The sequence below is a fragment of the Capricornis sumatraensis genome, chromosome 15, assembly GCF_032405125.1.
Source record: "Capricornis sumatraensis isolate serow.1 chromosome 15, serow.2, whole genome shotgun sequence".
Taxonomy (NCBI): Eukaryota; Metazoa; Chordata; class Mammalia; order Artiodactyla; family Bovidae; genus Capricornis; species Capricornis sumatraensis.
In genome coordinates this window covers 77998955-78069027 of record NC_091083.1, presented here as the reverse complement: position 1 = coordinate 78069027, position 70073 = coordinate 77998955, and the positions used below count along the sequence as shown (strand labels likewise).

Below are 70073 nucleotides of genomic sequence, written 5' to 3'. Positions count from 1 at the left end.
CTGGTTCTCGGTCTATGGAACCTGGGCACCTTCTACACCCCGACGGCTCGCCGGGAGGGCTTGTTTTTAGGACGGCGTTTCCCCAGTTTCAGTCTTTCGCGTTGCACTTTTACATTCATGTACCCATCTGAACAGCTACTTATTTACCAAATGTTACTTTTTCTTTAAACTGACTTTTTCCCCCCCTCTTTTTAAAATACATTTGTTTAAGGTGGAAGGGTAAATCACCGACCGTTTAATGGAAAGCCAATTCTTTAATGCTCATAAAGAAATAAATACTTACGTATTAAAATAAACAGTGCGTCCTGATTCCTCCTGAAATTATTCTGCGTTCCACGCTTTGGGAAACGCTGCCCTAGGAATGTGGGGTTAATTGTGGTCCTTCTGCCTTTTAGCGCTGTGCATAGAATTTCCCCCTGAGACTTAGCGGACTCCATGAAACGCCCTAGGGTCTTCGGGGGTAATAATTAACGTTAAAAGCTTTCTCGTTGTAAACCGTTCTCATCATTAACTTACGCGGGATAGTCTCAGAAACTGTGCTCAAGAGCACCCCGGTGTGTCTCCTTGGTTTTCTTGTGGCATTGTGGTGTGGTACCTACCAGATAGTTCGACAAAAATGTTTTGCAGACGCCGGTGGATCTGCTTATTGACAACTCTAGATTTCATGTTTTGAGTATGAGTCAGTCTGGGTGTGAAAACTGACTGGTCGCTGACTTTTCCAAAACAGTAAAGCCCAAACTTTGCTTTGTGAATATTGGAAATCACTTAGCAGTATGTCGACATCAGTTTCTTCCTCCATTCTGGTTTCTTTGCCTTTCCTTTAACTTGTCTATCACCCTCCAGATATGTTTTTGAAACCTCCGACAGTCTTAACATAAAACATAGAAACAGTGATTTTCCTTGTAGACTGTACTGGAGAAGGCCCAGAGGAAGGAATTTTTCTAGGTGCACGTTGTTGAATGGCCCAGGCCTCTGAACACCGCACATTGAAGGAGGTATTGACAAATTAACTTACTCCTTAGTTAACATTGTGTTGTATTTGTAGTCTGTTCATAAGCTCTGTTTTTGTGTATGAGAGAGCAGATTTACTTTAACTCACTGAGAGAGAACTCAGAAAAGTCAGCATAGGCCTTTCAAGGGCTTTTTCCTCAAAAGGCTGTGTAAAAAATCCTTATTCCTTGGGAGTACTTTGTGCAGGCACAATGTAGGATTTTTGAAAGGCTAAGGTAATTTTACATTTCAAAGCAGCAGTTCTGTGTGGAGAAGAAATGAGAATTTTACTCCAGTCAATTTCAGAACTTCAGTAAATGGAATGTCATCTACCAGTGTTCAAAAGCTAAGAATAAACATTTTTTGGAAAGGCTTTAGAAGTCTGATGAGAAAGAGCACCTGATGGTTTGAAACTTCGATTTAAGTATCCATTGCAAGCATTTGTTCTCCATCGCCTGCAGATGGCAGTGCCTTTGTACAGCTTATTGCTGTTGAGTAAATTATTGGATTTCAGTTGTGCTTTTAAGAATGGAAAACCTTAGGGTGGGATGACTTGAGAGACTAGCATTGAAACATGTATATTATCATATGTGAAGTAGATCGCCAGTCCAGGTTCAATGCATGAGACAGGGTGCTGAAGGCTGGTGCACTGGGATGACCCTGAGGGATGGGATGGGATGGGGAGGGAGGTGAGAGGGGGGTTCAGGATGGGGAACACATGTACACCCATGGCTGATTCATGTCAATGTATGGCATAAACCACTACAATATTTGTAATTAGCCTCCAATTAAAATAAATTAATTTATTTAAAAAAAGAATGGAAAACCTTTGGAGGAACTATATTTAACATTCTCTTGTGTTCCATTTACATTGTTTCTTTGTTTTTGACTCTCCACAGGAGAAATTAAACATCTCTTCCTACACTCACTGTTACTCTTGGTAGTAATGATAAAGTACAACAGGCAGTGCTTACGGTTCACAAAGCAGGTTTACAAATACAATTCATTTTCTCCCTCCTGTCCTCTTGTGAGATAGGTAGACCAGTCTTATATCTTTTTTGCATATGAGGAAACAGTGGATCAGAGAGGTCATATTCCTTGCCCAAATAACATATTAGTAGAACATATTGAAGATAAAGGATTTTGTGGCCCAGTAGATAAAAGATTTTGTGGTCAAGTAAAATTGGGAAATGTTAAGGAAAAAAGCAGTGTCCTTACTCCAGAACTTCTCAGAGGCTTTAACATATTAAACATATGCAGTGTGGGTGTTCAAGAGAGGAAGGTATCATGATGCCTTTCTCTTGCTCTCCTCCCATGGACAGCTTGTGGTTGTAGTGTTCCCCCAAACCGACTACTCTTTCTGCTACTCTAAATTTGCTCTCTGTACCTTGCTGTTAACTAATACTTACCATATGTCTTTAAGACAAACACTTTAAAAGCTCCATCAGCCTTTTTGTGCCTAAAAATTTGTCCTGTGAACAGCATAAACGTTTGCCTAGACTATTCAGTAACTTGAAGTAAACTACTGAGAAGTTAAAAGGGCAGTAAGCAACAGAAAATTACCCTCTGTAATTCTCATTAATGAGAGGCATTAAGGAAAGGATCAGTATTAGGGCACTGTCTGAGGCAGCAGCACATGAGGGAAATATGAACTCTACTGACAGCTAAATGTGTGATACCAGCATGCCTGCTGCTTTTTAAATGGTGGTTTTATTACCACCAAATATGAATATTTATAGGGATGGTCATTTTCATTCTTTATCTTATCACTAAAAAATGAAAGATAATAGGTCAGCTGGACTAATTGCATTAATGTTAAGAAAATAATTCCACTCAAAGAATCAGAACTTTTCCAAACCATAAGACTCTTTTTCCTTTTATTTCATGTTCAAAACATTATTGTTGACCTATGCAAAGACCAACAACTTTAGGGAAAGACCAGGAGAACTTAAATTGCATCAATGAACAGTTATAAAGCAGAATGGCTTACAACTTTAGCTCTAAAAAATATTTTGAGTGGTCTTCTTGTTTGGATCTGGAATGATAGCATTACTGAAAGGTTGATTCTGCAGCTAGTGAACAAGCTGTGAAGAACTTTGAATTACAAATCATTGGGCTTTTAGGTTGCATACTTAATTATGCAGTTGGAGACTGAGATAGAGATGATACAAGAAGTTTGTTTTTAATCTCTCTTCAGAAATGATTTTTGATATCCAAAAGAAAAAATAGGAAAAAGATGATTTTCATTCAATTTTAAAACTTAGAGTTATAAATATATAGTTGAACTTTTTTTCAGCCTTTGGAAAGATTACATTAGGACAGCATCAGAGTCACTAGAAACAGCTCTTTGGAAATACATGTTCTTGGGTGCAGCTTCCCACCCCTACTCCCAGTTGACCAATCTGCAGATTTTAGCCATTGTTGTGACATGTTCTTTGTAGCAGTGTATAAACTATTCCCCCTTGAACACAGGAGTTTAGAGAGATTTTTAAATGGAGGACTTAAGTATACGTTCTGTATAAACTACAGAAATAGATAATAGAATAGCACTGCTGCTGCTGCTGCTAAGTCGCTTCGGTCGTGTCCGACTCTGTGCGACCCCAAAGACGGCAGCCCACCAGGCTCCCCTGTCCCTGGGATTCTCCAGGCAAGAACACTGGAGTGGGTTGCCATTTCCTTCTCCAGTGCATGAAAGTGAAATGTGAAAGTGAAGTCACTCAGTTGTGTCCGACTCTTCGTGATCCCATGGACTGCAGCCTACCAGGCTCCTATGTCCATGGGATTTTCCAGGCAAGAGTACTGGAGTGGAGTGCCATTGCCTTCACTGTAGTTCCCAAATACCTGCCAAGAAACTTGCTTAAGTGTGGATTGGATTCCTAGGCTCTATCCTCAGATACTGAAAGTTTGAGAAGGGATCTGGAAATCCCATTTTTAAACATCTTCTCAGGTGGCACTTACGTATCTTCATTAAAGAAATGTGATGTTGAGAATGAAAAGAAAAAATATATATGGGCGGGGAGAGGATGGGTAGTTGTTTAATGGGTAGAAGAGAGTTAATTTTGCAAGATGAAAAAGTTTTGGAAACCTATTGCCCAGCTGTTTATATTTGTGAATATACATAACACTACTGAACTGTACACTTACAGATGATAAATGTAAGATTTTAGAAAAAATAAGGTTTGTTGTCTATTTGTTCCTGATCAGTGGATGGTTGGCTAATTAAATGATTCCTCTGGCCATCAGTTCATTTTATATCCCTTTATTGAAGGGATCATAACTTTTAGATATTTTTCTCCCCTCTAGTCCCTTCAATGTCAAACCAGTGATCTTCGAGGAACATTATTTTAATGGGCAATATTTTGAATATCATAGATTTAAATAATCCCCTATTATTTTGAATAATAAACATACAGTAAACCTTTCTGAATTTGACTTCACTGAAACTCTGTTTATGGTAGTTCAGTTCGTAACCTCCTAACATGCCCTCCTGCCAGCAATTTCTTCTTTTTCCATAGCAGACTTTTTTTTTAGTCTGCTCTGGCTTGCATCTGTAATTCGTCTCTTTTCCTGCTCCTATCCTCCCATTTCCTACATTAGACTTCCGACAGTATTTCTTACTGTGCCCTTCAGACCGTTCCTTTCCCTTTGTATGTGCTGCAGTGACTTCTCTGTTTTCTGGTAAATTCATTCTTCAAGACTCAGTTTAAATGTTATTTTTAGGCCTTCCAACCTTTTCCACCCATCCCTCGTCCCCTGTTCCTCCCAGTGTTCTCTCTGCCCTGCCACACACATACGCATAGGTAGGCCTTCTTTATCTCTGCCGTAATCCCATTTTAAATTATGTTGTGATTATCTGTATACATATGCCTCGCTTCTTTATTAAACAGTGAACTCCCTTAAGGCAGAGACTTAAGCCTTGTTATTTCCATATGTCTTAAGACCTAGTACAGAGTGTGATGCGTGGTTATGTATAGAAGCATTTGATGTCCTGATTATAAACCGTAATTTTTAAGTTCATTAATTTAGTTTTCTAAGGATCTCTGGGCTTCCCTGGTGGTTCAGAAGGTCAAGAATCTACCTGCAGTGCGGGAGACCTGGGTTCAATCCCTGGGTTGGGAAGATCCTCTGGAGGAGGGCATGGCAACCCACTCTGGTATTTCTTGCCTGGAGAATCCCCATGGACTGAGGAGCCTGGCAGGCTACAGTCCATGGGGTCGCAAAGAGTTGGACACGACTGAGAGACTAAGCGCAGCACAAGGATCTCTACTTGTACAGTTCAGTTGAAATTTTACCTTTTTTAAATGAACCTATATTTTGAATTTTTTGTTTTTCCAGCTTTTGTAGTAGTTTAGATTAGCTCAACCTTTGTTGGTCCAAATTAGGGAGCTTTTTCTCTTAGTTGATATTCTCCTTGAATCAGTATAACAAATAAGGTAGAATATCCATTTTATCAGGTTTAGAGAAATCAAGTGACTTGAATAAATCCCTTCCCCCACATCCCAGAAAAGAAGGGCTAGAACTCAGATTTGCTGATTCCAACCAAGGTTCTTTCCTCAAAAGAAGTAAAAAGGGCCAGAAATTAAATATTGATAGAGAATTTTTGTCTGAGGTGTTACAGTGAATAGAATGTCAGTAGTAAAAGCCAGAAACGTTGTTTGAGGTGATAGAGATCAAAGTTGTAATTGAATAAGCGGGTCCTACCCTGTTGAGTGTCTGGGGCACTTAAACACTGGTGTGCCCAGCATAGACTGCCTTTTCCAGATTCCATCAGCATCTGATCAGGGAGCCCTCACCAGTGTTCATAATGGAAGTCAGGTCTTTCTACTCCCTGTTGGAGGCAGCGTAACATGTTTAAGCATGTTAGTGTCGGGCACACCTGGTTTTGAGTTCTAGCTCTGCCTTTTCATCATCTTGTGACCTCAGATAAGTCACCTAATTTCTCTAAACTTCAAATTTCCTCATTCTCAAAATAGAGATCATAATACAACTCCAAGGGTTGTAGAAAGGCTTGCTGGAGATACTGCACGTAACATTCTCAGTACAGGCTCTGGGACAGAGCAGGTATTTTGTAAATATAAGTTATATTGTTTCCACCATTCCTGTTCCTTGGAATAACAGCCTAATACCATTAAGGATACAATAATTATTTCAATTAGAAATTGAAGGGGATAACTAAATATGAGGGGTTGTGTAGTTTTCAGAGTGAGCTTAAAGCATTGATTTAGAAGCAGCAAGCCAAGCATTCTCTTATCCCTAACTCTTTACAGTATAACTCATAATATCCCTAATGGTACAATATATCGTCAAAGTCGTCTGCATAAATACGGTGTAAGTGAGAAGTCCTGTCCTTTCCCTTCCCAGTTTTGGGAGTTACTGTCTCATAGTCACTGTCTTGTCAGTATGGTTTCTCAAGTAGCATTATCTTCGTCATCATGTATTTCCCATTTAATAATTCCTGATTGTTGCTTGCTTTTCAGTTAGACCTGTTGGCAAGCTTTATTTCGCTTGTAATCATTTCTTGAGATTGTAGGGAATTCCCTGGCAGTCCAGTGGTTAGGACTGATATCAGCAGCCAGTGGTGGTCCTGTCAAATGTTACCGTTCATACTGCACTTGTTTAGAATAGTCCTGTTTTCCATTGTGACGGTCTTTGAAGTATAAAAATTGGCTTTAAGGTGAAAAGAGTTGTTTTGTGGTGGTACAATTAAAAAATAGAGCAAACCAGTTCCTGATACTATGCATGAAACATGCATTTTTATTGATAGCGTATCTGAGTACCATTGTGTGAACTCTGTCTGGCATATTAGTCTAAAATAAAATTGTAGATTAGGCATTGTGCCTTCCTTTGGGAGTTCTTTACCCCCACTCTTTTGTGATTTAAAACAGCTCTGCTGCTTCCTGTATAACATTTTCCAGATTATTTTCCTTTTTTTTTTCCCCTTTTATGTGAATCCCTTCAGTTGGTGCTATTTTTCTTGTCTAAAAATTCTTACCAGAGAAGTGCTTTTAACTATTTTTACCCCTTAGAAGTTATAGCTATTCAGGTGAAGGCTAAGCACTTTGTGGTAACGGTGACTTGAATGGTATTCACATTGCTAATAAATTGACAAAGTGTAGAACTACCAACCAGGCTGAGGTGGCAGAGACACTGAGACTGAGCTGCCCCAGAAAAAATAAAGCAGGAAGAAAAAGAAGCACAGTTTCTTCCCTTTTTTAGGCAGAAGAGGCATTCCACCTCTCCTTGGAGATTCTTTTAAGTTACCACTGTCCTCCTGTTGATTAAATACCCTCCAATTTTGATTCCCCTCTAATGTCCAGAAAGATTCCCAAATTGTCTTTCTGTTTTCCCTTTACATTGATATCATTTCTATTTCTTTGGTGTAAATTTTGTATCTCAGTAGTGAAAGTGAAGTCGCTCAGTCATGTCTGACTTTTTGTGACCCCATGGACTATAGCCTACCAGGCTCCTCTGTCCATGGGATTTTCCAGGCAATAGTACTGGAGTGGATTGCCATTTCCTTCTCCAGGGGATCTTCCCGACCCAGGGATCGAACCTAGGTCTCCAGCATTGTAGACAGATGCTTTACCATCTGAGCCACCAGGGATCTATCTCAGTAGGGATAGAAAGAAAATAATCTGATTCAATTAATTAATACAAAAACCCCCTTTACTACTCCCAGTGTTTGCATTTTCAAATGGAAACTTGTTCAGATGAACCTCCAGGTTTTCAAATTGTGTGACAGAAAATTGGGATGGGGCAAGGCTTTGGTTTGTTGGTTTGTTTTTCCTGCTGCTTTAAATCTTTGTTGTACCATGATCAGCTCTCTGAAGTTATTTGTACTTTTGGTAGCTTCTCTGTTCTTTCTGTATTTCCGAATTCTTAGGTTTTCCAAAAGTTCTGTGTGCACGTATGTTAGACTTGTTTGTGTATGTGAATTGGCGGTGATGACAGTTTTTCATAACTCTTAATGAAAACGCCTCCACCTCTAGCCTAACCTGAGCAGTCCTCTTACATGGCAGTGTGACTAGCAAAATGTTTCAAATTTCATTTTGTCCATATCTTACTCAAGGTGGAGATTTAAGGATCTCTTTAATAGGAATGAATAAACAAACAGTTGCTATACCATACCAAAGTTTGCTAACCCCTAAAAGTAAGAAAATGGTCTAAGAGTTCTCTTTTCTGCAAAAGAAACTTAAGCCACACCATCCAAAACCAATTACTTTGGACTCCTCCATGAAAATGGATACTAGGAGGCAAATTACAGTCAGAATGGTTTAAAGATATAATCTTGAATTTTTTAAATAATCTTTCAAGTGATCGCAAAGAATTTCACGAACTTCAAAGGAAAATATTTCCCTCCTTCATTCTGACTGCAACCAGTTTTGCCCCAAAGTTATATGGTACCATGAGGATTTTGGTCTCCCCAGTCCTATATTTAGCAGCCCTCACAGAATTGGATATAATTATACAATGCAGCAGTCCCTTTCATATGAGGGCAAAATTATATAGTATTTATAGACACCAGTTACAGTAGTACCTTGTGTTCCATATTCTCACCTAAATGTTTGCTGAGTCAAGTCAGTGTTTAGATGAGTTTTATTTACATGGCTATTTAATAATACATGGAATCCTGCTGGGAAATATGGTCCTTATTTAAAAGAAATGTGCACGCCACTAACACCACTCCCCATGTATTCCAGAGATACTTTGAAAACTGCTTAAATTATCAAAGATTTTACGTTTCTCTCTGAATCATAGTCACCCTGTATTAGAAAGCAGTACAAAGTAAGTGGGCGGACTAGGTCAGTAGGCCCTTCTAAGCCTGAACCTGATACTCTTCACAATTACATATAGAAGAAACTAGGTACTCCCTGTATGATCTGTCATTATATAACGTGTTACTATTTCAGGACTTGAGACTTCCCTGGTGGTCCAGTGGCTAAGATTCTGCACTCCCAGTGCAGGGGGCCTAGGTTCGATCCCAGTCAGGAAACTAGATCCTGCGTGCTGCAACTAGACCCCAGTGCAGCCAATAAATAAATATTAAAAAAAAAAAATGTCAGGCCTTAGTGAACTTTAAGGGTTGTAACTTGTAACATGCAATACCAAACCCATGGTCAGGTATTACTGGCCAATTTCTGTGTAGAACATATTTCCTGATTCTTTATAAAGGTAGAGGGATTGGATCTGCTCAGTTAGAAACTTAAGGAGCAGTTTACATAGAATATACCTCTCTGACTGTTTAGATATGTTACCTTCAGTTTGGTCAAAAGCCATTCTCCTAAAGATAAGGGGCTTCTGACTTAAAATGGAACGGAAGATCATTCTCACTTGAACAGGAACTCAATAGTTGACAACATAGCAGGGGAAAGACATACAAGACCTCTTTAAGGTTTATCATTACTGTGGTCTTTCATGTGATACAACTCTGGTTAGAATTTTTCACACACATAATTACTATTTTCAAAGCTATTTATAATCACTGTTTTAAATCCTAATTATATGATTGTTTAATACCATTTAATGTCATTATTAGATACACTGTTAATTGCTTAATATGGAACAAGGGAAATAAAATTACACTGCCGCAGAAAGCAGTTTTATTTCTCCATATACTAAAGTATGAAATTTTTAATGTGCTTATTTTTTCAGGCATATAAAATTTATCGGGTGTTATCTTTGAGCATAGATTGGTACATTTCTTTAGATATTTCTTACTTACATATGGTGTTATTATTACTTGCTTCAGCTTTTGCAAAGTAGGTTTGTTTTGTTTTTAACCGAGAGGCTTTAACTGCACAGATTGGCTTCTGTGAGTTTATGTTTCCACTGTTCTTTATCTAGTTGTATATGCCAGGCTTCTGTAGTGAAAACTTACGATGAGTGTTTTATTACTTAACCTTACTATACCAAATGACAGTTCTTATTCTTAGGTACTTATGAGGGTTATAAATATAACCTTATGAGGGTTATAAATATTAACATGTCATATGCTTTGTTTTGAAAAAATTAATTTCTTTCCTACATCTCATTCTGGAAGATTCTAACCAATAGAATGCCACAAGGCAAACTAAAAGGAGCCCCTGCTTCATGGAATATTAGATGTTTTAAAACTGGATTCCAGCCATTACTTCCTTGTAATATAAAATGGAACTACTTGCCCTTGCTCTCTCTCTCTTTTTAAAATTTTCTTTCTTTCTTTCTCCTGCCCTCAAAAAAGAATCACACATCTGGCTCTCCAAGAGTTTAGAAGACACTTTTCCCCTTTTGGAGGGGGCAGTTTTTAGGTTTAGGCTTGGCAGTGTTAAAGCCTTGACATGATCAGTTTTACACAAATTATGTGTTAGCTAGAAAACTGAGGGACCTTCTCTACCAAGCCATGACAACGTACTGCTGTAACTTAATAAAACTTGCCCAAGTGACTATGCGTCTGCTGAATGGATTTTCTTACACCATCTGGTTGTCATTGTAGTTTTTTTGTTGTTGCTTTCATTTGAAATGTGCTGATGATCTTGTTTTTATTCCGTAGCATTGAACAGATGGGTTGATTATTCTTTTCAGATATTAATAAGGCAGCGGAAAGAAGAAATATGAATACGGCTCCATCAAGACCCAGCCCCACACGAAGGTAAAGTACCCTGAAGCAGTGAGTTACCTTGGGAGAGTTGGGCTCTGGGGAGTTAAGCCCAACTTCGTACATCAAGGGTCTTTTCTTCCCCCCAAAGAAATCAGAAACGCACAAGCAAACAATAAGAACGTGAACCTGTGTGAAGGGCCTTGCTGCTTTTTTAGAACATACATCAGGAGATGCAGAGGAAGCTTTGTTTTCCGTGGCAAACCCAGCAAGTTCAGCTTGCACCGTGAGTTGCAGGCGATTGGAAGAGGATAAACCTCTGTGTGTCCCCCGCTCACGTGTCAGTGGGAGCCTCCACAGCAGGAGTGCCCGAGGGTCGTTGGTGTGTGCTACGCTGCCCTGCAGCAGGCTCGACTCTTCATTCCACATGGCTGCCGGTCCAGATGCTCACCCAGGGTTACAGAAAGTGCTGCTTGAGAGATTGCTCCTGTGCCTGTGCTGCAGATCCCCTGTGCGCTCGCATGCTTGGGTTACTTATTGAGGGGAAATAAAAAGGGCAAAAACACCCTACCTCTAGAAGTCTCCCTTTTTCTTAGTTTTCCTGGAAATAAAAAGCATCTCCCCAAATAGTCTTCCACTATTTACAAGAGATAGTCCTGATGTGTACCCTCAAGATATGCATTAAATTCGTCCCAAAGAAGAGCCTCATTAATGTTGCCATTACACCAAAGATGAGTATATTGTATTCAAACTGTCTGACCTCATAAATAGCACACAAGTGGATGCAGTGTGTGCAGATTTGTGTGGAATGCAGACATACATATCTCATATCTGGTGTCTCCTCATGGCCCAAGTGGATACTCAGTATGGATTTTGCCTTTGCCCCTAAGTAAAATGCCAGTTTTCCACAGTAAAGTGTGTACCTAAACTATATACCACAGGAAACTACATTTCATATGATGACTGAACATGCTGAGTACAACAAATCCTAGTCTGTACTGGTAGCTCCACAGGTCACTTGGGGGTGTACCCAACTAACTGGGCACTTACACATAACATATAGCTGTCCTGCTTTGAAACAAAAACACCTATAGTTTGTTACCTACTTATAGGAAGGATTGGATGCTCTGTGTTTGTATATGCGCCCACTTGGACCTGATGGTATTTTCTAAGCTACCAGGATTAAATTACACGGGTATGTTCTGCAGAGTTCAAGCCGACCTTAGGGACAAAGTAATGCTGCTGATTGCAGTTAAATTCTTTGAACACTCTGCCTGGAAGTTGAATCTAACACCACAATTATAGCTGCACCACAGCTGTTAGCTGGATGCCCTGGTCATCCATTGGTTTCACTGCAGAAGTGAGCATATACATTGGTATTCTGTTTGTTTTCTCTGACACCATAAGGAATGCCTGCAGCTTGCAGGTAAATAGTATATTGATTGATTTTGTGTGTATGTGTGAGTGCCCTAAAGAACATAAATGAATGCTCTGGCACTTCAGATCCATATAAGTCTGTTGCCATTGTGCTGCATCTAACCACGCTGCAGATGCTGGGCAGTCCCTTCAGTGTTGCTCCTCGTTGCCCCAGTAAACATGGAATACAAGTGACTGAGAGTTCGCATCTAATGGTCAGACATATGGGGCTCCACGGGAAGCTGGGGTTGCTAAATGACCTGAAAGGAGATGCGGTGTATATCCAGTTTCCAAGGAGCTCAAATGTGTATGTTTCTGAAGTAGGTAGCTTATAGGAGTGTAGAATTGGTCACTATAAAGACACTCCCCTGGTAAAATCCTCCTGCTCTCTGTATCCTCATGATGTCTGTGACGTCTGGGTAATGTTTCTGCAGGCAAAAAGGAGATGGGACTGCACATCACAGAATAAAAAGTGGTTCTCATTTGTGCTATGCTAAGAATTTTTTATGTCATTCCACTAAAAATATACCTAACCAGATGATTTTAACATTTCCCATTATTGTAGCTATTCACTAAGCATTGGCAATGTTGGGGAAATAGCTTACTCCCCTACTTGAAATCCGATATTGCCATTGCCAGAGCATTAAATTTAAAAGATTAATTTCATCCCAGCCTAAAATGCAACTCTATAATTTCATCTATAATGGAAGAATGCTTTTTTCTTTCTTTCTTATATCCCCCCCCAAAGATACAACATACAAACAACATTGGAGGGGGCCTTTTAAAATGTTCTCCTTACCAGATTTATAAACATATGTCACTTATATTTTCATTTTAATATATCATCTTCCTCAAAAATAAATTCTAAGATAAGGTCATTTGGGATGTGGATTGGGCTGTGACTCCCCGCTTTATTTATAATCAGTAGGAGGGACAGCTAGGCTAATTAAAGGTCCATTAAAAATCAGTCTTCTTGGTGATCGTCCCTAACTGGGTTCCTCAAAGTGTTGTTTAGCATGATTAAGTTTCATATAGTCATACTCAGTAAGGTTTAGGGAAGAGGAATATTCACATTTAGTAAAAAAAAAAAAAATATTCTGAGCCCCATCTAAAAGTCTAAGCAGAGTCTCAGTTTTGTTCCATTTAAAAATAAAAATTGTCAAACCCTAAAGTCAGATAAATTGAATGTTGTATTCAAAATAGAACACTAACGTTTTTATCATTGTGTTTATCATATATTCTCTCTTAAGATACTAGTCTGGAAGGGGCTAATCATTTCTCTGAGGGTGAACACTGGCCAGCGCGCACTCTCTTCAGGTGCGTGCTTCCAGTCAAAACTCCAGTGTACCAGTATGTTGACAGCAATCCAGCTGCCTTCATTTAGCAACCCTAAACATTTTATGTGCCCCCAGCCGTGGAGGAATGCATTGTTCACAGGAAGGAAAAAAAAAGTACCTATAGCAAGCATTTCCCTTAAGTTGTAACTCTGTGTCTTCAATGTTGCTACTTCTTAAGAAAATTGTTTCTAAGCATGCTGGCAAGACCTTTGTAACACCTTATTTTGCTGGACTTTAACCTTGAGTGTCAAAACACCTCAGTATCTTTGGGGATTTTCACAGGATTATCACCTCTTCAAATGTCTCTGTAAGCCACAGTTCTGCTGGTGTTGCTCACCGTTCAGTAATAAGCCTCCATAATGACTCCAGCTGTTGGAATGTGGTTCTGATGGTACTAGCCCAGCCAAGGCCAGAATTCTGCATCAGGGATTCCTGCTCTGGATCACATTTCACCCTGAATTCTCGTCATTTAACCCTTGGACAGCTTCATTGAACTCCACTGTGCACATTGAGAGCACTGCACAGTTACCATGCAGGTTGTCTCGCATTGGTGCTCGGCATCAGTCTTAACCATCCTCGGAGACTGGACCATGATTCTAGTCGTGCCTCAGTTCTCAGTTTCCATCTTCAGCTCAACACTTGAGCAGTCCAGGTTTTGGAACATATCCTTCTGCAGACATGGCCTCTGAGTGATACTCTACTTCCTAAACCTTCCTGCATGACCTGAGGAAAAGCAAATAGAGTTACTTGTCTATGTCGAGACCTCTGCAGAGAATTTCTCTATGTATTCGTGAAGAATGTTAGGCCTGGTGCCTCGGTGAAAGTCGTCAAGGATTGGTTCATCAGAAATAACCTGGCCATTGTCAGCTATATTTCAGTTATTAAAAAGAGAAAAGAAAAAGCCTAACTGCAGACAAGTTTCTTACGTGGCCTGAGGTGATTTCTGTGTATCCACAGTGTTAATTCCTTTAATCACTGCTTGCTTCTTGGGTGTGAGACTGCCCTAGCTCTAGGTGGGCTTCACAATTAAAGACTCCAGGCTGTGATTACGTGCGCACTAACACTTAAAGAAGATCCGTCAGTTCTCAACAAGTGCCACCTCTCTACCAACAGAAGAGTCGCATTTGTGTTTGAGAAAATTATCAGTGCGCTTCCAGGAGAAGCAGGGGCACTTACAGAGTTTGAATCTGTAAGGTGCGGTTGCTTGCTGCCCCTCGTTATCCTTCCTGCACCCAGTGGTGAAACTCTGTACAAGCCTGTTGTCTCTGTTGCTGACGGTAGCATGGAGCTCCTGGTGGGAGGTCAGCATCACACAGCAGCCAGCCATTTAGAGAATGGTATTTGTGGGCAGTATCTGTGACAGAACAGAAATACAAAGAGCTGATGGGTTTTTTTTTTCAGGAGAAAAAAGGCTGGCTTTAGAAGGAAGATATTCCAGTGAACAGAAAGAAAAAAGGAGATGCTGACAAGAAAAGGACGGAGGCCTTCCTCCCTGACCTCCTGAATAGCCAAGGCCAAAGAGCACCATCCTGGGCTTGAGGCACCATCCTGGGCTTGAGGCTGTCTCTAAGAGAAGCTCGGAGTCCATCAGTTGTCCAAGAGCTCTCAAATGCCTAGTGCTCCTCAGGAAGAGAAGCACTTCTGCCAGGAGCACATCACTTGCCGTCTGAGCCATGGTCTTTTCCTTCATCCATCCCTCCTTACCTCTCAGATGTTTGCAAATAGTGTTTGACTATCATTTCTCTCAAGGCAAAAGAGCATTTGGCTTTGCCCCCTCCTGCTGAATAAATGAGGAATTTGCAACAGAATTTTTGTGATGTTTATCAACTGCTTTCAGTTTGTGGACTCTGGTTCTGAAGTTTTAACTGTCGTTCAGTTTCTTTTTAGCTTCTGGTGACCTAGTACTTGAGGGTACAGTGCATTGGTCTCCAGTTAAACAACTTTGGTACCATGGGATGATATAGTGAACTTCATTCTCCAGAAACTTGCCTCTAACCCACTTGTTGTTTGAGGCCAAGCATCTTGTTCAGCAGGCTTCATCCATGCGGCACTCTGAATCCTGCACATTGTACCATCTTTTTGTTATCTGGTTCTTATTTTGAGAAAGATGTTGGGGCCAACACCAGGATCCATTTTGTTCTGGGGAGGTCTTGTTTGGCACCTAAAGGGTTATTTTGTTTTTGTCTCCAGAAGAAAAGCAGTCTGCCATACTGCTTGTCTTTTGGAGAAAGGAAAGCTTTCCTTTTTCATTTTAGAGCCTTGCTAGCCTCTCTGTCCCTGCTTCTGCTACTCCTTTGGTTCTTCTTTCCCTTGTGAATATCATCTCTTCTACATTTTTACCCCAAAGGTAATTAAGGGGGAATTTACAGTTTTGTTGCACACAGACTTTAGATTGACTGCTTACCTTCTCAAACTGGAAACATGAACCTAGACTTTGGGAATCTAGGGTATTGTGGTCAACCTCCAGGAATAAACTCTCGCCAGGTGAGTAAGGTATTTCAGTGGGTTCAAAAGAATGAGAACCAGATGTGGCATTTGTAATCATCCTAAGACTGTGAAAATTGCTGTGATATGGTGGTACTAGCCCTGTCCCACCCGCCACCCCGTTTTCTCCAGGCTTTGTGTGTGGTCTGTGGTCTGTCAGGTTCATGATCTCTTTCATCCTTGATTGCCAAAGAGCACTTGAAATATGATTCCACCTCTAATGACTTTTTTCTGACTGCTCCGCAAGGCAGGTTTATCTGCCGATCATTAATCCAGAAATACTTTACAGTTGTCCCTTCCCATTGGATCCTAGGTGTTTGCCCACAATATACACTATATCAGATGTTACATATGTTAGAGGGATTTTATGACATAATAAAAGTTGAAGTGAGAATCTCAGTTACTCTGCACTTTATTCTAGTAGGAAAAATCTTTAGCCATCCTTGTTTAAATTCTCTGATCTCCCGTATGTTTGCTCCCACCAATCAAGAGTACTTATGAGCCTTAAAACATATGACAAGGACTTTTCATAGAAACAGAGTTGGCATTTAAATTGTTTTTGCTGTGACCATGTGGATGAAGTGAAAATGAAGTTTTCTTCCAAGCTGAGGGCATCATAATAAATGTCTATATGTGTAATCATGGTAGGTGACAAAAATATGAGGAAGACATGATGCTACTCTTGAGAGGTTTACAGTTTAGTTGAATAATTAATTTTGTTAAACATTTACTGAATTCTGTGCTGTGTCCTGTGGATACAAAGCATTCAAGTGAGCTTACTGTTTGGTAGGGAAGCCATTGCAAACAAATAACTACAGAACAGTGTGATAAGTGCAGCAATAGAAATATGTATGCAGAGCAAGATTTGTTTAACAGGTTCATGGAGCATCTGCTCTATGCCAGACAATATAAGCCTATGCAGTGGCTTTATCATGAAGTCAAACTGACAGTCCTTGTCTTCATGGACTTGCAGTCTAGTAGGGCAGACAGGCGTTAAGTTAATTGATATGTGACATCAAATTGTGATAAATAACATGAGTGAAAACAGTGCTATGAGAGAAGGTGGCCAGAATTTAGGGACCAAAAATAAAGTTTTAAACTAACAGAATCATGGAGTAAGGGATGCTTAGGCCTGAGACCTGGGAAATGACTGTGGAGTAGTTCCTGCCGCACAACAGGAGGCACTGGGAAACCCTTGGCTAGTTACAGCTGAAAAGTCAGCATGGTAAGAGACGCAGACTAGGGAGGGGCGGAATAAGCTTGGAGAAGACGAGCTGAGGCAGGGCAGAATCTTATTAGCCTCAGTGGAGATTTTGGACTGAATTCTAAATACTATGGAAAACCAGTGAAGGGTTTTACGTATTTAAAAGATGGTTCTAGAGTAATCTAGAAGAAGATTAAGAAATAGGCAAGAGCAGAAATGGGGAGACTACTTTAGAAGGCTCTGCTGTGGTTTTGGGGAAAGGTGGCTTGGGGTTGGCCTTCAGTGGTACCAGTGGAGATAAAGAAACATGGACAGAATGGATATCAATTTCAGAGAAAGTGAACACATTTTGGAAATGTCATTGGAAGAGTGGATAGGGCTTTAAAGAAAGGATGACATCCAGTTTCCTGGCTTGAGCAACTGAGTAAGTAGATGTGCCATTTATTGAGATGGAAATGACTGGAGGAGGGGCCTATTTGCTGGAAAAGATCAAGAGTTCAGGGCAGGCTTTACGGAGGAGGTGATCCTTAAAGCAGTTCTTACAAGGAGACATTGTAAAAAGGTAAATCTGATCTAGGTGAGTAATAGTAAGTGCTCTAAGAGTTTAGCAGGAGAGATCAGCAGTTACTCAAGAGATTAGAGAATATTTTTTGGAAGACATGGGACATGAACTTGCCTTTGAGCATTGGGTGATACTTGAGTTAGTGCAGGAAAATCATTCCACGTTGAAAAGCCATATGAACAGAAATACTGAAATAAGTCATGTGAGTTAAATCATAAATCCAGCTTTAGAACTAAGGAAGTTGGATTAGGAAATGAGGGAGAAATAATAAATGGAAAGGGGCTAAATTTGTTCGGGAAGAGTGCCCAGAAGCATGATAGCCAAGCTGCAGTTGGTAACAGGTGGAAATCGATGGTTTATCTGGTATTTGCTGAAAGAATTGAAATCTGGAAGATTGGATTTTGGTTTTGTATCTTAAAAATTCTTGGTGGTGCCAGCATAGAATAAAGGTTTGGATTGAACTGAAAAGTCCAATGGGAATGAACAAGAAAAGCAAAGAGTATTCAAGTAACTTGATAGGGAAGAAAAATCAAAGTTAACTCTCAAGAACTTAAACCTTAGTAATTGGGAAGATGATTTTTAGTAAAAGTGAAAAGGTCTGACTGCACCTGAGTGGGTTGAATAAGAAGTTTAATTTTAAACATGTTGAGAATGATAGTTCGTAGTGGGGTAGTCTCATGAATAATATTGAATCAGATCAGGCTGAACACTTGTGACTTCAAACTTTTATTTTTAAACAAAGAACACCTTGACCAGGAGGAGCCAGGTTCTACATAAACTTTAGACTAAGAGAGACCACTACTCATATGTTAAGAAGATAGAGTGTTCCTGTACTTGACTGTGTGTCTCGTATTGTACTTCTCTTTCTTTTTTCCCCTTTATTTGATTGATCCTGCTCGATGTTTTTTTAAGTAACATTTTCTGTGCTTTTAAGGATAACTCCTTGAATCACCATTACTTTGTATGAGATTGTGCCAACCTTGTACAAGATTGTGTCATTTGCTCATTTTTTCTTCATGAGTCTTGCCCCTTATTATGACACACACACACACACCCCACCTCCCACAACTGTTCTCCCCTTTTAAAATCTCTTTCAAACAAGTTTGGTGGGAGGAAATGAATGAGGGAAGATCCTTTCACTTTGAAAACCTGTTGAGATGGAGATGATAATTTAACATGTATACAGAATATTGAATTACCCCCCAAAGTCTGATAAACACTATGACCCCAGTCAAAACCCCTGGCTCTGGATCATACATTCTTCCTTGACTATCCTAATCTTTGGAGATTGTAAAACCTGCTAGTCTTTATTTGCTGACCAGATGGGTAACTGTCCTTAAAATTTTCATCTTATTTCTCACTGACTGCTGTGTTTTAGAGAAAAATGCTTGGAGGGTGGGGGCTTTCTCCAGTAAAGAGCTCAAGGGTAGACTCCTTCAGTTCCTTTGTCTTAGCATCTTCTTGCCCCCTCCCACAGAGATCCATATGGCTTTGGAGATAGTCGAGATACAAGACGTGATCGATCGCCCATTCGAGGAAGTCCAAGAAGAGAGCCCAGGGATGGCAGAAATGGCCGGGATGCTCGAGATGGCAGAGACATGCGAGACCCCCGAGATTTGCGGGACCACAGAGATAGCAGAGACATTCGGGATCACCGAGACAGCAGAAGTATGCGTGATGCTCGGGACATGAGGGATCTTAGAGACTTTCGTGACCTAAGAGAGACTAGGAATTTTCGTGATCACCGAGATCCCATGTACGACAGATACAGAGAGATGAGAGACTCCCGAGATCCCATGTACAGGTAACCTCTACAGTCGTTCTGCTTGCTGGTCTTTTTTTGTTTGTTTGTTTTTGGTAGCAGTCTTTTTTGTTTGTTCTGCTGAACTAATTGAGAACTCTGTACAGCAGTGCCTTTCCCAGGCCTATGTTTCCGGTGTCTATCACCATGAGAGATGTGCTGCTTAATAAATATTTGCTGAATGTGTGATTGAAGACGGATTTTGCTTAATGAATGAATCTGGGTCTCTTCTTGCAGGCTGTGAAAGGCACCGTTGTGCAAATGGAAAAAAAGATGGGAGTGCAAATTGTTTTGGCCATGCGGGACCACAGGGTAGATGTACAAATGGCCAATAAATACGTGAGAAGATACTTGACATCCTTAGTTAGAAGAGAAATGCAAATCAAAACCACAATGAGATAGCACTTCATACCTACTAGGATGGCTTTAATAGTTGTTTTTTTTTTTAATGTTGAAGTGTAGAGGAACTAGAACCCTCATACATCGCTGGTAGGAATGCAAAGTAATATGACTGCTGTGAAGAAGACAGAAGCAGAAGATATTAAGAAGAGGTGGCAAGAATACACAGAAGAACTATACAAAAAAGATGTTCACGACCCAGATAATCATGATGATGTGGAGGTGATGGAATTTGTATGAGATTGTGCCATACACAAAGCTAGTGGAGGTGATGGAATTCCTGTTGAGCTGTTTGAAATCCTGAAAGATGATGCTGTGAAAGTGCTGCACTCAATATGCCAGCAAATTTGGAAAACTCAGCAGTGGCCACAGGACAGGAAAAGGTCACATTTCATTCCAATCCCAAAGAAAGGCAATGCCAAAGAATGTTCAGACTACCGCACAATTGCACTCATCTCACACGCTAGTAAAGTAATGCTCAAAATTCTCCAAGCCAGGCTTCAGCAATACGTGAACTGTGAACTCTCTAATGTTCAAGCTGGTTTTAGAAAAGGCAGAGGAACCAGAGATCAAATTGCCAACATCTGCTGGATCATGGAAAAAGCAAGAGAGTTCCAGAAAAACATCTCTTTCTGCTGTATTGACTATGTCAAAGCCTTTGACTGTGTGGATCACAATCAACTGTGGAAAATTCTGAAAGAGATGGGAATACCAGACCACCTGACCTGCCCCTTGAGAAACCTGTATGCAGGTCAGGAAGCAACAGTTAGAACTGGACATGGAACAACAGACTGGTTCCAAATAGGAAAAGGAGTACGTCAAGGCTGTATATTGTCACCCTGCTTATTTAACTTCTATGCAGAGTACATCATGAGAAACGCTGGACTGGTAGAAACGCAAGCTGGAATCAAGATTGCTGGGAGAAATACCGATAACCTCAGATATGCAGATGACACCACCCTTATGGCAGAAAGTGAAGAGGAGCTAAAAAGCCTCTTGATGAAAGTGAAAGAGGAGAGCGAAAAAGTTGGCTTAAAGCTCAACATTCAGAAAACGAAGATCGTGGCATCTGGTCCCATCACTTCATGGGAAATAGATGGGGAAACAGTGGAAACAGTGGCAGACTTTATTTTCTTGGGCTCCAAAATCACTGCAGATGGTGACTGCAGCCATGAAATTAAAAGACGCTTACTCCTTGGAAGAAAAGTTATGACCAACCTAGATAGTATATTGAAAGCAGAGACATTACTTTGCCAACCAAGGTCCGTCTATAGTCAAGGCTATGGTTTTTCCAGTGGTCATGTATGGATGTGAGAGTTGGACTGTGAAGAAGGCTGAGCGCCAAAGAATTGATGCTTTTGAGCTGTGGTGTTGGAGAAGACTCTTGAGAGTCCCTTGGACTGCAGGGAGATCCACCCAGTCCATTCTGAAGGAGATCAGCCCTGGGATTTCTTTGGAAGGAATGATGCTGAAGCTGAAACTCCAGTACTTAGGCCACCTCATGCGAAGAGTTGACTCATTGGAAAAGACTCTGATGCTGGTAGGGATTGGGGGCAGGAGGAGAAGGGGACGACCGAGGATGAGATGGCTGGATGGCATCACTGACTCGATGGATGTGAGTCTCAGTGAACTCTGGGAGATGGTGATGGACAGGGAGGCCTGGGGTGCTGCGATTCATGGGGTCGCAAAGAGTCGGACACGACTGAGCGACTGAACTGAACTGATGACTGCTGTGAAAAAGTTTGGCGGTCCCTCAGAAAGTTAAATGTAGTAGAATTAATGATCCACCAGCTCCATTCTTGAATATATATCCAAAAGAATTAAAAAGAAGAACTTACATAGATGGGTGTGACTGTACATAGCAACACTATTCATAGTAGCCAAAAGGTAGACACCACTCAAATGTAGACAACCATCAATAGATGGATTAAAGAGTATGATATATCCATTCAGTATATTATTCAGCCATAAAAAGAAAGGTCATTTTTATACTTGCTAAGCCTTGATAGACCTTAAGAAATATGCTACATGAAATAAATATTAAGCTACGTTGTCACAAAAGACAAATACATGTTTTCACTTACATGAAATATTTAGAAAAGGCAAATTCATAGAAAGATTAGAAGTTACAGAGATCGGGGGTGAGTTTCTGTTCAGACTGTTAAGGATGGTGAAAATTATTTTATATGTGTGTATTTTTTTATTCTATTTTTTAACCACAATTTTGAAAAAGCACAAGGAAGGAGGCTTGGGGTAGGGCCTAGAATGGTTCCTCAAATATCAATAATTACTACCAGTTATTTTGTGTGTACTTTGGGCCAGGGAGCTTCCATTATGCTGAGAGTGTTCTGTACATCCTCCCGGTCCTTTTGGAAGGTAGGTTAACTCAGTCCCAGCCACAGAGCTGATAAGCAGTGAGTCCCAGATACTAATTTTGTTTGCCTAATCCCAAAGTTCTGTGCCTTACTATGTCTTCCTCACAGATGGCTGGGTCTTGAAGAGTTCTCTGTATTTGATTTTTGCAGGAGAAAACCTTTAACTTTGTGCACGTTTCTTTACCTTTTCAGGAGAGAAGGCTCTTATGACCGATACCTGCGAATGGATGACTACTGCAGGAGGAAAGATGACACTTACTTTGACCGTTACAGAGATAGCTTTGATGGACGAGGCCCACCAGGCCCAGAAAGTCAGTCTCGTGCAAAAGGTAAAGTAGAAAAAACAGTTTATTCTTATCACAAATAGAACACTTTATAAAAGAAAGAGAAAACTAATAACCAGCTGGAAAGGAGCTAATGACTTGGCTAAGCAGTTCACAAAAAGAAGAAATATAAATGGCCTGTTCATTTGTAGAGAGCATTCAGCTTGAAAACCATTTTTTAAATGCAGTGTAGTACTGTCACCTGGTTTAGTCACCCAACAAGAAGAAATAAATATGAAATACTATCAGTAAGAAAAGAAATGAACTAAAGATTGGAGCTGAAGAGGTTAAATGTTTGTTTCTTGCTCATTGACCAAATAAATATAACTATCTTTATTACCTATGTAGTATGTGGGGAAAGTTGTTTTATTTATAATTTTTACCTAAGAGCATCTATTTTTTAGATAAAGACATGTTTTTTAAAGCCTTGATTTTCTCAATATATTTAATACATCTTTAAGATTTTTTAATTGTTTTATTCCTGGTCAAATTAATAACCTCATTTGTAGTTTGCTACAGAACTTTACTGCCTGGTTTTGTTTAGGATTTTTTTGTTGATTTTTTTTTAACTGCCTGATTTTTTTTTTTTTTTTTTTTAGCAAATTACAATTACCTGTCAATAAGAGTCTTAAATGGTTGTCCCAAAAATGAAAATTAGGATAATAATGATATACTATCTTTTGCCTATCAATTGGCAGGAGGTTTTTTTTTTTTTTTATGACAAAACTCAGTGTTGATTAAGATACGGAGAAATAGCACTAGGTGATCCACCCCAAAGAAAGAATGAATTAGTAACAGCCTTTCCTAAAGGACATTCTGGTAGCATGTATCAGATTAAAGCAACCATGCCTTGTAATCCCTTCATTCCATTTTAATGAATTTATAATAGTAAAAAAATAATTTTTTTTCAGAAGTAGTCTAGAGGATTACAACCTTTGCCTACAAGTAGTTCAAGATTGAAAATAAGGCCTGTGACTTATTTTTATGGAAAGGCACCGTCCATGTTTCAGTTTTCCCTGTGTCATCCTGCAGAGCGTCTGAAACGTGAGGAGCGTCGTAGAGAAGAGCTCTATCGTCAGTATTTTGAGGAAATCCAGAGACGCTTTGATGCTGAGAGGCCTGTTGATTGTTCTGTGATTGTGGTCAACAAGCAGACTAAGTAAGAACCCTTTGGATTTTTCCCGAGTGAGGAGAAGAAGCAGAAGAGAAATTAGAAATTTAGTCTTCTTGGCAGCTGTACACACTGCCAGGCTTTGTACGTTGACATTGCTGTACTGTGTTAACCAGAGTTCTTGCAGTTGTAGATGACAGAAAACCCACCGCAAACTGGCTTGGGCCCAAAGGGAAGTTTTTCGTTTGCTTGACTGGGACATTCAGGCATGGCTGCATTCAGGGTTAGCCTCTCATAAAGATTTGGTCTTTTGTGTTGTCTTCACTCTCAGATAAGCTTTCTACTTGAAAAGACAGGACAGCGCTAGCTCTTGACGTGTATCTCCTTAGCTTAGCAAACCCGTGGAAAGAGCTGCTTTTTCCTGTTGCTTCCACCTGAAGGCCTAGAATTGTTTCCCATCCCTGGACTGTCCCTTTGGCCAGCAGTGCTGGGATGCCCTGATTGGCCAGGGCTAGGTCATGTGCCCACGCATAGTGCTGAAAGTGGCACTAACCCTGTGGAGCCGGGGCAGACTGAGTGGGAAAGGGGTGCCTTCCCAAAGGAAAATCCGAGGGAGTAGATGTTGGTCAGGTGAAGCAGTAGATGCCCCCTTTGTGCGAGGACCCCAAGCCCGTAATACGTGGGAAGGCAGGCATGTCTGCATTCGCCAGCCGAGAGACTGGCTTCGTTTGGGAAGTGCCATGGCCTTGCAGAGCTGTTAGGTGGCCGTGCCAGCCAAGGCAGAGCTCATGGCACTGTTGTTCCTACCTCTGTTTCACATTCTTTCCTTGGAGAAGCAGCTCAGAGGTGCAGAAGGGAGTGTAGCAGCTTGCAAGTTTGGCAGCAGCTATATTCCCTTTCCCCAAGTGGCTAGTAAAGAACTTCATGTATTTTCTAGCAGTTTGGGGTTAAAGAGCTAATTTTCAAGGCAGAAGCTAGGGAAGTAGGTGTTAAGACACCAAACAGCAGGCAGAGTTCACAGGCTCTGGGCTGCCTTGTTTAGAAATAGATGCTGCTTTAACTTGCAGATAATTTTTTTGCCTTTTTATTTTTAAATGCATGATAATATCTGTCATTTTCTGAGCACCTACTCTGTACTACTCCATGCTAAGCACTTTAAATTATTTTTCTAATCTTCATAGTAATCATGTTTCACATGTATTCATTCATCAAATTTTTTCTGTGTGTGGCAGGTGCTAGGTCCTGAAGCTGTAATGCTCATGAGCAAAACACACATGGCCCCTTCCTCTTGTGGAGCTTATACCCTAGTTGGACAGATGACAAATATAAATGTATTGGTGATGAGTCTTATGAGAAGAAATATATCAAGGATCTGATTTAGATTGGAGAGAAAGTTAAGGAAATGACATATAAGCTGAGCCGTATTATTCCTGTCTGATTGGTAAAGAAACTGAGATTTGTAAGAGGTAAAGGGATTTGCTTAAAGCTTCAACTTCGCAAGTAAATGTTAGGGCTATGATCCAAACCTATCTCTAGCATTTAAAACCCATGCTTTTTTCACTGTGTTGTACAGCCTCTGCCAAGACAGAAATGTGTTACAAATCTTAGGCAACAGGATGGTGTTTAGGAATGACCATCAGACTAGAGAATCAAGAGAAGGGCCTGGGATACTAAGTCCTGTTCCATTGGGAACTTCTCCGCCAATATAAAGAGAAGGAATTGGTCTAGATTTTTGGAGCCTGAAGAGGGTGCTAGGGAGACACTGGTAGAGCTAGGATTTGAAGTCTTCTGGCTGAGGTGCCGCTGTACAGATTGGGAGTCGATCAGGGAGTGCTCAGCTGGATCCTGTTTGTTTCTACAGAGATTATGCTGAATCTGTGGGGCGGAAGGTCCGAGACCTAGGCATGGTAGTAGATCTAATCTTCCTCAACACGGAAGTCTCACTGTCACAAGCCTTGGAGGATGTCAGCAGGGGAGGGTCTCCCTTCGCCATTGTCATCACCCAGCAACACCAGATCCACCGCTCCTGCACAGTCAACATCATGTTCGGAACCCCTCAAGGTATGGAGGCCCCAGTGGGTTACAGTTCCAGAAACTTCCAGATGCTAGTCCATTAATTTTTTTATGGCTTACTCAGAAGCAGCAGGTTTTAGGTAAAGGTATTTCAGCTCAGATGTGGTAGAGCCCTTTTGTAAGTGCATGACAGAAGCTTGCACAGTCATTTATTTGTTTGATCTTCTTTCATTGCATACAGTTCTGGGCCTGCTGTGTATGACGTTATATTCAGCCCTTAGGTATGTGCAGTGATGTGTTAGTAAATGTTTAACAGCCAGTTCTGGGGTGGGGATGGCGTGGTTTATAGAATTTCCTGACTTCCGTGGTGTAAATACTCCCACCGTGTTCTATTTCAAGCCACCAACATGAAGTCACTTCAGGGCAATTTGGGAAGAGAGGCGCACAGTCTGCTCGCACCAGTGAGAGCCAGCCCAGCCCTGGCACACACTGCGCTGAGGGTGGTGGAGCCCCTGCTTCACCAGACTTTGGAACGAGGGGCACAGCGTGTGGCAGGCAGTTAGGAGACTTTTTGTTAGTGTGCTGGAGAAGTCAGTGGAGGGACTTTGAGAAGAGGGAGGCGGCCTTGACCTCCTGGAGGCCCAGGGTCGGTTCCCTGAAGTCCTTGCCTGAAGTAACTTTTAGTCCTTTGCTCCCAGATCGTTGAGACTCAGTCAACTGATGCCTTGCTGATTGCTCTCACAGCACAGACTTTTCCCTTCTCCCAGTACCCTGGGCCCTCTATTTGCCTGACCAGTTTTACCCATAAGCATAGAGTGTAGAAGCCTCTCCAGCAGGTCATTCGCCTCTCTGAGGAACCGTCCTCAAGATGTGTGAAGACATTTATATCAAGTGCCAAGAAGTCTTCTCATCACCTTATAAATCTTGTTGCCCAAGGGGGAGGGGAGAAGGTTATTGAGGGTCATAATTTGATCTTAATCCATAACCGTTGAACCTTTTTGATACATTAAAAAACAGCTCTGTCCTGAGGAACGTGGTGGAAAGCCAGGCTTTCCAGAAGGGTTGTGTGGACCCCCATGGCCTGCCTCCTGTGGTCATTCTCCACGTGGTCTTTTTGAATCTGTGAGATGTCATGTTTCTCTGGTTTTCACTACATGTCTGTGATCTAAGAATTCCCCTTAGAACTAGCTTTCTACAAGGATGTCTGCTTCCCACTGAAGAAACCCATCCTTTGTCTTCCAAGCTGCATCCCCTCCTGCCCCACCTCTCCCCATCCCCATTCCAAGGCTTTTTGTCAGTGAAATGGTTTTCTTGCTTGTTTGAGGTCAGGAAAGGCTTGGTAGAGTTCAGCAGGTGGGCACTCAAATCTGTCATGGGAGAAAATAGCTCATATCATTCCCTCCTACAGAGCATCGCAACATGCCCCAGGCAGATGCCATGGTGCTGGTGGCCAGAAATTACGAGCGCTATAAGAATGAGTGCCGGGAGAAGGAGCGCGAGGAGATTGCCAGACAGGCGGCCAAGATGGCTGATGAAGCCATCCTCCAGGAAAGAGAGCGAGGAGGCCCCGAGGAGGGAATGCGCGGGGGGCACCCCCCAGCCATCCAGAGCCTCCTCAACCTGCTGGCCGACAACAGGTACCTTACTGCTGAAGAAACTGACAAGATCATCAACTACCTGCGAGAGAGGAAGGAGCGGCTTATGAGGAGCAGCACCGACTCTCTGCCTGGTGAGCTACGTGGCAGGGCCGAGGTGAAGTTCTGACTCTGCATTTCTCTAATCCCCAGGCTCTGTTGGGAGGGTGGCAGGCCCAGGGCTCTTTGGGGTGGGTAAGGGAAATGAGCATATCCCATGGGTTTTCCCGCATGGGCCATCTGTGCTGGTGTAATAATGGTAACTTAAGATTTGGGTACTGAATTCTGATCCCTGTAGTTAATGTGGTGGTGGGTGGGCTAGTATGGCTGACTTCCTGGGAACCAAGATGGATGCCCTTTTTTTTTAAAGTAGTTCTCTGGGGGAACTAAGCTGTTTACTGAAAACAGCACATACTATGAAATGGCCCCTTTGGGAAATTGATGTTATAGTCTGTGTACTGTGTGATTGATGTAATCAGTGATTGTTGTTCTTCCCTGGGCTGCTAAGCCTGCCCATGGAGGGTATTTTTCAACCAGATACCTCTTATTTCTGTCTTCTAGGCCCGATTTCCCGTCAACCACTTGGGGCGACCTCGGGTGCCTCACTGAAGACACAGCCAAGCTCTCAACCGCTCCAGAGTGGCCAAGTGCTCCCGTCTGCTACACCCACTCCAGCTGCACCCCCCACCTCCCAGCAAGAGCTTCAGGCCAAAATCCTCAGCCTCTTCAATAGTGGCACGGTTGCGGCCAATAGCAGCTCTGCATCCCCCTCAGTTGCTGCCGGAAACACCCAGAACCAGAATTTTTCCACAGCAGCGAACAGCCAGCCTCAGCAAAGATCACAGGCCTCTGGCAATCAGCCTCCAGGCATTTTGGGACAGGCAGGATCTGCTCGGAACATGGGCCCCAGGCCTGGGGCTCCTTCCCAAGGGCTCTTTGGCCAGCCTTCCACCCTCCTGGCACCTGCCAGCAACTTGGCTAGCCAGAGGCCCGTGTCTTCCACAAGTATCAACTTTGACAATCCAAGTGTACAGAAAGCTCTGGACACCCTGATCCAGAGTGGCCCTGCTCTCTCCCACCTGGTTAGCCAGACCACAGCACAGGTGGGGCAGCCCCAGGCCCCCATGGGATCGTACCAGAGGCATTACTGAGGCTAAATCTCAACTTCCCCCAGGTCCCTCTTCCCCTGGCCTCCTACCTGTTGCGTTCTAAGTAGTTACTTGGAGGATGTTCTCTGCGCGTGTCCAGGTCCACATCGAATGGCGTAAGTTTCTACCACCTGCTCTCTTCTGCCCAAGGCTGTTGTTACTTATTCCTTCCAGAGTCAGAGTTTGTACTGCCTTGGAGGTGTATTTTTTGTTGTTGGGGTTATTTTTATTTTTTTTATTTTTTATTATTTTTTGATAGAAAATAAATATCTCTGGGGTCATGGGCAGTATAGGTGTCTGGGCTCCGTTTGTATTTCATTTGTCTCTGTCAGCTCGATGTGGGGGCGGGGAAGGAAAAAGCAGCCAAGTCCCAACTGGCTGCGTTTGGGGTAGTCCTTTCATGGCGAGAGCCACTGCCTTTGTTCATGTTGAACCTCCCCAAGGCTTTCTGGCCTCACACAGGCCCACCAGAGCACAAGCTCCTGCTTGCGTCCCTGTGCAGGGTTGTAGAGCCGCAAGCTGGGCTTGGTAGGCATGGTGCCAGTGCGCCCTGTCCCACGAGTGTGGGGGCTGCCTGCAGGGTGGTAAGCAGGCTGCTCGGGAGTTGTTGAAGAGGGGCCATGGCAGCCACTTTTCTGCCTGACCCAGAGTAGTTCTTGGTTTTTCTCTTTTTTTTTTTTTTCCTTTGTGGCTTTCATTGCAATGGAAGATTTTCCATGGACTGAGCGGCACCGGTCACCAGCAGTTTAACCCAAACTGTGAATCTGGGCCCCAACCACTCTGAACCCTTTAACATTTGTCAGCCTCTTCCTCACCAGTGGTAGTTTCATGGAGTTGGCTCTGAGAAGACCACCCTAGACTCTGGTGGTGAACACCCATTTTTTTCAGTGATTGCTCTGAGCTTTTGGCCCAGAAATCAGGCTCTTGTTCTGTTTTCCGAGCAGCAGGAGGTAGGGACCATTTTGATGTCAGACTTTTGGTAGCTGGACATGTTCTTGGTGCAGGCGGAGAGTGAGGTTACTAGAGGGAGGACCTCTGCCTGCTGCTCTAAGTGGAGCCAAAGGAAGCTGCCTTCTCCCTAGGGATGGTGCTCCTTAGCGCCTTGTGGATCAGTCTCAAGGGACCCCTTGGGGAGACACGGGAGAGCAGTGACTTCAGCTGAGTCCTTGCCAGTAGCTGAGTAAACATTGGTTTCCAAAACTCAAGGTCCCCAGATGGCAGTGTTTTGTTCTGACCTGTTTGTGTTATATATAGTGTTTTTTTTTTTTTTTCCCTCTTTGGAACTCCTGTGTTGTCAATAAGATGAAATGATTACTTTTTAATTAAAATGTAAAAGTGAAAGCCCTCTTGTCTTTTTTTGGGTGTGAGTGTCGGTAGGGCCTCTTTGTGGGCACTCCTTCCCAAGCGCATAGGTGAGGGTCCCTGACCATGCTGACTGGCTTCAATCTGTTGTGAGGTCTGTCCCGTTTGTCCTCAGCCTGCAGTCGGGCCTCAACACCTCTTTGAACCCTAGCTTCTCTCATACAGCTCACCTATTTAGAAGCTTTAACAACAGTTTGGAGTAAAAGCCTGCTGGGTAATTGTAATGGTGTGTAAACATTCTTGTTTGTGGCAGACTTTCAGTGTGTCAGAGGCTTGTCCGCTTATTCTAATGAAAACAGAATGGCGAGGAGGCCACTTCTGACCAAAAGGCCGTGGAGAGAGGGGTGCTCTCCTGTTTTGATTTTGTCTGTTGCCAGCTCATCATGCCAAGGAGTTGGCAGAACCAGTGTCCCAGGTGGGCGCACTGGGGAGCATTTCACAGAGCTCCCCACTGGGAAACTTGGGGTGGATGTGGTGAAGTGACCACCACAAGGCTGCCAGTAGATCAGGGATGAAGACGCCATCAGCGCCCAGCCTGCCCTGGAGGTGCCGTCTCGGGTGTTTGGCAGGGCTCCAGAACTATCAGTACGCAAACTAGGCAGCTAGACCTGGAGGACCAGCCAACAAACTCTTCTCCCAGTGGTGGTCAGTGTTTCTGATTAAGAGTCCGGTCCTCACGGGGGGCCCACTTTGAATACCCCTCTTCCCACCTACTAGTTCTTCCCCCTGGAGGGAGTGTCCAAACAACACACCTCAGGCTGTGAAGGGTATAATAAAATTATTTTTATTGCATTTTGTGCAGACAGGAGTCTAAAAAATTAATACAGTAAAAGCTATAAAGCATTAAATGGGAGCATTCAACAATAAAGGAAAGAACCAACCCTCTCCTTTTCATCTTGGCACAAAGAACACAAGATCAATACTGAGGCAGAATGCGAGATACTGAAACACACTGAAAATTAAAGGCAGGCCTAATAATAGTAATAAATACTCCTGATTTGGTTTGCAACCTCTCCTATTTACAAGGGTTTTCAGCTTCATTGCATTGCCCTGCACATAGATCGTCTAAAACAAAAGCAACACTAGTTATCACTACGAGGCTATTGGAATATTGCACTCAGAATAAAAGCCACTTGAATGGACATGAAACATCTAGCTGCATGATTATAAAGATAAGTTGATGAGTGACGGGTGAGAACATTCATAACAAATATTGCACATGTAGCACAGAAAACTTGGGGGTTTGTTGTGGGATGTCTGTTTTCATCAATGGAAACTTTGCTCTTGCCAACCAGACAGCCTGGGCCCAGATAATGCAACTTTGGTTCCCTAAGTGATGTTAATACAGCCCCCTTTCGGTTCTGCCTAGCCCACCACTTCAGCCTAAGAGTGCTAGGCCCCCAGAAGGCTAGACCCAGCTGTGGTTCTCAGAGGGAGGTCTTGGAGGATGGGGGTGGGAAGTGCTGGTGTCTAATACCTCCAACTTCTGATTACTACCCGGAAAAATCTATCAGACCCCTGATCAAATTTCAGAGAGGCCTTGGTCTAACCGCAGGCGTCCAAACCTCCTCCAGCCACACCTGACCCAGTCTAGATGGCACCAGCGCCAGCTCTGCCTTGAGCTCAAAGGAAAGGAGGTGGTGAGGTCAGGAGTCCCCAGAAGCCTCAGCTCTGGGAGGTGGACGGGATGTCTAACTAGGTGCAGTCAGGGCCCTGGGACTGGAGTTACTGTACCCAGCCCCAGAGGGCGCTGGAACGAGCATGCAGTGCATGTCCCCCCTTAGTAACGTGCCCTGGGGGAAGGGAACCTGGCCAACGGGGTTTCTCTAAGGGAAGAGGGCACCTCTGGCCGGGCTGGCGGAGCAGAAGCGCCAAAGACTGGTGTTGGAGAAGCCAAAGGCCTTGGGCCCTAGTTGGAGGAGGGCAGAGGCGCTTAAGAACTAAGCAAGTGGCGACTCCAGCTCTCCCCCAGGCCCAGGTGCCTGGGAGACGCAGCTAGAGGCCGCTGCTAGGCAGCGAGGCCCGGCCCCCAGACGCGGAGAAGGCGGCTGGGTCCCCGAGGCCGGAGTTGCCGGATGGGAACAGGGTAGGAAAAGTCAGGGGCAGCGCTGGGGCCACCCCGGAGGGTCCGGCCCCTAACCCAGAACCGCCCCCTCCTCCCTCACCTGTCCCAGGGAGGAAACTCCGGGGGAGGGGCCGCCCTCCAACCCCCACCCCCCGATTTCAGTCTTTGGCGAAGAGCCACGGGATAGGGGAGTAGGCGACAAGCCGGTGGAGGAGAGACGCCTGCTCCCCCAGAGAAGGCACCGGGACGGGGCTTCCTGGGGGCGGGGGCGAGGGCCTCTCTCAGTTCCTCTGGCTTAAGGAACGCCCCTCCCCTCTCCTGGCCCCAGCTTGCATAAAGAGCCGATGAGAAGAGGCTGCGCGCGTCTCTGCAGCCACAGTGGAAGCTCACATTCGCTGGGAGGCGAATCCAGGAAAAATTGGGACACTTGTCTCACTTCGTCTCCGAAAAGATCTAGAGGGAAGAATGGTCGGAAGCCAAGGGGCCGCGGAAAGGGTGAGGAGGCGTCGAGGGGTTGAGTGGTCGAGGGACCACGAGTTCCGCCTGGGCCTAAAAGCACTTTTGCTCTCAAACGCTCGGACGTCAAGGAAAACCCAGCCTCCCGAGGCCTCCGCCTTCCCTGGGCGCGCCCCCAGCGGGAGAGCGCGACTGCGGCGAGAAGAGAAGTCCGTTGCGCTTCTAAGTCACAGAAATATGGGGACGTTAAAAATACACGCGATGTCTCCTGTACACTATGTATACGCTCTGCCGGCTCGCGCTCGTGGCCGCGAGAAGAAGTAGAACGCAGACGGCGGGGGCGCCTCCTCGCCACCCCGGGCGCTCCGGGCCGCCGGGGGAGGGGCGCAGAGTGCGGGCGGGGCGGGGCGCGGGAAGAGAGGGAAGGGGCCGGGCGGACGACCGGGGGGTCCTCGAAGCCCCAGGTCTGCTCCTCTCCGCAGCCTCCTCCGATCTTTATTGCAGCGTCTCCTCCGGCGGGGCGAGGCCGGGCTTAGAAAAAGGGCGGCCGGGGCCGACGCGCCAACGGGACTCTGGTCTCCGGGAGGGGAGGTCTTCGGCTCCGCCCCAGCCGACGTGGCCTCCGGGCTTCAGGCAGCGGGGAAAGGGGGCCAGGGCGCGGGCACAGGGTCTGTATGTAAACGGTGACAGCGGCGGGGGGCGCGGCGAGGGCTCCGGGGCCGCGGGCCGGACGCGCTCGGGCCCGGGTGTTTGGTCCTGGCTTTCAGGAGTAGATGGTGATGACCTCGCGGCCGCCGCCGCGGACCAGCATCACCCGGTCCAGGCGCTCGGTGAGAACCTCGAGGAATTCCATGTCTGAGCGCCCGTCAAGGAGAAAGACCGTCCCCTTCCCCCCGCCATGGAATCAGGCTCCCGTTGGCCCCAGCGGAACGCGGGGCTCGCGACCCTGTCCGAGGTGCTGATTCTGAAGCCGACCCGGCTCAGCCATTAAGTCCCCTGATGTCCGCCTCCCTCCCTCCTCCCAATTTTAAGCCCAGGATACAGTTTTCGTCACCGTTGCGGTTGCGGGGAGGCCCAGGCATGTTGAGCAAAACAAGCTTGGCATCCTGGGATTTCTTGACGATGACCTCGTTCAGCCGCACGGCGGTGTGCATGCGCCGCACGTTGGATTGGTTCCTGCGGGAGGAAGCCAGGGAGGAGGAGGGCACGTAAGGCTAGGAGAGACGGGGTTCTTGGATCCAGTCGCCCCTTCCAGCACCTCCCCGCCCCCAGCACTGGGCTGCTGGGATCTGCTCCTTGCAAGCCAGGGACCACCAACCCTAGACCACTCCAATCTGGGCTACTCAGAGACCCCAGAGGTCAGGGGCACGAGTTGAGGGTTCATGGTAAAGTGAGAAAAGTAGGGAACCTGGCCAACCTAGGAGAGAATTTAAAAATTCTGAAGCACTTACAAGTTCTCCCACTCCCTTCAGGAAACATAAGAGAAGCAAAGAGAGGAAGAAAAAGGAGAGGGGTCAGAAAAAGCAGGAGGAGCTGAGGACTTGAGCCACCATCAACACCCTGCGTGCAGACGACTCCTGTTCTCCCAGACCCCCAGCCTTCACCTTTCCACTGCCTGCACCTGCGCGTTCTGACCCTTAGCAATCAAGCCCAACCTGAGTCCTCAGACAGAGCAACCAAGGGGAGGTCTGGGCTGGGCCTTCTAACTACCAGGCCAGGACCCCTTCCACTCATTTACTCTCCATGGGGAGCAAAGACCCTGTAGGCTCACCCCAGACCCCAGCCCTTAGCCCCCAGGCCCGTACGGCTTCATGCTGAAGAAGTCCTTGATGCCCTCAGAGGAGACAGGACTGGGGCCCTTGTTCTTCTCTGCCACCGACTTGTCCTTGGTCCAGGTGAGATGCACTTTTTCTGGATCTGCCTCGCCCTCCACCTCAGGCTCCTCTCCCGGAGATGGTGAGCTGCTAGGGCAGCTGGGAGCACTTTGGTCATGGATCAGCTGCACCTAAGGGATGAAAGAAGGGATGGCGCATGATTCATTTGGAGACCAAAGATTCTGCTCCCACCGGTTGCAGCCAAACTACCCGAGCTGCATACCTCCTCTTCCGGCTTCTCCTCACTGTCACCAGCCGTCTCTTCTGGGACGTTGAGACGGAGCCGGGTGTTGGCTGGATTCTTTCTCCGGATTGAGCCACGAGATTCATCTGTGATACTCTGGATCTAGGGAGGGACACAAGTTGGTGCCATGGTAATCACTACCCATGCCCTGAAAAGAGCTAACCCCAAAGCTGATGTTCAGCCAGGATGTGCACTTTCGGGACCTGTGCCAGTTGTTAAAATACTGCAATGCTTCCTCACTAAACAGCTACTGTCCCAGTGATATGGCCACTCCGACTTCTCTCCAGTACCCCTGGCCTTCCCACCCTCCAGCGACCAAAGGCTTGACACCTGGCCCAGCTGAGCTCTACCTCATGGCCAGTTCTGACTGGTCGGTGCACATGCCACTTCTTACAATTGTCCTGCCACCCACCTCTGAGAGCTCTTCTGTCCCCAGCCCCAAGGACCCTACTCACTGGGGTGGGGCTTTCATCCAAATTCCAGAGGGCTGGCGGGCCCATGTTACCCACACGGGAGAGACCTTACAGCCAGCCTTACCCCGTGAGAATTCATCACCGTTACCCCTGAGAACCCACCATCCACACCCTAGGAGGTTTGCCCCCAGCTCTCATCATCAGCTGCATCCTGAAATATCCACTCATTACTCACTCTCTAAGGGTCTATCACATGATACCTTATCCCGCATGCTGCAGCCCACACCCCTGAGGAGCCACCATCCATGCACATTTAGCTTCCACTCTTCTCCCTTGGGCCCCAGAAGTCACGTCGAGAGCAGATCTGTCACCCTTGCCAAAGCCCCTCTGTGTCTCGGTTGGGAGGCTGGAGACAGGCAGCTGCAGCGTGCACCCTTGCTGCTGGGGAACCAGTGCCAGGAGGCAGCAATGCCAGTGACTAGGAGTGGGCCATCCCAAACCTGTGCAGCCCCAGAGCTGGCAGCAGCTTGAGACACTCCGAGCCCAGCCAGGGCAACCTCACCTCCCGCTCCCGCTCATTCTTGGTTAAATGCATTTGTTTGAGGATCTGGGAACGCTGCTCCATCACCAAGGTCTTCTCGTAGGTGTAAGCAGAGATGTCGCTCTCATGCTGTGGGCAGGCAGGGGTGGGATGGGGGAGAGGGGCAAGGGAGGAAAGTATGAGCTCCGAGCTCAGGTGCAAGGCCAAGAAAAGGGAGGCAGGCCCCCTTCCTGCTGCCAGCCTAGGACTTCCCTGTCCAATGACCTAGTTTAATCAACAGTTGTGGGAGGAAGGACAAAGCAGAGGGCGATGCTCTTTGAAGGCGAGGCAGCTCATTCTCTCCTCAGCCAAGCCCGGGACTGGGTGAATGAATGGGTGAATTAATGAATGAGTTGATTAATTAATTACCTGGGTGAATGGAGAGGGGGAAGAAGTTAAAAAAGGAACACAGAGATGAATGAATACATACACATATGAATGAATGGGTGAGTGAGTGAATAAATACATTAATGAATATATGGGCGGATTAATGAATATACCATTAGAGGGACGGATAAATGGTGCTGAGTGGAATGGACGACGAGAGGCTTTAGAGTGTGACTGCTAGAAGTGTGGACTCTAGAGCCAGTCTGCCTGAGTTTGAATCCCGGCTCTGCCACTTGGTGCACGTTTGGGGCAAATTACTTAATGTTTCTGTGCCTCAACTTCCTAATCTGTAAAATGGAAATACTGATAATTGGATAACTGTATCTATTTCATTGGTTGCTATGAGAAGTAATGTATATATAAAGTGCATAGAACAGTGCCTCCCATGTAGTCAACATTCCCAGACATGTCTATTCGTATAAAGGAGGCGAGGCAGGGTGGGTGAGTGGGTGGCTGGATGGATGGGTGGAAGGGCTCTTGGGTGAACATGTGAGAGGTTTAAAAGTGGATGGGTGTGCCCGGGTTCCATCCCTGGTCAGGGAACTAGATCCCCATGCCACAACCAAGAGTTCACAGGCTGTAACTGAGGATGCCACCCACCACAAAAATCGGCCTCAGTACCACAACTGGGACCCAGTGCAGCCAAAGGCGGATTGGGCAGGGCGGGGGGAGACCTTAGCAGCACAAGCTGATGGGTGCTGGGGTTCCCCTATTTGGTCCTGGGCCCAAGGGCAAAGAGGCCAGTGGGACTTCAAAACTTCAGAGGCAGCTCCTGGGGGCTCACCATCTCCACCACCTCGACCTCTGCGGTGATACGTAAGTGGTACAGAAATGTGGTCAAGTCCTTCTTCATCTGGATGCTATTGTCGTCCATCTGGGCCACGGTGAAGATTCGCATCTTGCACTTCCGCCAAACCTGAGAGATGAAGGGGACCCAGAAAGGTCCAGTCCAGATGCCGTGCGGAGACCTGGGGCCAGACCTCGTTCTTTACCCTTCCCACCCACCTTCCCACACATCCAGGTAGCCCACCAATCCTCTATCTCGGTGGCCACTCCCCACAAAAATGCCCCTGATTAGGTGAGGGTCCCCCTGCCCCCACTGAAGCATCACTCGCTTGAGTTAAACACAGCTCTCCTCTATAGTTCAAGTACATTTGCCAGGGGAGACACAGTCAGTTCCCAGCACCTCAGAATAAAGGAGGTGACTGGAACCCTCTACCAGGAGCCGGGGGGCAGCCCGGGAGCCCCTCCGCGCGCGTGGCCATGAGCACGTGCACACGGGAGCGCGCGCGCGGCCACGAGCACGTGCACACAGGAACACTCACGCACACGCACCTTGTGGTGCCGCAGCAGGAAGGGCAGCAGCATGAGCATGCCGCCGTCGTGCACAATCCACCAGACGTCGATGCTGCCTTCAGAGAAGCGCTCGGGGTTCCCGGGAAACATGGAGACATTCTTGGTGACCAGCAGGGCCAGGTGGCCAGCCGTGGTTTCCCGGACCAGCTCTGGGGAGACCAAGAAGATGGCAGACGGTAAAACAGAGACCCTGGTCCCCTCCTTGGCACCCAGCACCCCTCCCCATCCCGCCTCCCGCCTCGGCCTTGGGCTGAGTCAGAAAAGCCCCATCTGCCTGGGCCGCGTTTGAACTTGGGGAAAAAAAAAAAAAAAAAAAACACCTCTCTGGGCCTCAGTTTCCCTACTGGTCAAGTGGTAACAAGGACGCCTGCCCTTTCTGATTAAGAAGGCGACCCTGCGGCACTTACTTAATCCTCCCAACTACCTTCTAACTGGGATCTACTGATAAAGCAGCCCCAGGGTTTACCAGCTGCCGTGCCCTTCATCTCTCCATGCATCAGTTTCACGGCCCTAAAATAGAGACAGCCATGCCTAGCCCTCACAGGCCTGCTAAGAGAATTCGAGACTTAGAGAAAGCCACCACTTGTCTGGCACACAGAATGCAGTCCGTAAGTGTTAGTTACTGTGTGACTTATTATCCGCTACTACCAAGGAATCCGATGCTCAGAGAGGGTGAGGCACTTGTGAACAGTCACACAGCAAGGAAGGGCCAGAGGTTAGATTTAGACCCGGGCCTCAGTGGTGCCTTCAAAGCTGTAGGTCTTCCCACTGGCCTGCACTGTCTTCCCTGAAGGGTTGTGAGCCCTGCAAGAGCCAAGTCTGTCTCCTTCACACCTAAGTCCCTGGGCTCCCAGCACAGTGTCTGGCTTTGAACGCCATCACCTGTATATGCTGAATCCATACTTGTTATGCCTGGGAAGCCGTCCGCAGGCCCAAAGAAGAACCCACCCCCACGCAGCCCTCCACCACTCCCAGCCCAGCCAGCTTTACCAATGAAGTTCCTCCATGTCTGATGATCTTCCTTCTGTCGCCAGTTGCGGGGCCAGCCAACGAGTACAGTGTTGTGCTGAAGCCCCCCGAGGCCCCCAGACTGAATCAGGTGGGACACGCCATCTCGCAGGTTGGAAGAAATCACTACCTGGCAGAAGCCTTTCACTTTCTCTGCCTCCATCAGGCGCCGGATGGACTGGGGTGGCAGGGATCAGAAAAGGGCCAGCCTCAGGCCCAGGCCTGCCTGGCCCTGCTCAGCCCCTTGCAGCCTCCCTACCTCCCATCTCTCCTCTCCATCATCCCGATCTTCCTGAAGCTCAGCTCCGATCAAGTCAGCCCCTGGCACCCCATCACCTATAGCCCCTATTCCCCACTACTCAAGCAAAGCTCTTCATGATCAGACCCCATGCTTCCCATCACCCTGCCATGGCTCACAGATTCCCCAGGGAAGCTCTCTCCCACCACCCAGACTCCCCCTCCCCCATGTTGTCCATGACACCCTGCCTGGCCCAATTCAACCATCACCTTCTTCAAACACCACCCCTCCACCCAGACCAGAATGAAAGTAGGCTCCTCTGCTTAGCCGGACAATTTGGTTTTAATGATTTTTAAAAGTTACCATAATAGTAGGCATTTAAAACACACATTCAATCTGCGTGATGAAGAAAGTGTTTTATGACTCTGAGTTTATAGCTAAGGAAATTGAGGCTCAGAGAAACTAAGACTTGCTTGAGGCCATATGGATAATGGATATTATTGTAGAGGTTCAAATCCAAGGGTCTGACTCCATCCTTCACACTCTTAACCAATCCCCTAATGTCAAACAGCAAGTGCTCCAATTTCTGCCTCTGCCCTAATCTGTTAATTCAGCATGCAGTGGCTGAAAATTAGAGCAGAGTAACCTTGGGCAAATCACCTCCCTCTGTGAGCCTCAGTTTTCTCATCTGTCAAATGGGCATTGTGACAGCTACCTCATTTAGGAAGAGGGAGAATGACATAACATGATGTGTAGAGCTTAGTATACAGCCTGAGAGATCATAAACACTCAATACGTTCTGTTACTTTGTGGTTACTAACTCTAAGGTAGCCCCAACCTCAGATGGGTTGGAGAGCCTTCTGTGTATGTTCTCTCTCCCCCGCCAGCCTGTGACCACCTTGAGGGGTGCGGTTTGGTCTTCCACCTCTCCATGTCCCCCAGGGCCTACCCCAGTGTCTGGTACCCAGGACATGTGCAGCCACTGCATGTTGAATTAAAGTGACCAGTGGAGGCCTCCAGCCCTGGGCCCTGACAGATCGGTGTGAACGGCCCAGTGAGGCAGAAACAGCGGCTGTCACAAGCCATTAGGGGTGCCCCACCCCATCTCATCTCACCTCCCTGAGGCCCCCTTTCCCCTTTCCACTTCTAACCATGGCCCCAAGGGGAGAGAGGCCTGAATCACAGACAGAGCCCGCTTCCTCTGCCACCCTCCAGACACCTGTTAGTGCCACTTACTGCAGACCCCTGCTGCCCCACCTCACGCTGGCTCTGCCCACTGCTCCGTGAGCAATGACCAGTAGATAGGAACGAGAGCAAGTAATCCAGCCCCCAGGACCTGGGTTTAAATCCTGCTATGCTTCCAGCCAGCTTTGTGACTTTCAGCAAGCCGCTTTCCCTCTCTGGGCCTCAGTCTCTTCCTTTGCTAAACTGGATACTTATCCTGTCAACCCCATGCAGTGTGGGAACTGGAAGAATTCACCAATGTGAAAACGCTTTAAAAGATTTATGCTTTGGCAGAACAAAGCTGGAACAGGAGTCTAGGTTCTGAGTCTCCACTTTCTGTCCTTAAACAAATGACCTGACTTCTCTAAGCCTCAGTTTCCTTATCCATAAAATAGGCCCTTCTGGCCCTGATCCTCTTGGGTTCTGCAGGTTGGATTCTAAGGAACTTAGTCACTGAGCCCTTGGACTCCACTTCTGAGGAGGAGGACAGAGAAGCCTGAGCCCCAGCTGTTGGCACAGGTGGTAGGGAGAAACTGAAAAGGAGCAAGGGACTGTCCTCCCAACTGCCACGTGCCCCCCACCAAGGCCTGTACTCACCTCCTCTGCCCGCTGGGCCTGGGGGTGGTTATCCAGAAAGGTGCCCTCAAGGACAGAGCCCACAATGGTCAGGCCCTTCCCTGCCTTGAGCTGGGAGGTCAACGAGAGCAGCTGTGGATGGACCACGTTCTGGTCTTGGTCCACACGTACCAGCACCAGCAGCTGTGGCCTGAAGCGGGTGCAAGATCACGTGATCCATCCACCGCCTCCCCAAGCACCATAACTCATACACCCATACTCCATACACTAACCACCTGTCCTCCATCTCCCATCCACCTAAACATCCATCCACCCATGTCCTTGGGTTATCAACCCATCCAGTCATCTCGCACACATCTCTCCATCCACCCACCCACCCATCTCTGCATGTATCTCTCTCACCCATGCATTCATCCATCCACCCACCCACCCATCTACCTCACCCACCCACCCATCCATCCACCTATCCACCTAACCATCCATCTAGTTTATCCTTCAGTTATCCATTCACGTCCATGTTAATTTACCAACACATGCATTATTCACTCAATTACCCTCACATCCACCTACCACCACCCATCCACACATTCATCTATTCACCCAACCACACTCCCATACATATATACACTCAGCTATCTGCCCATCTATTTATCTGTTCGTTTCCTTATTCATTTAGCCTCCACAGCCAACCATCAGTTTGATAGCATCCTCTCAGCACCTACTCTGGGCTAGATCCTGTGCCAAGCATTTGAGGATTCACAGACTGTTTATGCAAAGCTCCAGTCTCTAAAAGGCCAGTTTAGTAGACATGAGTGAGGACAAGTCCACGATGTCCTCATTCCAGAGTTCCAGACCTTACTCTTAGCAAAATGAGCCTGAAGGAGAAGGAGGGCTTGCAGAGCAAGCAGTTAGAAAGCAGCTGGGCTGAGAGGCGGGAGGGGAAGATTCTGGCTCCAGTTTTGCCTTCCACGACCCCTGAGACCTTCCCTAAGCCCTGATTTTCACGTGAATCAAACAGTACTAGTAGTAGTAGTGAAGTCGCTCAGTTCATGTCTGACTCTTTGCGACCCCATGGACTGTAGCCTACCAGGCTCCTCTGTCCATAGGATTGTCCAGGCAAGAGTACTGGAGTGGGTTGCCATTTCCTTCTCCAGGGGATCTTCCTGACCCAGGGATTGAACCCGGGTCTCCCACATTGTAGGCAGACGCTTTACCGTCTGAGCCAGAAGGGGAGCCAATAGAGAGATTGTTAGCAATCTGGAGATTTCTAAGAGGCCCTGTAACTCTTTGGATGATCCCACCTCTCCCAGGGTGAATGCTCTGTGATACTGCACTTACCCGTCTGGACACGTGCCTTCTCCAGGGAACTGTGAGCTCAGTACGTTCCCCGGAGACCGGAAGGGGTCAGCACATAGACCATGTGTTCATAGGTGTTTTTTTAAACAAATGATGGGATGAATGGAGGGATGGGTAGATGGTTAGAAACTGGCATGGCAGGTAGGGTTTTGGAGAACAAATGTGTGGAACCTCAGCTCACCCTCAGCGTTACAGGAGGGAAGGGTTCAGATGAGGCCGAACCCCACTCAGCAAGAGCAGCACAGAGCAGGCGGGGTGGGTCGGCCCGCTCCCTTCCTCTTCAGCCGCCACCACTCACCTCCAGTTCTTGGTGTGCGGGGGCCCTTCTTCCAAGCGCAGCAGGGCGTAGCGAGCAGCGCTGAGAGACAGGCCTCGGATCCCATCGCCCCATTCCTTCTCTGCCCTGGGGGCCGGGAAAGGGGGGATCATGAGAGGCAGAAAGCCGGGGAGTGCCAGGGAGAAGCACCCACCCCCCAGTGCGGAGCCAGAGCTGTCCATCTCGGGCTCAGAAGGGCAGTCACTCCTGGCCACCTCTGTTTCTCAAAGCCTCAGTGCCTGCCTCTGCTCCTGCCCCATCCCCTCAACTTTCCTCTCCATTCTCCCCAGCTTCTGGCCTCAACCCCACCCCTCCCCCTCAAGTACCCATCACCGCTCTCCCCTCCTCGCCCCGCCTTACCCGCGGTACTCGATATACTTGTAGATGAGCCCAGCAATGAGCATGGCCACCAGGGCGTAGTACCAGGAGCAGATGAACATGAGGGCCAGGCAGAGGCTCATGCCCAGGAAGGAGAGGGTCCTGGACAGTGAGAGGGAGACCCGGCCTCTGAGCCCCTGGCAGGGTTCTCACTGGTGCCGGGGGCTCAGACAGCAAGAGTTAGAAGGGGCAGGGAGGGCCTGGGCCAGACCTGGGAAGCTACAGCCAGGGCTAGGGGAGCCCACACCATCATCCCCAGGAGCACCACAGGAACCTGGGGACTCTGGGTGGATGAGAAGCCGCAGACAGGGCCCCGCCCAGCTCCTCGGTCACCACACTGCCCCGGCCCAGTGCCTCAGACCCTGGCAGACCACCCTGCTAGAGGGGTTCTGAGGGCAGGGATCTCTGGGGAGAGTTGGAGGCAAGATCTCCCAGGAGGAACATGGGACGAGGTGACTGGTGCAGCAGGAGGGCCGAGGTGGGATAGGCAGGTAGCCTGGGTTCTGGTCAAGGTGTGCCATAGCCTTGGGCTGGGGTGACCTTAGGCCTACCCCTTTCCCCGCCAGAGCCTCCATTTCCTTTTGGTAGAATAAGCATGATCATGCCCGCCCTGTCTGTCCCACCGGCCTGTTGTGAGGGTTAAGAACCATCAAGCAGAACAATCAGAAGTCCGGCTCCACACGAGGAGCACCTTCTATGCCCCAAGCACTGTAAGGCTCAGAGGGGCCTATGAGGTAGGTACGGTTATTGTCCCATTTCACAGCTGGGGAAACTGAGGCTTCCTCATCAAGACTGGCAGGTGTTGAGCACTAAGGACATGAGAGGGATTCTAGCTGGGACTGCTGATACTGTCTTCTGTTATTACTTGTCATTATAAGGAGACCTTCACCAGGACTTTTCTCATGCTACTTGGGCTACGAAAGCTGCAGTTGAGGATCCTGAGACCTGGAGGGGATGGGCTGGGGTGAGGGGCCGGGGAGAGGATGGTCCTGTGGGCTGGGGCGGGGGTGGGGGTGGGGAAGGCACCCACCAGTGGTAATATCGAAAGCGTGGCCGCCAGTTGGGCGTCCTCAGCAGCGTCTGTACCGCGCAGGCCAGGTTCACAAACATGTAGCACATGAGGAAGAACCTAGCACACAGAAAGGCCCCCAAGAGACAGAGATGCAGGAGACGCAGAGACAGACACACAGAGAGAGAAAAGGGGGAAGGGAGGAGGAAACCGGGGAGGCGGCCGAGTCACGTTCTGATGCCTAGGGAGGGGTTCAAAGGCCAGATCCCCTTACTGCACGCCCTGGTGCATGTGGGGATGACTCTCTGCACAACAGAGGACAGGTTTCTACGACAGTGGGCTTGTTAAAGTGGTTCAGGTGGGCCGTCCAGGGTCACAGCTGGAGTATCCAGGTAGAGAGACCCCCAGGGCTGATGGGGAGGGCAGGAGGCCAGCACGCACATAGAGAGGATGGGGGCGACCTCGTCCAGGGACGCGATGAGGATGCCAATCTCGCAGATGCAGGCGGTGAGGAGCAGGGCCCACGTTGGCTCTCCGTTGGCTTTGCCATGGCCAAAAACCTGAGGACACAGCAACCGTCACAGGGGCATGAGACCCTAAGGACTTCTTGTCTCTCTCCTCCCGTCCTGGGGACCAGTACAGGAGAGCCAGAGAGAGAGGGAGGCTGAGTTTCTCATCCTTTAAAGGTACCCGAGGGGATACCAGGTTTTTGCTGTATCTTGCCCACCCTGACATTGGTACCCGAGTGCAGGGAAGTTCAGATGATCCCTGAAGGGGAACAGGAGGGGACAGATGGAAGAAGAGCTCCAGGCGGCCAGCAAGCAGCTGTGACAGAGTTCATCATATATATATATTTTTAAAGCACCACAGAGAACACTCTCCTCTCACTCCCCTTTGGCTGTCTCCCTGAGTCCCTGCCCAGTCACAAGGCCCAAGGAGGACCATTTATTTTTCTCCCTAAGAGCAAACAACCCTGCCCAAAGAGATGGCTCTGAGCATGGGCCAAGTCCCAACTAAAGCACACCCGTTTTTCATAGTGGCATCACAGACAGGCAGAGACCAGAAGGCAGTTCGAGCCTTGCTGTGGCCTCTGCTCACCGGGTGGCCTCGCTGGGCAGGGGCCTGGCTGGCTGGTATAGGGGGTGGACTATCGGCCCACGCCTTGCCCACCACTGACCTGGAGGAAGGGCACTATGCCATCGCGGGAGATGGCCTGCAGCAGGCGAGGGGCCCCTGTGAGGCTCTGCAGCCCAGCCCCGCAGGTAGAGAAGAAGGATCCGATGACGATAACCCAGGGGGACGGCCAGGCCAGGGTGCCCACCACCAGATTGCCGTTCACAGCTTCGCCAAACCTGGAAGGAAGCAGTAGAAGATAGGAGATGCTGGGTGAGCAATGCCACCTGGATTTCCAAAGGGCTCCCATGCCAACTGCGGGGCCAGCCGTACATCCACCATGGGGCTTGGCTGTGGAGGGGTGAAGGAACAAAGTCCCTGATGACGTGGGCTGTCTGTGGGGCCTTGGGCAAGACATTCAACCTCTCTGTGTCTCAGTTTCTTCAGCTGTAAAGTGAAGATCATTATAAGCCTATCTCATATGATTGGTGGGAGGAATAAGGAGTTAACATATATAAAATGCTTAGCACAGTGCCTGGAATTTAGTGGCAACTCAATTTTTTTTTTAATTGAGATATAGTTGATGTACATAAGATTATATAAGTTTCAGGTTTACAGCATAGTGATTCACAATTTTTAAAAGTCATACCTCATTTATAGTTATGATAAAATATTGGCTGTATCCCTTGTGCTGAACAATATATCCTTGCAGCTTATTTCTTTTACACAGAGTAGTTTGTACCTTTTAACACCCTACCCTTATCTTGCCCCTCCCCGCTAATAGTGATTCTAGAACATGGTCAATTGAATAAGACTGTGTCATCCTGGGCAGATATCTTAAACTGTGTCTCCACCTGAAAAATGGGGATTCTGGCCTCATCACGTGGTGACATGATGTGGTATGAGAATCAAGAAGAGCATTTTCTAAGCATTTTCTATTTTTAAGTCAGGGCCATTTGGCCTCCTCCTAGATGCCCGGACTCAGTTCCCTCCCTGCTATGAACCCATCCACACTAGCAGCCAGAGTGAGCCTTCAGAGACCACAAACTGGCCACTTGGCACTGTCTTAAAACAGAAGGTGCTGCCGCAGTGGGTGGAGGGAGTCCTGGCCCTGGGGTGTGCGAGCAGAGGTGTGCCTGATGCCCACCCCACCCTCCCCAGAACAGGCTCCTCCCTGAGCCCCTTACTTACTTGTCCCGAAGGACGACCCCCTCGATGCAGGCCCCGAACAGGACAACGGAGCTGATGTCTGCAGCAGAGGATGAAGGAGAATCCCCAGGGTGGCCTTCCCCATCCTCCCAACCTCTCCTGAGCCAGCCAGATGAGGCAGCAGCTTCAGAGACCCTCCGTCTAGCCCTCCCCACCCACGGCGGTCCCCGCCAGCCATGCAGGATACAGACAGCGGACGTGGTGGCAATGGCCAGGATGGTGCCAGTGGGGATCGACTTCTGGGCATCCCGCAGGTCCCCAGAGCGGTTAGAACCAGCCATGATCCCTGTGAACAGAGGAGCACCTAGGACAGGAGCCGTGGGAGGGCAGATGGAGACAGGACACCAGCCTCCAAGTCATGAACCCGGGAGTCGAGTCTGGGCCCACCGACTCGTGTGAGAGCTTGGGCGTGTTACCTGGCTACTCCGGGCTTTAATTCCCTCACCTGTCCAGTGGGAGGTGAATTGGATCCTGCTTATGTGATGGGGCTATTGGACTAAGAAATTCCCCACATCATGACTGACTTTCTCCCTACCCATCCACTCCCAGGCAGAGTCTTCCCTCTCTGAGCTCCCCTTCACCTGTGACTGAGGGGAAGTAGATGCCAACCAGCAGGGTGAAGTAGGAGGTCATATCGCTGAAGACATAGGGATGGTCCATGTCGATGGGGGTACCATCTGCCAGGCCCGCTGAGGGCATCCCACGCCTTTCCACAATCACCCCCTTGGTCAGGTAGGAGCTCCATAGATTCTCTGTGGGGGAGACATGACTCTCAGATATCAGGGTGCCAGAGCTCTGGGGCCAGGAGGCAGGGTGGACAAAAAGAAGGGTCAAAATCAACCAGCTCTTATTTCCACCAACATTTCCTAAGCCCCTGCTTTGGACCAGAAACTCTGCACATGAATCAGATCAAGTCCTTGCCCTAAAATGGTCCAATCTACTGAAGGACATATAAACAAAGACCTATCTCAGACTGATTCAATATGTCCCAAACTGGTCTTGCCACCCACTCATGGCAAACGGCTCCTTTCCTCTACCCCTTACCTTGGTAAAAGGCACCACCATCAATACAGATCAGCTTGACATTGCTCACAATCATTCCCTATCCTCGTCTCTGTTTCAAAACCATCTCCAACTCCTATCCATTATCTCCTAAATATTTCTCAAATACACCCCTTCTCATCTTTCTAGTGTTTCTCCACTCTGTCGCTATTAACTTGTAGTGATAACTATGATAAGAACAGGCAATTCTTCGTGTGTGTGGGGGGGGGGCCGTCCCCTCACATTGTAGGGTATTTAGCCACATCCCAGCCTCTACACACTAGACACCAGTAATAACCCTTCAGTTGTGACAACCAAAAATGTCTCCAGATGTTGCCACCTGTCTCCTGGGGTGGGGTGGGGGTGCAAAACAGGCCTGATGGAGAACCAGTTTGTTGGCATCCACCACTCTCAGGAAACCATGATATCTCACTAGGACTCAGCATCAGCCACCTCCTAGACTTCCTGACTCAGTCCCCTCCCTGCTATGAACCCATCCACATTAGCAGCTGGAGTGAGCCTTCAGAAACCACAAACTGAGCATGTCCACCCCTTACTCAGAACCCTTTGGTAGCTCCTCATCACCCTCAGAGCACGGTCCAAACTCTTCAACATGGCTTCCAGGGCTGACCACAGTCTGGCTCATGTCAGTCTCTCCAACATCATCTCTTGCCCCTCCTTCTCTTGCACTTTATGCCCCAGTTATACCAAATTACTCTTGGTTGGAAGGGCACAATATGCTCTTCAGTGTCTGCATGCTTTTAGCCAAGCTGTTCTTCTGCCTGTAATTCCCTTATTCCCCTTGTATAGCTGAAAGTCTCTTATTTGTTCTTCAAAACCCTTCTCAGGTGAATCCAGGAAGCCTAGCCTTACCTCCTTATACACATGACCACTCCCTCCCTTGGGAGAACTCTGTTCATTGAATGCACGTCTACACATGTCATAATTTATTTGCTCTTACATCTGTCTCTGCTATTAGACTTGTTGAGGCCAAGAACTGTGACTTATTTATGCTGTGTTCCTGGTGCTCAGCACAGCGCTAGGCATTTAGCAGGGGCTTAGTGAATACTTGCCAAACTGATGGCTTTCTTTCCCACTAGATGGAAAGATATGCAAAGGTTCCCTTTCATCTCTACCCCTCTGTGATTCCAAGGATAGAACGTGGCCCAGAGTAGGTGCTCAATTAAAACGGATCAAATTTAACTGAATCCCAAAGAGAGTCCCCTAATCCTAACTGATTAGTCCACAATCCCTGCAGTGTTCCCTGGACACCAGACCTCTTCCCTCCCTCAGACCTTTGATGAGGCCACTGGCAGCGCCAGGAATGCCCTGGATCTCCGTGACATTGTTTCGCATGAAGTACTCATCACAGGTGGCGTTGAGGAATCGGGAGGAACAGAAAAGGCCCCAGAGCCGTGTGGTCACTGTCTCATTTCCTTCCCACGCCAGCTTGGCACAGACATCAAAGCCATGGCGAGACAGTGTGCGGTTCCCCAGGAGGCAGATCCTAGGGAGAGAAACGAGGGAGGAAGGTGGGGAGGGACGTAACCTTGCCCTGGTTTTATGGTAGAACCACCAGGGGAGCACGAAGAGACACAGATGCCAGGGCCCCATATCCAGAGATTTCTATTTAATTGAGATGGAGCCCAGGATCAGCATTTTTTCAAAGCTCCTAACCACTGGCCCGCTGGGGAATCTCCTCCCTCCCAAGTGACTCTAGTATGAGCCAGGGCAGAGAACTACTGCTTTCCTGCGATGCTATTTCAGCACCATGGACAGCAGTCCCAATGTGCCATCCTTCTGAGCCGTGTTATGTATGTAGGGGAATGTGTCCTAGGGAGAGAGGCTGAACCAAGAGGGACCTGAGCCCCTAGACCCTCTCTTCTGTGTCCTGTCCTATGATAGAGAAGGTGTTTAATACTAAGAGGTTGTCTCATTCCAGAAGGTTGTTCCCCACCCAAGAAAGCTTTCCCTCACACAGACTGGTCATCCCTTCAGAAATCTTTCCACTTGACTCTTCCTAACTCCACCTGAGTGAGCATGCTCAGCCATGTCCAACTCTGTGACCCCATGGACTGTAGCTTACCAGGCTGCTCAGCCCATGGGACTTCCCAGGCAAGAATACTGGCATGGGTTGCCATTTCCTGCTCCAGGAGATCTTCCCAACCCAGGGGTTGAACCCATGTCTTCTGCTTGGCAGGTGAATTTTTTACCTCTGAGCCACCCAGAGGAAGCCCAGTTCACCAGCAAGCAGTTGACCCTTACAAAGGACACTGTGCCCACCTCCAAAAAACTTACCCCACCCTAAAGAGATTTACCTGAAACCAAGAGAGGTTTTCCCTCCCAAGAGAGTTTACTCTGAATCCACAACCACTCCAATTCTGAGAGACAGGGGCAGGCGGGGGGTGGCAGAGACTAGTATGAAGACCCTGAAACCAGCCAGGGAGGAGGGGGAGGGTGCCCGAGGCACAGGGCAGCAGCACTTACGGGAAGTTGGGTGGGTCGAAGGCAGACTTGATGACCCCAGCATAGATGGCCAGGATGGAGAGGATGACACAACCCAGGAAGACAAGGGCGAACTTGTTGACGTACTTGACGCCCACAAACACCACAGTGGCCATGCAGGTGAGCACACAGGTGCCATACACACGCATATTGTTCAGCATGGCTGCCGCCTCCCCGCTGGCATCTTCTGCCTTAAAAATGGCCATGGCTGGGAAGAGATAAGCCTGTGGGAAAGGGGTGAGGCGGTCAAGCAGATAACCCAGTGGGGACCAACAAAGAACCACCCCAAGGAAATACCCTGAGGCGCAGACAGGGCTTTGGAGAAAAAGATAACTCTTCACAGCATATTTACAGTAATCCAAGACTGGGAAGGACATCCAATGATAGGGTCTGTCCTACAAAGACTAGTCATTATACAGTCATTAAAAGATGATACTGCAAAAATGTTAGGAGCAATTATTAATTTCTATCATTTTTGTTATCAAGTATACGTATTAATGATTATTTATTGTCTTTATTATTTAATTAGAAAGGCAGATATAAATTAGACATTCATCCCTAGAGGATTAGGTAAATTAATCATGGTATTTCCAAATAGATTATGTAGCTACTGAAAAGGACAACAAAGATTTATATGAACCAACTTAAAAAAGCTATCCCTGTTAGACTGGGTAAAAACAATCTATTTTTAAAGAGAATGTGTCTTATCTCATTTTTGTAAATATATATATGTGTACTTACATGTGAATATATACACACATACGTGTGTATATATGTCTGTCTGTGTGTAGATACATCAAAATGTTAACAGTCGTTTCCCCTGAATGGTAAAAATGTGAATAATCTTTATTCTTTTTGCACATCTGTATTTTCCATAATTTCTATATGAAATATTAATATATTTATATTGTTACAAAAGTTATTTTCAGTTGTAAGTGATATTTGCAAAGAGAGGTTTGAACTATTAGAGAAATCTATAGGGTTTTATAAAGACAAAATACAATATCATAAAGAAAAACAAAAACTAGAAGGATACACCAAAATGTTAATGATGACTTTCTTCAGGAGATTGTTATTTCCCTTTTTACATTCTTTAATTTTTTCCAATTTATTTTTTTTAATTTTCCAATTCAATGGGTAGAATTGCTTTTATAATAACTTTTTAATGTTGTAAAAGCCATAGAGGTCTATTATTATTCTCTCGAAATTTGGCTTCTTGGGTCTTTTATTCTCCATCTATCCTTCCTGACCCTGGACCTCTCCAATCTGCCCCCAAGCCAGAAGCTGAAACATCTGTTAGTTGTAGTTCTCTAAAGCAGTGCAGTTGGGGGGACATGTACAGGCTTCAGAGTCAGAAAGACACAGTTTCACGTCCCTTCCACATGTCCCTTTAACTCTCTGAGCCTTGCCTTCCTCATCTGTAAAATGAAGATATCTAACTCATGCAAGAGTCGTGAGAATAAAATAAAATGATACATGGCCAGCCACGGGGCCTGGGTAGAATAAGTGTTTGGGAAATGTCAGCCCAGCTCTCTCTATACCAAAGAACCTTCAGCTCCCACTTCCTCCTGCAGGGGCAGGAAGAACTGAGACCCCAGTCAGCAGCTGTCCACTTCAGATACTGCCCAGGGCCCTGACTGCTCATCAGTCACTGCTTCTGACAGATCTCTTTCTCAGCTCCTTCTTCTCTGCAACCTGCCAGCCATCTGCCCTCTACCATGAACATCCACAAAGTGCCTAGCACACTGCCCCCGGCACGTAGTAGGCAATCATTGAGGGACATGACTGTTCTCATTTCTACCATGACTGTACTCTTCCCAACCCACCTCTGACAGTCGGTTGCTGAGTGACCTTGAGCAAGTCGTTTCACCTCTCTGAGCTTCTCGTTTGTAAAATGGGCATAATAATACTTAAACCTCGTGAGGATTCAAGCTAATGACTGTAAAGCACTTGGAACTCTGCTGAGAGCACAGTGGGTGCCTGATAAACGACAGCTGTTCATGTTACATAATTAGTGTATCCTGTCTCCCCAACTAGACTGTGAACTCTTTAAAGACAGAACCACATCTGATATCCCTCTGGCCTTACTGAGTGACCCAGCCTACAAGGGGTGCCCAGGGAGCATCTGTTAACTGACTGACAGCCCGGACCCACACCTCCTCCCCGGCTCCTCTTACCAGCAGGATTTCGATGGTGCCCAGGATGTACATGGCCCCAGCAAAAGTAGTGCCCAGGTAGAAGCAGAGGCCCACAGCACCCCCAAACTCTGGACCCAGAGACCTGGAAATCATGTAGTAGGAGCCACCAGCTGCAGAAAGAATCCAGTATTGGCAAGAGGTTCGAGGGACCCTGGGCTGCTATAGGGGTGAGGGGGGATCAGAGACAGTGGTGGGCAGGGCCTCACAAGCCTTACAGGCTGTAGTGGGAGACCCAGCCCAACACTCTGAGTGGCTTTTACAGCACTAATTACCATGTTGCTAATTACCCCTCTAAGGAGGCCATGGCTCAGAAAATAGGATGATGGCAAAGAGGGTCTCAGGCAAAGGGAAGAGATCTTTCATTGCCCCGTTCAACACCATCAACAGCCTCCTTCCCCTCCCCTTAAGAGGACTGCCCCCACCAACTCCACAAACAACACAGCCCAGCCTCAGACCTGCAGTATTGCCTTTCAGAGTTCCTGAGGGCACCCAGAGCTCTGGGCACTGCCCTTCCTTCCTTCCAACCGTCCAGGTCTCCCTCCCACCCAGCCAGGCCCCCTCCGCCTCCAAGCGGCCCCAGTCACGTACCAGGCACAACACCATTGGTTGCGATTGCACTCATGGAAATGGCCGTGAGCATCGTCTGTGAGAACAGAGATCACCATCAGGGTGGCGGCTACCCCATAAACACCCGCCAAACCCACAAGTCCTCTTCCACTGAGCTTCTCCTTGGTACGGTTCCAGGTCCTACTCCTGCCAAGTCCTTCTTGTCCAGAAAAACCTCTTCTTCACCCAGCACATGGAAGGAACTCGAGCTCTCACATCAGAGAGCTCTGGAAACCCCAGCTTGGCCTCTGACCAGCTGTCTGACCGGAGGAGACACGTCACTTCAGTTCTCTAAGCCTCCGTTTCTTCGTTTATTCAATAGGCAGGTGTACCAGCTTCGGCACTGGCTACCGCACATGTTGAGGGGGGAATCACAGGTCACATGTGAGGAAGCACAAATGTCATGGGAAGTAGGTGTTTAGTGAACATGTGGGTTTTTTGAGAAGATGGGAAGAATTCAGCCAGACCTGTTTGGGACCCATCATCCCGTTTTCTTGTGAGTCAAGACCCACCAAATTGTTGACTGTTGTAGGGCTGTAGGTGGATCTGATTTATTAATGTACACCTGTCTTTTTTACACACCCACACAAAGATCCAGGTGACACCTGGTTGATGGCCATCAGGGATGAACCTGGGAGAGGCTGGAAGGCCCAGTCAGACCTAATTTCCTCTCCAAGATTATAGGCAGTGGTTCCTATAAAGTGCTCAGGTCTCATGCCCCCACTTCCCCTTCCCCTCCCACCCCCAGGTCCCTGCTCAAGCCCCAGCTGTCAGGCAACGGGCGAGGGGAGGGAGTCACTCACACAGGAGCAGCAGATGAAGACCATGCAGAAGGCCTCTATGATGCCCGCGATGCCCACCACCCACGTGAGCCGCAGGAAGAGGATGACCCCAAAGATGTTCTGCAGGCACGGCAGGTACACGCCCATGAAGGTGCCCATGCGGGGGGCCTGCCAGGGAGGCTGGCGTCAGTTTCTGCAACCCCCCATCCCTACCAGCACCCCAGGCCCTCTCCTCTTCCCCAAAATTTCATCCCCCTTCCTGCCCCCCCATCTCTACCCCTCATCTCCCATTCCTTCCCCTCCCTCCGCCTCCACCTCCTATCCTTCTGTCTCCACCATCCATCCCTTCACCTGAATCCCTTTTCCTCCCCCTCCTGCTCTTCCCTCCAGCCCTTCTTCCCCAAGGCCCTCACCTGCACAGGCTTCTTTTTTCCACCCTCGTTGTTTTCTGCTTCCTCGTGCTCCCTGCTTCCCTGGGGCAGGTTGGTGTAGTTGGCCAGGCCACTAAGCAGGGAGGACACCATGGGGCTGGTGTCCATCTCCTCCTGCGGAGGGAATTTGTCAGTGTTGGGGCACCAGGGTCTAGAGGAGGGTGAGCCAGGTGGTAGGAGGCAGAGAGAGATGGGGACCAGGAGGCAAGCGTTGAGACTAGGATGAGATGGGCAGGGAGAGAGGGGGTTAGGATAAGAAGTGGAGGAGCAGGGGGAAAGGGAAAAGAAGAAGGCGGACCTGAGGGAGTAATGGAGAGGAGGGGACAGTGCCCCAGGGAAGGAGGGAGGGAACGGCTGATGACGGCGGAGATGAATCGTGAGGGGAGTCCCAGGACCCCAAGCAACCCACCTCAAACAGGGCCATGTTCTTGCCATCATACTCCTTGCCCTTCTCTGTGTCGGTGCTGTTGATGAAAGGGCTGCTCTCCTTGGGGTTGCCATCACCTGAGAAGGCAGAGGAGTGAGAAACTTGGCATCAATTGTTTGCCACCCGTCTGCCTGGGCACCCAGCTGTGTGGCCACTTTAACTCGCTGAACCTCAGTCCACACATTGAAAAAATGAGCTAATGCTACCTCCCCTGCAGAATTTTAGTTCTGTATAACAAACCTAGAGCACTCCCTGGCATGTGCAGGGTATTTAATGAATGTGGAAGTGCTTCCTTGCTCTGGTTGGGGGCGGGGGGGGGGGCGGTCCTAATTCATTCATCAGGGCACCCTAGACTCTCCAGAGTTCCCTCCTTGACCATAACTGGCCCATCCTGGAGTTTGGGAGGTGGAAGCACGCTCTTTCCTAGAGGGGAGGCAGAGACAGCTTCAGCCGGAGGCCCCCAGGATACTCCACCTCTTGGAAAAGTGAGCCCCTTTGGCATGTCCTGTGTCCCTGGTTCATCTTCAGTCAGTGAGTAGTTACTGGATGTCTCCTGCATGCCGCTGTGGGTGTGGGGGTGGGGGAATAAAACACAGCCTAAGGCCAGCCCTGCCCTCGGAGAACACAAAGGCAGAGGAGATAAACCCATAGCCAGAAGTTTCCAACCCAGAGTGGTAAGTTGTGTGGCAGAATATGAACAAAGGACTGTGGGAACGCGGGAGAAGCACCCAGCCCAGCCTGGGAGGTCACGGAAGGATTCCCAAAGGAAGTGACGTGTTGGCTGAGAACCGAAGGATGAGTAACAGCTAGACTGGGAGGGAGCCGGGAGGGTGTTCCAGGCAGATGGAAGAGCAGAACAGCGGGTTCGATGGCCCAGAGGTGAGAGGGAGCTGGACTGGGTCAGAGGGCCTGAAAGAAGTTTGATCTGGAGGAGTCTAAGGAAAGGGAAAGAGGGGAGGGGCGCTGGAGGATGGAGGAGAAGCATGTGAAGAGAATGAGGCTGGGAAGGTAGGTGTGGGCCGGGTCCTTACATGACTAGCCAACCACGTTAAGGATTTTGGACTTCATCCAGAGGACAATGGGAAGTCACTGAAGAGTTTCAGGCAAAAAAGTACCATGGACAAATCTGTGTTTTAGAGCAATCACTCTGGCCTTTTGACAAAGAATAAAGAAGTTAGTTAGCGGGGACTTTCCTGATGGTCCGGTGGTTAAGACACCATGCTTCCACTGCAGGGGGGATGGGTTCAATCCCTGGTTGGGGAACTAAGATCCCGCATGCCACGTGTGGCCAAAAACCAGAAAAAGAAAAAATGCAGAAGCTAAGGACTTTCAGAAATCTGGGCAAGGACTGGTGATACTCCAGACCAGAGCAGTGTGGAAAAGTGAACAGACTCCAGAATTATTGGCACACATTTCTATGCCAGCTGTGTGCGGATGGGGGAAGGAGGGATCTAGGATAATGCCTGGGTTTCTAGCAGAGGTAAATGGGTGGATGATGGTGCTATTTAATAAACGGAGGGAAAAGAGGGAGACTGGGGGTGGGGAAGAGGCTGGATTTGACTGACGGTGAGGCGCTATAGGACACTCAAGAGAACTTGTCCAGAAGCACTTGGATATACGGATCAGCCCGGGACCCAGGAGAGACGCTGGGCGTGAGAATCAGTGGTAGCCCACGAAAAGTTGTGTAGCAAGGGTGTGAAACCATGTGCCTGGATGAGATCATGCAAGGAGGAAGTCTCCAGGGCATTAAGGAGAGGGTCCTTTCAAAGAGACATAAGCAATCCCCACTCCCCCCCCCCCCACACACACACACACAGGCACACTCCCTTGCTTCCAGTCATCACACTCTCTCAGTTTTCAGGGCTGAATCCCAGTAGCAGATATCTCTTTGGACTCCGGGGAAACTCTTCAGTGACCAAAACAGAAGTGAAGTGGAGGCCCTACATATTCTGAATTTCCTATCCCCTCATCTCCTGACCTCTCTCTCTCTCCATCTCCATTCTGCCCAAATCCTGCCCATCCTCTCCTCCTGGAAACCTCCCTTAGTCTCTCAACCAGGGTCCGTCCCCAAAGCATGACCTGCTATAAATCCAGTCTCATCCTGACTCTAAACTGTGGAAGTGATGCCTCATGTCCTCAAGGGAAACCCACCACCCGCTGTCTCCTGCCTCCACTTCCACTTCACTCATCAGGCGGAGAACTCCTGACCCCCAGACAGGGCCTCCACCAGCTCACTCTTCTCCTCACGTCCAGGAGTTCCTGGGACTAGCAGACGGGTCTTGCCAGTGGGAGCCTGGCACGGACTAGGTGCTCAGCAAAAAGTCTGTTGAGGTGAATTCCCCCGGGCTCCCTTTCTGACCCTCAAGGTCTCAGAAGAGCTCTTTGGGGCTAGAGAACAGGAGAAATAAGAGTGAGGTGGGTCCCTCTTCATTTTTAAGATGCTGACAAGAGGCCTCGTGTTTTCACCACATGATAGTGGGAACTAGGGGGTTGGGGATGAGATGAGAAGAAATTTCTTAATGGTTAGGAAAACAGGCTGGAGTCAAGAAGATTTAGGTTCCAGTCCCAATTTTGCTGGCTGTGTCCACCCCTTGGGCAAGTCACTTAAACTAAGCCTCGGTTTCCTACTTTGCAAAGGGATAATAATCGTGTTCAACTCAGGGCTGTGGTGGGGATTAAGTAAAATAATGCCTGTTGGGCGTGTGTGTATTGGGCGCATAAGTGTACTTACTGCTGTTACTATTACAATCACGATTATTACTAATATACGGGGTACCCCACCCACCCTGGTCGACCTGTCCCACACTCCTTCCCCAACGGCAAGATTTAGGGGCCCCGTCTCCTCCCCGCGGCTCTTCGGGGTTAGGACTGTCAGGCACGAGAGCCCCCCATTCCTTTCACACCCCTCCCCTCCTCCTTCGTGGGGGCGCGGGGAACGTGCAGGGCGGGAAAGAGGGCGTCCTGGCCGGAGACCCGGCATCGAAGCAGCCCCGCGCCGGTCTCCATGGCGACCGCGCGGGCAGAGAGCGCAGCGCGGAGCAGAGACGGCCACGCGCCCGCAGCGGCTTATGTAACGCGGCGCGCAGCGCGGAGCCAGACTCCGGGCCGGAGCCCAGCCAGGAGATGAGGGCAGAGGAGGGGGCAGCTCGTAGGCTTGACCTGAGTAGCGCTTTTCCACCCGCCGTCTGGACGGGACGCCAGGCCCCCAGCCTGGTCTGCCAGGGCTGATTTCGACCCCTCCCTGGAACCCCGGTTGAGGGGGAGGGGTGAGCTTCATGAGCCCTCAGTTGGGCAGGACCGCGAGGGGCGATCTCGCCCCCATTCCCGTAGCCGGGAGTCAGAAGGCTGGGATAGCGCCGTGCGGCGCGCGCGCGAGAGGCCGGGCCAGACGGAGGCTGAGCCCTCTCCGCCCCCGCCCTCGCCCTCGCCCCCGCCCCCTGGGAGCTCTCAGCCCGAATCGGCTTTCAATTAAGCTGCGGCCGCCAGAGCTCCCAGGGAGGAAACAGGCTAGCGGCGCGGCTTAGGAGCCTCCCCTGGGGGCCTGGGGCCAGGCCTCGGGGAATCCCCAAGCCAGACGAGGGGAGTAGGGGACGGCGTCAGACCCCAAGAGGAAAGGAGACCTGGGGTGCAGAGACAATATCCTTGTGTTCTTTAGTCCAGAGGAGCCTTCTTTCTCTGGTCATTCCCACCTCCCCGAGGTCAGGACCCAGTTCTCCTACATTTCCAAGAACCTAAGTTCAGAGATGCCGGATTTTCTCGGTTTGATGGTCTTCCCTCAAGCCACTTCCCCCTCCCCCCATCCCATCACGGTCTCCAGGCACCACTGGGAAGCCTTCTTTCTCACTCTGGGGCCAAAAGGGCCTGACCCAGGTCCTGGCCACTCAGAGAGAGAGAGAGAGAGAAAGTCTGCAGACGAGTCTGCTGCACTCAGAGTCTGGAAAACTTGTGGGGAGGGGGTAGAACTGAAGCGAGTTCCTAGCTGGAGTCCTGCTGCACACTCTTTTCTAGGCCACCTGAGACCCGGCAGAAATCCCGTGGCCCAGAAAGGCGCCATCGTCAGGGGTAGGGCAAGCAGGGCCTGGGGGACTGGACCAAACCCTGTGTCTGGGGGAGCAGAGCCCCCTCCTCAGAGTGGAGACATCTGAAGGGGTTCCCATGTGGGAATGACTGCCCCCACCTTCGTTCCCTAGGAGCAGCGACGGGATGCCCGGCTCTGCTGCAGACTCGACTTTGCCAAACCACCCGCCTCCCGAAGCCTGAAACAAGAGGGTGCCTGCGGATTGACCCCAGGGTCACTGGGGAGATGAATGAGTTAGCCAGTCAGTAGTTTCTGCCCCTACTCAGGTTCAGGGAGGAAGAAGGGGTGTCAGAGGATGAGGGACCCTGGTGTCCACAGCCTTCCAAGCGACCACATGGCTCTGACTTGGACCCAGGATCCGGAGGACTTCAAGTCCAGGCTGCCCGTCCCTGAAAGACCCTGCGCTTTGAGTCTTTAGGACCTTGGGCCTTCCCCGGGGGGAGGTCTGCAGGAGTCTTGGCCCAGAGGGTCAAGCAATGCCCAGGGGAGCGTTTGAAGGCGCTGAGCGCAGACAGCCAGAGCAGGAGGTGCGCTAGTGCGCAAGGGACGCAGCGCCGCTGGAGGGTGGGGGGTGGGGGCGGCTGACAGCTGTGATGGATGGCTGAGACCGCTGGGGGGCGGCGGGGGGCCTGGGAGCCCGAGGGGGTGGCTGGCCTCGAAGACCTCGGAGCAGGGAAACCGCGGAGGAGGGCGGGGGAGAGCAGGAGCCACCAACGGACTCGCTCCAAGCCCCTCTGCTCCTAGCGAGTCTCCGCACCCACCGCAGCGCGTCCGCAGTGTCCGCGCCACGGCGCCGGGGATTCGGCCGCTGGGACCCCATTCCTGAGGCCTCACTGGGCAAGCTAGCAGAGCTGGCTAGAGACTCCCCTCTGCCCCACCCTGGAAACCTCACAGCTATCCCAGAGTACCCAGAGGAAAGGGAAAGGGGAAAGAAAAGAGGGTGATCTTGCTTCCCGTCCTGAAAAGGAACCCATGGGAACGCGAGAGGGAGAAGGAGATTCCGCAAAGTAGAGCTGAAAATCCCCGGAGGAGGTTCGCTTCAGTCGGAGGTCGGATCTCGGGAAGCTTTGGGGGAGGGGGCCCGGACTGCATCAAGTGACCCCTTAAGGAGACATCGCAGCCGGACAGGGGCTGTCATATGGCTCCAACCCCCCCCCCCCATAGGCACCTTCCCCCTACCTTTCAGCTGGAAGTCTCAAAGCGAGGGACTGCAGCAGACTGCGCCCCCCCAACCCCCGCGCTCTGCGCCAGGACGCCAGGGTCCCTTCTCGGGAAAAGAAGCCCTCCTCCCGCCCGTCGAGCTCCACGTCAGCCCATTCTAGCTCTTCCAACCCCTTCCCACCGACTCCCCCGCTTTGCTAGCCCACGTCTGTCCCCCGGCCGCGGGCAGTGGCAAGCCCTCGGCCTCCTGTCCTGCCCCGGGCGCGGCACATTCCAGCACCTCGCACGGCGCCTGGCGCATTCCAATGGAGCTAGGCTCCAGGCCGACTTGGGCGCCCACCGCCCGGGTCAATCCCAGCCTCGCCTCCGAAGGAGGCGGCCCCCTTCTCTGTCTCTAACCCCAGAGCTGCTTCCTCTCCTCGCCGCCCCCGATCGCTTACCAGGGTTGGCTCCCCCATCGCCGTCCTCGCAGTCCGTCAGGTTGTTTAGCATGGTGGCGGCGCGGCGCCGGGCCCCAGGATGGCTGCGCCGCCTCGCCCGCGCCCCTCTGCCTGCCTTCGCCGCTCTCTCGCTCGCTCTAGCTCTCTCGCTCTCCGCTCCACGGAGGAAGAAGCTGCAGTGCCCGCCCGCCCGGCGCACACACACTCGCACACGGACACACGCTCACACCCGCGCGCGCCCCCTCTCAGCGGCGGCGCGGCTCACCTCATCCCGTATGCAGGAGGCGTGAGCCACTGGCGGGGTTTTGGGAGGGGGGTAGCGAGGGAGGAAGGAAGACGAGGGGACTAGGGGCGGGCAGTGCGCTCCCGGAGGCCCCCTCTCACGGAAACTGGGGGCTTGCACCAGTGGGATGGAGAGGGTGCTGCGGGGGACGGGGGCCTCGCCTCCCGGGAGCAGACGCAGCTCCGCCCGCCCCCCACTCTCCGGCGCAGGCGGGGCCGGCACGTGGGCAGGTGCCATCCCGCGCCCTAAAAATAACGGCAGGGAACTAGGTCGCGGCCGCGGGGAGGCGGCCCCGCAGCGGCTGCCTGGCCAGGGGTCTGGGCTGACCCCTAGAGGGAAGATGCGGGGATCTGAGGCGGCAGGGGGAGCGCGCCGTGGAATATGGGTCCCTGGAGAGCTTGCCTGCAAAGCTGGGCAGGCCGGCCCTGAAGAACGCTGTGGAATCGTGCCCTCGCCCACAATCGCTGCTCAGGAGGCTGGAGCTAGGGATGTGCGAAGGCCAGAGCCTTTAACTCAAGCACCGTGCTGGCCCCCGGGGCGTCAGGGTCAGGGGCTGAACTGTCTGGCTCATCCTGGCTTAAAATGGGAGGCATGAGTCTGAGGAGTTGCAGCGAACCCTTTCTTTCTGTTTAGACCGATAGAGGTCTCAGTGTCTCACCTCAAAGGCAAATTACTGGAGTCCCAAAACAAGGGACCCCACCCCCACCCCCACGAAAGGAACCTGGGAAGGAGAGGTGGTGAGGAGGAGAGAAGGCGGCAGTGAGGTTCTGGAGCGCTGTTTCCCCACTGGGGATGGTGCAGCCTCTGGGGAGGGCAGGCCGGTCGCAGGCTGGCCAGGAGTGGAGTGGGGGAGGGGAGAATGAGGCCGCCTGTCGGTTTGGGACCAGATTTTCTCCTGGGGCGGGAGTGTCTAATCCCCTAATCCAGGATTGCTTTCTGAGGATTCCAGAGCTGACATGCTTTCAGCACCCCAAGACTCCGGACTCGATCCCATGGGGAAAGATCTCAGGAAGCAGGGTCAGCAGTGTGGACCCTTTGAGCCCCAGCAAGATGGAAACATCCAATGAGGAGAGCAGATTTAGGGCAAATGACTTTGAGACTCACTCAAGCTCCCAGCAGTAGCCCTCTAAGTTTCAGGGGAGTTCCAGGCCTGGAGAGGATGGCTTCAATCATTTTAGCTAATGCATAGCTTTCATTTTACAGGTGAAAAAGCTAAGGCTCACTGTTAATGGGGATCGGGGGAAATGACTGCCTATGAACACAATACCAGTGAATGGCAGAACCTGGCCTAGAATCCAGTTTCCTTTATTCCAGCTTGGGACTCTTTTCCTCAACATAACCTCTTTTGAAATGGGTCCTGCCTCCAATAGAAGAGGCAAAAAGGCAGTCATATCCAAACTGCTCAGTGCCTCTCATCCTTAGCTACTAACAAAGGAACAGGGACTGGGTTGGAGATGAACTCTCTCCCTTTTCTTGTGCTCAGGCTTTAGAAGTGCAGGGCCAGAGTGGCCTCTCAGCTTGCAATTGGAGGTGGGCCCAGAGATCTTCAAGGGTCCTAGAAAAAAATCTGCACCACTAGCGATCCAGTCCTAGGACGTGAGTTTTTCAGGACCATGGACAGGGCCTGCTGCTCAGATTCTATTGTCACACATGTCGCTGACTTCAGATTGGATCAACCACCAAGTCTTCAGCAGCTAACTGAAGTGGGACTCTGAGGCATCCTCCAGTAAGATAACCCCTTCACTGGATTTTATGGACACTGGAAGGACTCTTTAGGGTGGAGAGCTAGCTATTCAGACAAGGTGTGAGAATGGGCCTTCTTGGCTTTCCCAGAGAGAAAACCACCCACCCACACACAAAAATTGCAATGAGTTTAAATTGGGGACAGGGGTTAAAGGGATTGCAGGTGTGTAGGCCAGTGTTTAAGAATTTTTAAGCACTGCATTTCACAGACCACCACCACCACCATTATGCTTTTCTACTACTCTGTAGAGACAAGTAATACAGTAAAATGTGTAGTATGTTTGAGAAGTGCTGAGAAATAAATGCTGAGGTTTTTCAGCAATCCTGGGTCTGGGATGTTCCCCTGGGGGTATTTCCCATTTGTGGTCCAGAGCCCTGGCCACTCAGGGAGGGACTGAGCCCACCCACAGAGAAAATCTAGATTGCAAGGGAGTAGATGAAGGCAGGCATGATCCTCTTCCCCTGGGTGTCCCATCTGGGCACCCTCACCAGACCTCCTATCTCGCAAAGCATCCAGGATTCAGGGGATAGTGGTGCTGTCCTGTCCTCTGCCCCGAAACTCTGCATTTCCTTGGGCAAAGCTGGGTTCCTCTCAGGCCCTGAGTATCTCTATCTATAGAATGAAAGAGTGAGGCTGCATAACCCCTGGGCCTTCTTCCCACCCTGAAAATTCTCCATTTATCTCAGACCAAATCCATGGAGCACTTCACGAGGAGCCAAGACCAACTGAGGAGACAGCCACAAGGGGAGACCCCAGTCCTTTGGTTCACAGCCCCCACCTCTCAAGAAGACTGATCCCCATTCTGGTCTCAGGCCAAGCCTCTGCTGTGAGGCTTTCAGAAAACATATTACAGGCCCTCCTCCACTGGCAGCCTGGCCTTAGCCAGTAAGGGTGACCCTCAGCTCCGAGCCCCAGGAACATGGCTGCAGGCTCAGCACCCCATCCCCGCCGAGAGCCCTCGGAGGATCTAGGGCCAGGGGCATCCTCTCATTAAATCATCATGAGGTGCAGAGCCTGGCACGGGTCTTATTTCTCAACTCTGAGTCTCTAAAATTCATCTCCCCTTCCACTTATGCTTCTCAGAGAGAGAGAGAGAGAAAAAAAAAAGGTCAGGGAAACTGCCTCCTAATATCAGGATTTTGACACTGGAAGGAATTTTGGAAGTTATTTTTTAACCAGTCCTCCTATCTGGGGAAATTGGAAGAAATGGAAAGAAAATAGAAATGGAAAGCTACGAATTTGCTCCATGGGGTGAACCTGTGGCAGACTAGGGACTAGAATCTGGCTCCCTGAACTCCAATACAGGGTCCCAGCCACTGAATCAGGACAAGGAGCTGTTTGGAAGAAACTGGAGCCGCTTGACAGGGTCCTCTTTCTATGGAAGGTAGGCGTAGTGTTCCTCTTTCTGGCTCAATCCCTATCCACCCTGTCTCTATATCATTATCCCCACGGCCTAACCCACCCACCCCCAGCTCTGGCCTCATGGAGCTAAGGCCTTGAACTCCGTTCTTCACTCCTCTCCCCCACTGGGAGGGCCCCTCCTCTGGAACCCAAGCCCTCACCATGAATTGATGAGTCTGGGGCAGAGCACACCCCCCCACACACACACAGGGCCCGCCGCAGACACGTCAACCACCATCATCTCCGTGGTAACCGGGGGCTTAATTAACAGGCTGCAGCCCTGTCACCATGGCAATGGCACCCCGACAGCCCCCCATTTCTCTATAGATTCAGTCTATCTTCCCTGTTTCTCAATCAGGACCCCCTTCTCACTGTACCCACCCCCATCCCCACCCCACCTGGAGAAGCTGGAGCCCACAGATCACTCTGGTTCATTGAGAAGAGGGGAGGGGAGGTGAGGGGGATGAGAGAGAGAGAGAGAGAGAGAGAGAGCAGCCCATCACCATGGCAACTACAGCCCTGTTCATAACCAGTTTGTTGCCATGGTGATTCCCAAGGCTCACCTTGGGCTGAGGTAGTGGGCAGCGAGGTTCAGAGTCCTGGCTTGAGGAGTGAGTGACCGGAGAACTCCTTAGATAGGCTAGAGATCTCCAGACCAGATATTTATGCCAATAATTCAGTGCTGTTCTTCCCAGTTTACAGATAGAGACTGAAACATGAGGTTTGGGTATGGAGGAGGTAGAGAACATCACTTTTCTAGATCATCAAAGAATCTAAGCATTTTTATGGCTAGAAGGACCCTCAGATAGCTTCCTGTTCAACTTCTTTATATACAGCTGGGGAAATTGAGGCCCAGAGAGGGGAAGCAATGTGCCCAAGGCCATACCACAGAGCCTGGGCTAGAGTGTGGATGGGCTACGCTGTGGTCTTGCTCCATCCCCTTAGCACAAGTTGGCTCCCTCTCACTCCGTGGGGACACATCTCAACTCCTCTTAGTCTTAACCAGGCCCATAACTCTTCCCAAGGCTCTGTCTTCCTCCGTGAGAAACAGACATAGCAAGGAGCAATACAAAGGATGGAAGAGTAGCTCAGAGTTGCAACAATTGATCCCAGGTTCAGCCAAGTAATCATCGATCTTACCATGGTACAGATGAGGCAACTGAGGCATGTGGGCTACAGCCCAGGATTAGTAGTAGATTCAAGGATCAGCTTTTGAATTGCTTCATTCCTCCCCCATAAGTCATATCCCCTCCTATCCTCTGGCTGCAGGAAGCACCCCCAGGGACAACAAACTCCACTCCCTGGATCCAGAAGGAAAGACAATGCTTGTACGTAAATGAGCTACAAAACCTCCCCCAACCTTCCCCCACCTTCCACATGCTGCCATTTCTCCCCTAGCACCTGGGTGAGGACAGCTGGTGGGGAGAGCATCCCGCTGGGACCAGAGCACTGGCTCAAGAACAGCTGGGGGAAAGATACCACCAGATTTTAAGTTCTCCTAGGGAGCTCTTATCTACTTCTCCACGTACTGGCCTACCAAGGAGAGATGCTGGAGGCTGTTTCAGGGCCTAAGAGGTTAAAAATCCACAAAGTAGGGGAAAGGATAGTTAGGGAATTTGGCAAGGTCATGTACACACTGTTATGTTTACAATGGATAATCATTTTAGAATTAAGGGACCTTAACTCTGCTCAATGTTATGTGCCAGCCTCGACGGGAGGGAGGTTTGGGGGAGAATGGATATGTGTATATGTAAGGCTGAGTTCCTTCCCTGTTCACCTGAAACTACCACAACATTGTTAATCGGCTATACCCAATACAAATTAACATGTTTAAAGTTTTGGGGGAAAAAAATCCCCAAATTACTCTCAAGATGGAAGCATGTGCATGTGCAAGCTCAAGCACACAGGTACCCACCCCACAGACAGACACAGAAATACACACATCAGCATGCCAATCAGCACACTGGCACACAGTAACACACATAAGCACTGACTCACCGACTGTCCCACGGGTCAACAGAGCTAACGTGGGATGCTTCTCCCTCAAGACATGCAAAGATACACACACACCGCCTCTGCCATAAGCCCACGGCATTCCAGATTCACATCCAATTTGCACACACACCTGCACACCCAACACTGGGAGCTGTATTTTACTTCAGTATGCAGGAGCTTGGAAATAGGAACAGGAAGACTGAACAGTTGCCTTGAGATAAGAGACAGAGCCATCTTATTTTCAGGCCAGTGGATGGGTAATGGCAGGAGAGAAGGCAAAGGTAGGGGAATTAGGAGCCTACAGCCCCTCCCCCCTCACCTGATGAGTGAGCAGTAAGCACGTACTAAGTGCCCAGCTGAGCACTTGGCAGTCAGAACACAAAGGTAAAAGGATGAGGTCCCTGCCCTGGAGATGTAGGAGACACACAAGTGAATAACCTCCATTCACTGGACATGTGCTATAATGGTGCACTGGGTGGGCAGAAGAGGAATGTCTGCCTCTGCCTGGAAGTGAGAGAAAGTGAAAAAGAGTTTCAGAAAAGGTTAAATGAGCTATAACTTACAGAGTGAGTAGGAGTTTCCCTGGCTAATGGAGGTGGGGAAAACAGGGACAGGTATACCAGGAGCAGATGAGGGGAGGTTTTGAATGACTGACTAAAGGGTTTGACGTTTATCTTATAAATGATGCGGATGCTTATGAACAGGAAGCAGGCAGACCAGTGAGGAGGCTGGGGTCATGGTCACATGAGAGATGATGGATGTTTGGAGCAAGGTGATGATGTCAGAAGGAGAGATGTGGCCAGATTCAGGGTAAGTTTTGAAGGAAGTGACCAAGACATGAGGACCACTCAGATCTGGTGGGAAGAGAAAAGGAGGCGTTGATGGCTCCTAGAGTTCTGACTTTTAAATCTGTAAGAATGGTAAGAACATCACTGAAAATGAGAAAAGGGACAGACATTATGGGAAAGATGAAGAAAGGAAAGAGCCCCCTATAATCCGAGTGACCACGTTCAGTATGCAGTTGGTTCACGAGACTGGAGCCCTGAGGAAATTTAGGCCTCAGTTTGGTCATTTATTCAACGTAGAGGTTCGCCAGATAAAACCTCTAAAAGGGTTTTTGGTGCTTAAGTTTGCTGGGGTCAGGGTGAGCTCACCTGCGGCTCAGCAGCGACCCCTGGTGGCCCGAGGAGGCTCCTCCTCCCCACTTGGGGCCACCTCAAGCGAATTCTCCACCTTCCTTCCAGACCCGAGGGGCATAAGCGGGCCGCTGCGGAGAAGACTGCGTGTGCATCCAGGATGCTAATTCTTCACCGAAGCCTAGAAGGATCCCTTCCCTCCTCTCTCATCTGTACCCTGCATGTAACTTCCATTATAAGACCACCGCGATGGGTTCTCCAGGAAGATGCCCCTGCTCCCGCCAGAGCTGGCTCCACCCACCGTTTGTGGAACTGGAGAAGAGGGAGCTAAGTGAATCCCCGCAGGGACAGGACTAGTGTCCCCACGGATTGCGCCCAGGATCTTAGCTGCCCAGGGTCCCAAACTTCTCTCTCCTGTCTTCTTCGCGGGATCCCCAAGGCGCTGTCCGCGACGCCTCTTGAGGCACTAAGGATTGGAGACCTAGCGACCCAGGTCCTTGTTTCTTCCCTCCGTCGACTCCTCCCTTACCCTACTGGCCCGAACCTTTTCGTCTCTGGTCCCGCCCTTTTCTGTCCGCAAACCAGGATGGTCTTGCCTTCTTCCATTGGCTCTGGACCCACACGGCCCGCCCTCTCCCTCCCTCTAGCCCCGCCTTCTCCCTCGCTATAGCCCCGCCCCCTACCCGAGATGGCCCAGCCCCCGAGGTCCTAGCCTTCGTATCATAAGACACGCCCCTCGCCTCTAGCCCCGCCCCTACCCGAGATGATCCCGCCCCCTGACTGCGCCCCGGCCCAGCTTCCGAGGCCCTAGACTTCGTATCATAAGACCCGCCCCCTCGCCTCTAGCTCCACCCTCTTCCGTGTGTCCCCGCCCACCTCGAATTTGGCCCCTCCCCTCACCATTGCCCCTGCAGCCCTCCCCGGTCCCCCAGCGCCCAGCTCCTCTCCCTTCTCCGGCTTTCCGAGGGGACGGACCCTCTCCCCACCGGTCCCGGTCCCTCCCCTCCCAACCAAAGGCCCGCTCGCCGTGGCCACGCCCCTTCATCGCCCCGCCCACCCTACAAGCCCCGCCCCCCGAGGCCTCTACCTTTGGCGTCTCCCCCAGAGAGGCTGCGGCGGCGGTCTGAGGCTGAAGGCCCGTGGGGCCCCGAGTCAGAAGACCCGGCGGGCCCCGCCGGGGGCAGCGACGTGACGGTGAACCTGCGGCTCATGGTGCGGAGAGGCGTCGGGGGCTGCGGAACCGGCCCGGATCGCACAAGTGGCCGCAACCTGGCTCCGGGAGACAGAAGGAGCGGATTCCCCCTCTCCGCCGGCCGCCCCCCGCCGGCCGCGGCGCCGCGCAGGGTCCTAGTGCCCGCCGGGCTGTGTGCCTCCGTGTCTGGCCACGTGGCTCTGGGGCCTTGGGCTCTCAATTCCGCTGGAAGCTCTTGAGGGTCCAAACCGCTGGTGAGAGCCACCCCGGCACCAGGTGTCCCCGTGTGTGGCTCCTGGAGCTCGGGTTCTCCTCGTCTAGGTCAGGGCTTCCCTGCTGGCTCAGACAGTAAAGCATCTACCTGCAATGCAGGAGACTCGGGTTCGATCCCTGGGTCAGGAAGATCTCCTAGAGAAGGGAATGGCGCTACCCACTCCAGTACTCTTGCCTGGAAAATCCCATGGACAGAGGAGCCTGGTAGGCTACAGTCCATGGGGTTGCAAAGAGTCCGACAGGACTGAGCGACTTCACTTTCAGGTCTCCTAAACTGGATTTCATTCACTCAACATATCTTGATAGCGCCCCTGCGTTTGCGGCACTGGTTGGGGCACTGGGGATATAGCATCGGATGAGATGGACTGGCTTCCTGTCCTCGTGGGGCTTACATTCTAATGAGTGAGAGGAGAAAGATTACAAGTGAGCAAATGCATAGACAGGACAATTTGAGATTGTGGTATATAGTAAGAAGAAAAGGTGGGGTCAAGGGATAATGACTAAGGGAAAGGACTACTTTAAGGGATGGAGTAAGAGGACCTCTCAGAAGATGCGGTATTTGACTTGAGCCCTCACAGATGAGAAGGAGCCAGCTAAGCAAAGATCTGAGGGAAGAGCCCTCTAGCTGAGAAAATAGCAAGTGCAAGGGATCTAGAACAGTTCAGGGAGCAACAAGAGGGCCAGTGTGTCTGGAGCAGCATGAATGGAGAGGTGAGTGATGGGGCAGAGATGAGGTGGGGGAGAGGAGAGCAGATCATACTGTGACCTGGAGGCTTTGTCAAAGAGTCTGGATTCTTATCTACAAGAGAAGCCATGGGAAGTTTCTGAGTAGGGGAGCAATGTGCTGTGACTTACATGTTAACAGGATCACTCTGGCTGCTGGGTGAGGACTCAGCTAAGGGCAAGAGTGGAAGCTGGAAGTCTAATTAAGAGGCTCCTGCAACGACCAGGTAAGAGGCGATGATCGCCAGGCTGGGGTGGTGGCAGTCCAATTTCGGATACATTTTGGAAGTAGAAACCTACACGACCTGCTGCTGGATGGTACATTGCATGTAAAGGAAAGAAGAGTCAAGGAGGGCTCCTGGACTCTCATGCACTGCTGGTGGGAGTATAGTTGGGCAAAATCACTTTGGATAATTGTTCAGTCAGCTAAAGCTGAGCCTAATTAGACGTGCCTGTCTACTCAGCAATTCCACTCCAAGGTTTGTGCCCCCAAAGAAGTGACAGCTCCTGTTGACCAAAAGACATTGACAAGATTGTTCATAGCAGTATTATTCACGATAGCCTCAAACTGAAAGTTACCCAAGTGCCCATCAGCCGTAAAATGGACAAATAAGTAGTGGTACGTTCATAGAGTGAGTACCATAGTGGGAATGAACAATCTTATAATTCACAAACAATATGGATAAACCTGACAAATATCATATGGAACAAAAGCCAAACACAAAAGAGTGTATTTGTTGTTCTTTCACTAGGTCATGTTCAACTTTTTGTGACCCCGTGGACTACAGCACGCCAGGCTTCCCTGTCCTTCACCATCTCCCGGAATTTTCTCTCCAGTCTTCTCCAACACCACAGTTCAAAAGGGGTGAGGGGGTAGTGATTAAAAAGGGGCATAAGGAAGCTTTTAGGGTACTCAAAATATTTTATTTCTTGATTTGGATGTTAATGAGACAGTCATGTTCAGTTTATGAATATGTATTGAAATGTACACTTAAGAAGGGTCTACCTATCTGTATGTTTGTTACGTTAGAGCAACATTTCTCAACTTGGGGCATTGTTGCCCACCAAGGAACAGTTGGCAATATCCAGAGACATTTTTGGTTGTCACAACTGGAGGAGGATGGTACTGGCATCCAGTGGGTAGAGACTGCGTGGCCTTGAGCCACAGATTCACCATCATGTCCCTTCACTCACCTGTATGTTATGGCCCAAGACAGAGAGAGGGAGGGAGACTGACCCTGAATGGGCCTAGCATCTGTCCATGGATCCCACTAGCTCCTGGAGGAAGACATCAAGCCTCCCGGAATGTATGTACCATCCCCCACAACAAAGAATAATTCAGTTCAAATTGTCAATAGTGCCAAGGGTGAGAAACTGTGTGCCAGGATAAGGAGCTGAACATGGATGAGTGTGTTTGGAAGGTGGAGCCCAAGAGCTCAGTTGGAACAGGTAGGCTGAGATGCCTCTTCGGCTCCCAAGAAACATCTGAGTCAAGTTCGGGGAGAGGACAATGCTGGGGATGTGCGTTACAGAGTCTTTAGCAGAGAGATGCTATTTAAAGCTGCGGGACTAGACGAGATCACAAGGAATGAGTATACACAGAGAAGATGTCAAGGGACTGAACACAGGGGCATGCTGTCATTTAGAGATTGGAAAGCAGGAGATCTAGCCAATGAGAGAGGAAGAGAACCCATAGAAAGGGTTGACCCAGGGACCAAGTGAAGAAAAATTTCAGGAAGAAAAGGCATTATCCACTGAGTCCAACAAGTCAAGAGATGGTATGAAATGAGCCCAGAGAAGTACCCACTGGATCTGGCTAAGGAAGATCACAGGTGTTAAAGAGAGTGATTTCGGTGGGAGTGGAGTGGGAACTAGGATGCAAACAACTGAGGAGAGAATGGGAGACGGTGAGTCTAGACTGTACTTTGGGGAAGTTTTCCTGTAGTTGGGGGTGGGGACTAGAGAAATGGAACAGAACTGAGAGAGAGAGAGGCCCAGAGAGATTTTAAACAAGTGATATTAAGGAACATTTGTATTCCAGTGGGAGTGGATCCTTCCTGAGTGAGAAATGGGTGAGTTAGGAGAGAGGGCCCCACCCACAGGAATCTTAGGAGAGAGTTCT

At 49.0% G+C, this 70073-nt stretch overlaps 2 protein-coding genes across 5 annotated transcripts in view; one reads left to right on the top strand and one right to left on the bottom strand.

The window, feature by feature from the left end:
- Positions 1-29643, top strand: part of NCOA5 (nuclear receptor coactivator 5) — a 30389-nt gene extending 746 nt beyond the window's left edge. The window contains exons 2-8 of one of the 3 annotated variants that reach the window (XM_068987148.1): positions 10552-10618; positions 19045-19371; positions 22335-22471; positions 23498-23624; positions 25438-25637; positions 26998-27318; positions 27785-29643. In XM_068987148.1, coding sequence (XP_068843249.1) covers positions 10581-10618; positions 19045-19371; positions 22335-22471; positions 23498-23624; positions 25438-25637; positions 26998-27318; positions 27785-28374 — 1740 coding nt within the window. In that variant the 5' untranslated portion in view covers positions 10552-10580 and the 3' untranslated portion in view covers positions 28375-29643. Of the gene's footprint in view, positions 1-10551; positions 10619-19003; positions 19372-22334; positions 22472-23497; positions 23625-25437; positions 25638-26997; positions 27342-27784 lie in introns of those variants that run through there. The other 2 variants (XM_068987149.1, XM_068987150.1) reach the window with 2 other exon arrangements.
- Positions 29644-33017: 3374 nt separating this feature from the next.
- SLC12A5 (solute carrier family 12 member 5) lies at positions 33018-66974 on the bottom strand. Of its 2 annotated transcripts, none has more exons than XM_068987859.1 (26): positions 66851-66974; positions 53508-53602; positions 53081-53212; positions 52689-52835; positions 51868-51922; positions 51259-51389; positions 49064-49305; positions 47872-48083; positions 46117-46287; positions 45723-45821; positions 45518-45575; positions 44391-44565; positions 43655-43773; positions 43235-43333; positions 42187-42306; positions 41809-41913; positions 40176-40344; positions 38099-38294; positions 37088-37257; positions 36537-36668; positions 35348-35455; positions 34352-34474; positions 34060-34259; positions 33706-33720; positions 33297-33430; positions 33018-33109 (listed from the first exon to the last, which is right to left on the bottom strand). In XM_068987859.1, exons 1-26 carry the CDS (start codon positions 66972-66974, stop codon positions 33018-33020), a joined length of 3423 nt encoding a protein of 1140 aa, XP_068843960.1. The 2 variants fall into 2 exon arrangements, with proteins under 2 accessions (XP_068843960.1, XP_068843961.1); XM_068987860.1 differs by lacking the exon at positions 66851-66974 and adding an exon at positions 59205-59409.
- Between the last annotated feature and the right edge of the window lie 3099 nt (positions 66975-70073).

Bases quoted from the DNA above. Each gene is read 5' to 3' on its own strand.
- SLC12A5 (XM_068987859.1), bottom strand. From the start codon at position 66,974: ATGAGCCGCAGGTTCACCGTCACGTCGCTGCCCCCGGCGGGGCCCGCC. The intron at 51,390-51,867 runs GTACGTGACTGG...TTCTTTCTGCAG, and splicing joins AACCAATGGTGTTGTGCCTG to CTGGTGGCTCCTACTACATG. The intron at 41,914-42,186 runs GTAAGGCGGGGC...CCCGGCCCCCAG, and splicing joins AAGTATATCGAGTACCGCGG to GGCAGAGAAGGAATGGGGCG.